A 71,830-nucleotide genomic window follows, 5' to 3' on the forward strand; every position below is an offset into this window, starting at 1 on the left:
CGCTACCTAGAGGCCTATTGCATGATAACGGATTAACCTTGTGTGTGTGATAGGGTGAAACCCATTGACAATGACTTTGTAAAGCAATAGAGGTCACTACAAGTGCACAACTCGTCATAGTTCGGTATTCATTCTAAGTCCGGATAGTCAAGTCTAAGTCATAATATGTTTAAGATATTTGAAGTTGGTTATTTCATATGCATGAATTGAGTATGGTTGTGTGTTATACTAATGTATGAATCTTTTATATCTAACTTACCATTCTTTTTGTAGTTGTCTTTGTATGTGGCTATGTTATTTGATTTTGCAATGATCATCCTATAAGTGTGAGCAGAGGGAGATGAGTTGTCAGTGGAGCAGGTTCTTGGTGATGAAGACACTGCGGTTTAGTTAGCCTTATATTAATATTTGTACATAGTTTTGGTTTATTCGATTTGTATATAAAATTCAAATTTATAGTTGTTTTGAATAACTATAAATTAAACTTTTTGTCATTGTGAACTGATCTATCATATATCATATATGTAACTCTTTGATATGGTTTTATAATGTTACATAGAATCTTGATTTATTTGAGTTTTTAATATTCTACTATTATACTTTAATTATTATCTTAATTTAATCACTAATTATTGTTGTACTAATATAATGTTGAAATATATGCAAGTCGAAACGGGTCGGGTGACGGAGAATATCTTTCCATCTACAATCTAAACTTTCTAGCATTTCTTTGCGATTTAAATGAAAAGTTAAAACTTGTTTTCTTTTCAATTTTTGTGTTTCGGTTTTTGTTTTCGCCCTTTCTCTTTCACTTTTCTTGGACAGGATATCAGTGCCGTTGGGTTTCTTGAAACAAAGAAGCAGTAAAAGTTTCATTTTGAAGAAATATTTGGAAAAATCATAAACTTAAAAATAGTTTGAAAGCCTGGGAATTTTTGTTTTGAGAAAAAGATTACATCAGCAACAAAACAAAACGCCCTAATCTTAACAGTGTAATGTCTGAGACACAACAAGAAACCATGAACAAGAATTCAGAATCTTCAACCAAACCAAATAGCAACAACAATTCACCCAAACCCAAACCCCCTTTCAAACCAGCAAAGGACGACACCAAGCCCGTGCTTCAAGACCCTGTAATCTTTCTTTGATTTCTTTGTGTCTACACTTTCATTATTTCTTCATTCTTCTTAACCTTTCTTCTTCTGTTTCAGATACTCAGATCCGACCCAATTGAAACGGAAGAAGCTGTGTTGCGATTGCCTCCATTCTCAGTCCCCACTTCAGCTTCTCCACCTGCAGAGGCCTAAAGGTATTAACTTTACTATTTTTTGGCTTAATCCTTACCTATTGTCGATTCCTCTTTCTGTTTTCAACCATGGGTTTTCAGGTCTGGCTTCTGATAAAATTTTAGAACTTTTAAAATGACGGTAGTGGTTATTTATCAGAGAATTTTTTTTTTTTTGTTTTATTTTAGCATATGTTCAACTAACGGATGATTTATTCTATTATGATTTGTTATAATTTATTCCACTTTTGTTCATTTCCTTCCGTCTTGTCTCTTTGCATTGGTTCTTGTTTTGACCAATTTCTGCATAAATGACTATAAAAAAAAATGAAAGTGAATGGAACTTGTGAATTATGTTTAAATTAGATTATATACCAAACTTTTATTGAGGCTCTTTTCATTTAACTTCTTCAAAGGTGCATAAGATGATTTTAGATTATAGAGAAGCTTAGTAAATCGTGCTTATTTTTCTCTTCTAGAAAAATTTAGCCAAATAGGTCTTAGTTTTCAGCAAATACCAGGTTAGCATGGTAGGTATGCTTTGTTAGTCATGTTCAATTCATTTCTAAATTAAAAAAATCTTACGATATAGCCTTTAAATTTTCTTGTATGTTCTTTTCCGCATGGAAAGTTTCATCTCAGAAAATTTATGTCTGAGTTGAAAGTAGTACTGCCAGACACTAGTGATGCAAGAACAATAGATTAAGATTTTTAGCCCTTCTGGTGCTTTTCTGTTTATGTCTGTCAGATTGGGAATTAGAAATGCACAATGATTTTGGTTTATTTGCTGGTACTTGTTCTGTTATCAGCCATTGATACTAGTTCACATGATAATCTTTTGAAGTTGAATTTCTTTTACAGCTTGAAGATGCTATTGTACTGAATGTTTGGGAGTTTTGTGAGTGATGAATGTTGGATGGTTGTTTCTAAGTAGAATGTTTGGTATTTGTTTCAAGGAGTGCCTTTGGTATCCTATGAATTTTTACAGTTTAATTTCTTCTACTTTAGAATTCATAATAACTCCATGTGATTCATGTAGTGTCCAGGGAGATTAATAAATTTATTGTTGTTACCATTCATTTGACCATTTTGTACTTTTCCCACGTTTTGAAAGAAAATTTGCAATGATCATACAAAACATGTCAAAGGTAAATTGAGTTTTTATGTAAGAAAAGTTTAGGTAGATTAAATGAGTTAGACAATGAATAACCACATTGGCATTTGAATTTATTTTTGTACTTGGTTTTGCGGACTCTTGAAAGAGACAACTAATTTTTTACTTCCAGATTTCCACCTTTTTAAGGTGGTTGTGTCTACACTGTCAACCCAACATGCCAAGAGATTCATCATTATTATAACATTTTTATTTGTAAATATATTGATTAACAAATTAAACATGGAAAATATTGTAAATATTTATTAACAAATTAAACATGGAAAATTACATCAAACTGTTGTGACCGATTCTGATAATTATAATAAAATTAGAACATCTTTAACTAAAGGAAGAAAATGCCATTAGTTATATAACCTTAAAGGGATTAAGATTAGTAATAAAGTAAAGAGTCTTTATTTGTTATTTATATAAAGAACTGTTAATTGTCCAGCCAATTACGTTTTTTTCTATTTTTAAAATTGAGTAAGTTGATCTTTTTATGGATTTTCTTTTTTGTTTAAAACTCAATTATTTTTATTCTTAATATTTTGAGGGTGGTGACGTATTTACTAAACTTAAAATGGTTAGAAAATTTCTTTTAGGAACTTGGAATAATTTGAAGAGAATGTTAAATATTGTATGTGGAGCTTAATGTTTTTGTCACTAAATGTAATTTAATAGATTCAAATTATAAAAAAGAATGTACAAAATGGGAATTTAAAAGTTTCTGGTAAAAATAGACAGAAAGCCAAATTTGTTTCAAAACTTTGAAAAACTTAGATGACTCTAAAAGATAGTAAAATTGAAATCAGTCTTAATTAAGGGCAAAAAAATTCCAATTTATGCGTAAATGTGTAAAGAAAATTTAAACTCTAAATGTAATATGATGAATTGTTCACCTAAATAAGATTAAAACTCTAAATAATGCAGACACAGCAGTAATTGTTCACTAATCATTGATGTCAAAGTCCAAATGTTTACTCTCGACTTATATAAAATGGCTATCATTAGTTTAAATATTGACAGATTAATCGAGCATTGGACGATTTATGTTCAAATAGTTTACAAATAACTGAAATCATTCACAAAAAATGTAAGCAGTGTGGATTTCTTAAAATGATGATCCAACTTCATGTTTCATACATCGGCATGGATAATTGATCGAAAACAAGCTTGAATGCGCTAAAAATGATCACATCTAACTTTAACAAATGGAATTTACAGAATGATATCATCTAATCCCTGCAGTTTTGCAGGATTGCATCTTGGACATTAATGAGGAAATCATCTTCTGTTTTCAAAGATTCACTAAAGAAACTCTGCAAAATCTGTGACTAACTGTCACCATGTCTGTCATGCCTCTTGGTAAAAAATCTATACGTATTTGGTTCTCTTCTGATGGTTCTTTAGCATATAAAAAAATGAAAGAATTGTTTTGAAGATATTATGGTACGTGTTTAACAATGACTTCTTCACCTTATGCCTGCCTGGTGGTGTTAACCAAAATCAATATGTGAATCTTATTGGCATAGTCCTAACCTTGTTTGCCAGAGCCACGCAGCCTCAGCACTTCTGCTACAGTCAAAATTGAACTGCATTATTAACTATGAAGAACAGGGAAAGCTGCTGATAAAAAAAATGAAGAATAAGGAAAGTACATATAAATTGTTCACTATCATATACATGACAAGGTTCCTGAGTCAGAAAGGACCTACACTGAGTTGTTTTATTATTAAGTGGAATTATTAGCTTCTTAATGTTGTTTGTCTCAAATAGCAATGAAGTTCCATGATCCATACTATACCATCACAGAAAATGTCTGGATTTGTAACACGGTTACGCTAGATCACCAGAACAAAGTGCACAGGTGCTATACTAGTGTACTAATAATAATTGTAGCCTATATATGAAATCATTATCCCACACATCCAAGCCTGGTTCACCCCAAACTAACAAACAAGTATGCAGTGTCCTACAAACCAGCTCCAATTTTCTCTCATCCAATGCCCATGCATTCTTTTTCAAACTCTTGAAACGCAAGACTTCACTTTTTCGGAAACCAATATTTGCCCAAGGCAACAAAAGCAGCAACTATTAGCTGCTTTTTTAACATAACCTTGCTAGATGGATTGCTTGACTTAGTCCTTGTCCCATTGTACTAAGATTCTACCTCAGTTTAGGGAATTAAGTACATAAAATTCAGTAATGAATTACTTCCCAACAGCTAAATGCATTTTTTTAACTCAATATTTGAGTTCAAGAATAAAACAACCATGAAAACATTCAATGTATACAAGTATTCAATATGGAAAATGGTCTATTAATACAAGCTAGACTCACATCTGCTCTAGCTGCACTTTAGAGACAAATCCACGTGCTCTGGCTGCACATTGTCCCTGTTAATATCTTGTTGCTCCTGAAATTATGATGTGAGCATCAAGTAATGGGTACATGATATGTGTAATTTCAACTTTCTGGCTCACTTGTGTCTCGAATTATGCAGTGTAGTTCATCCATACCTTCTTGCTGATAATCGGCATTACCCTTTTTATCTTTGGAGGAAAATTATAATGGCTCATTGATCAACTAAATACCCTCTGGTCCCAGTTTATATATATGTTCATGGCTTTCCATCATCCACATGTTGGGTTAGTGTACACAGACATACTATGAAGTCTTGTTTTATTGAACTGCTTGTGGGATTATAACTACTATCCTTTATCAAACAGGAAAAGCTAGAAGTAAAATATGGGTTTTGGCATACTTCTTGGCCACTGCAGCTGTTCTTGTACCAGCTCCACTGATAGAGTTCAGATACTACACCATACCATTCTATTTCCTGGTGCTTCACTGTGACAATAGTGATGATCAAAGTTGGATTCTCACAGGCATACTGTATATTGCGGTCAATATCTTTTCAATGGCCATGTTTCTGTTTCGGCCTTTCCATTGGGATCATGAGCCTGGAATTCAAAGGTTTATATGGTGATTCAATTCATTGAAAAAAATATTTGTGACAGCGAAACTACCTTTTTTTGTGAGGCTTTTACCTCCAGTTTTATAAGAGTGGAATTTTAAATCTACTTAGTTATCTTTTTGAGGGATTTAAATCTCCTTAGTTGATATGATAACCCTTTTAACTACTTGAAGGAAAGTGTTATTTTTTCTTGTTGAATTTTCTGATTATGATAGTTCCTTTCATTTTATATATATTTTTTTGTGTAATTTTAAATAGGTGAATTTGAAACTGTTATAAATGATTAATTTGGTCCTGGAATGTCAAGACACTGTTAATTTAGTTATTGAAAGAAATGAAAAAATTGATTTAGTATCAAATTGATCTTTAATATTACATTTTAGTAACCAAGTGGTTTCAAGAAACGTAACATCAGAACAGAGTTCTGGGGATTTTTATTCAAATAAGAATTACATCATTTTTTTTAAGGTTGAAGTTATTAAAAAAATTATTGATTTGGTGGATTACTGTCCAAAAACAAAACAGTAATCGTGTTATTTACTTGTAGGCTAGTTTCTGTTTTTATCCCAGTTAATGTTTTTATCTCTTTTCCTTTTTATCTCTTTCCCTTTGGAACTCTATAAATAGAGTTTTTCCATTCACAAACGGTTGTAATTTTTACACACATTCAAGCAATAATATCAGATATACATTTTCTCTAAAGCAAATCAGGAACTCTTTCACTAACCTCTTAACCGTTCTTTTCTTCTCCTTCTCTTCGGTTTTCTTTCCTCTTTCGTCTCCGGTGAAGACAACCTTTTGCCCCGACGCAGGATCTCCATGGAAGCCCTCGAACTTTTCTTTTCTCTCACTCAAGCCTTTCTGTCTTATCACCCACCTACCATCTGATCTAAAGGAGGCTTCTAGCGAAAGTTAAGTTTCGTGTTTTGGGTTCAAAGGCTGCGTTTTGGATTAAAGGCCATTGGGCCTATTCTTTTCAGTGCAGCCCGTTTTCTTTATGGTATCAAGAGCAGAAACCATACCCACTTTACTTCCGCTGCCCAGGTTCCGTTCTTTGATGATTCTTGCTTAGTTTCTTGCACTGTTTCTTGCTTCCTTCTACCATGGATATCACAGACTAGTCTACCAACCCTGTCAGCCCTTTCTACTTACACCCTGGGGAGAATCCAAGATTAACCCTCATCTCTCAAGTCCTGGGTGAGACTAATTACTCTTCTTGGAGCAGAAGCATGAGAAGAACACTCCTATCCAAAAACAAGACCAAATTTATTGATGGGTCTATCAAGAAACCCAAGAAAAATGAAGCTTTGTTTGATGCATGGAAAAGATGCAACATGATGGTACTCTCATGGATTATAAAAACACTTTCTCCAGAAATTGCAGAAAGTGTAATATATGTTGAAGAAGCCAAAGAATTATGGGATGAGCTAAAGGAGAGATTTTCTAAAGGTGACTATTTTAAAATCTCTGACCTTCTCCAAGACATTCATTCAATCAAACAAGGGGAAAAAATTGTTAATCAATTCTTTACTGACTTAAAAATCCTCTGGGAAGAATTGGAATCTCTTAGGCCCATACCCAACTGTACCTGCGAAATCCCTTGCAGTTGTGAACTCTCAATAACCTCTCTGAAATACAAAGAAGTAGAGCATGTTATATGCTTTTTAAAAGGGTTAAATGACACCTATAATACTGTCCGGACCCAGATTCTGTTGATGGAACCCCTGCCAAACATCAATCGTGTTTTCTCTCTCGTTATGCAACAAGAGAGACAAGAAAGGTCTGAATCTAGCACTGCAAGCCATAATCACTCTACTGAAACTAGTAGAGTCCTAGCCAATGTTGCTAACAGGAACAACAATTGGAAAGCAGACCAAACCTGGAAAAATCAAGGTCGTGGTGCTGGGTCACATGGTCTGGGAAGAGGTAGAGGAAAGAATCCTAATTATGGAAAACAGTGTTCTTACTACAACAAGATGAATCACACTATGGATGAGTTCTACTCCAAGCACGGTTTTCCATCTTGGTACAAAAAGAATGATAGCAATCAAGAGAAAAGAAGTGGCTGGAACTCTACTAATGTCTGCCAAGGCAGTTCTGGACCAGAAAATACCCATAAGGGAAACACCAGCACTACTTTCAACAAACTCACCTCAGAGCAAATTGAAAAACTTCTCAAAATGATTGAGAAAGCTGATGAGCCTACACATAAGATCAATCAGATGCAGAGGAATGACAAGGAGGACAAACCAGGTACTCTTTCTTGGATTATTGACATTGGGGCCACTGATCATGTGACCCATGAGAAAGGGAATTTTGTCACCTTCTATAAGATTAAACCCATTACTATTAAATTGCCTAATAACTCTGTTATTACTGCCAAACATGCAGGAATTGTTCAATTTTCTAGAGACTTTGTGATTTTTAATGTGCTTTATATCCTTGATTTCTCTTTCAATTTAATCTTTGTTCAAAGTCTTATAAGAGACTTGAATTGTAGCCTAATTTTTTCTTCTGAGGTTTGCCAGATAAGGGAGAACTCTACATTGAAGATGATTGGGTGTGCTAACTCTTACAAGGGTCTCTACTACTTACAAACTTTTCCAAATCCTAATCAGGGCCTTGTTTCAAGATCTGTTTTTTTTTTAAACATATTGATGTAAATCTATGGAACTATAGATTAGGCCATCCTGGACACAAGGTTGTCAAACAGATTTGTGAACATTTTCCCTATGTACAAATGAATGCTAATACTGTTTGTGATGTTTGCCACTATGCTAAGCAACATAAATTGCCTTTCCCTATAAGTAATTCCTTGTCTGCTGAATGTTTTGAAATGATTCACTGTGATATATGGGGCCCTCTTTCTGTTTCTTCTATTCATGGGCATAAATATTTTCTTACTATTGTTAATGATTATAGCCGACATACATGGATATTTTTGATGAACAATAAGGGCCAAACTAGAGGCTTATTACAGAATTTTATTGTTAAGATTAAGAATCAGTTTGGTAAAATAATTAAGACTGTTAGAACTAATAATGGACCCGAGTTCAATTGTGTCAACTTATATGACTTGCATGGTATTAGCCATCAAACCAGTTGTGTAGAGACCCCTGAGCAGAACTCTGTTGTTGAACGTAAGCACCAACACATTCTAAATGTAACCCATAGCCTTATGTTTCAGTCAAGTATACCTAATGCTTATTGGTCCTATGCTGTAAGCCATGTTGTTTATCTCATTAACAAATTGCCTACTCCCATTCTTAACAACAAAACACCTCATGATCGTATCTACAATGTTCCCCCCACTTATTTAGATTTAAAAACTTTTGGATGTCTCTGTTTTGCTTCCACCCTTGAAGCTGGCAGGAGCAAACTTGACCCAAGAGCAAGGAAGGGGATTTTCCTTGGATACAAAAGTGGAGTCAAGGGTTATATTGTCCTTGACATCAACACTAGAGAACTTTTTATAAGTAGGAATGTTGTCTTTTATGAAGACATTTTTCCTTGGAAGAATCAGCAGAACAACACAGGAGTGGATGATGAAGAAGCTGACAGAATTACTTTTCTCAATGATCCCTTAGGCTATTCTGCCTCTAATAATGATGAAAGGTTTGCAGAAGAGGAGATACAACATGACATTGTCGAAGAAAATAACATTTATAATGAGGCCGATAACGATGAAAGGGATCACGGATACAGGAGATCTGACAGGATCATAAAGCCTCCAAGATATCTAGATGACTACATCCACCAGGTTAATCAATCCTTGTCTGTGAAAAATAAGTTCAAAACCCCTTACCCCATTTCTGATCTATTGTGTTGTGATTCTCTGACAAAGAAGCATTTAAGATATACCATGGCTATCACTGCTAATAGTGAGCCTCACTCTTATAATGAGGCCAAAGGTGTGAGTGAATGAGCAGAGGCAATGCAAAAGGAAATCAAAGCCTTGCAGGACAACAACACATGGTTTCTAACACAGCTTCCTCAAGGGAAGACTGCAATTGAGTGCAGATGGGTATATAAGATTAAATACAGGGTTGATGGCACCATAGAAAAGTACAAGGCCCGCGTAGTAGTTAAGGGTTACACCCAACAAGAAGGGATAGATTATTTGGACACATTTTCTCCTGTTGCCAAGCTAACTACCGTTAGATTACTCATTGCGTTGGCAGCCTCTAAAAACTGGTTTTTACATCAACTAGATGTGAATAATGCCTTCCTACATGGAGACTTAAATGAGGAAGTCTACATGGAGCCACCTCCTGGTCTTAATGTTCATAAAGAAGGCCAAGTTTGCAGACTCACTAAGTCATTATATGGCCTAACGCAAGCTAGTAGGCAATGGTTTGAAAAGTTGTCCACTTTCCTCACTTATGTTAGCTATATAAATTTAAAAAGTGATCATTCTCTCTTTATCAAAGGGACACCTACTGGTTTCACAGCCTTACTTGTTTATGTTGATGATATCATATTAGCAGGGAATTCCATGACAGAAATCAATCACATAAAGAGTCTTTTGCATAACAGATTCCAAGTAAAGGATCTAGGAGAACTTAAATATTTCCTAGGGTTGAAGGTGGCAAGGTCCAAGAAAGGAATTCATTTGTCTCAAAGAAAATACGCTTTAGACATACTTGAGGAGACAAGAATGCTAAGTTGCAAGCCCTGTTCAACCCCTTTTTTGAGTGACACGAGTACTCTATACAAAACTGACAGCTATTTGAAAGATTCAACCTCCTATCGAAGATTGATAGGGAAGTTGCTCTATCTCACTAACACTAGACCTGATTTGTGTTTCTCTATTAATTTGTTGAGTCAATTTATGCAATCTCCAACTGACTACCATTATCGGGCTATTCAACATGTTCTTAGGTACATAAAGTCTAAACCCTCAGAAGGACTATTCTTTCCAGCTGACTCTCCCATACATCTAAAGGCCATCAGTGATTCAGATTGGGCAACTTGTCCCAATAGTAGGAGGTCCACTACAGGTTTTTGCGTCTTCCTTGGGTCATCACTCATCTCTTGGAAATCAAATAAATAGAGCACTGTCTCCAGATCCTCCACTGAGGCTGAATATTGTGCTCTGGCAGCCACTACTTGCGAGATACAGTGGATCCATTATCTCTTAGAGGACTTACAGATTAAGGAAGCTGGAATTCCAGCTCTATATTGTGACAACAAATCATCCAGACATATAGCTCACAATGAGAGCTTTCACGAAATAACCAAGCATATAGAGCTTGATTGTCACGTTGTTCGTGAAAAAGTGCAAGCTAATCTTCTACATCTTCTCCCCATTCGCTCAGATGAACAACTAGCAGACATATTTACGAAGTTCCCTCACCGTTTTCGGTTCATATCTATTGTTCCCAAGCTTGGACTGGTAACTATACACCATCCAGCTTGAGGGGAGGCTATTAAAAATTATTGATTCGGTGGATTACTGTCCAAAAACAGTAATTGTGTTATTTTCTTGTAGGCTAGTTTCTGTTTTTATCCCTGTTTCTGTTTTGGAACTCTATAAATAGAGTTTTTCCATTCACAAACGGTTGTAATTTTTACACACATTCAAGCAATAATATCATATATACATTTTCTCTAAAGCAAATCAGGAACTCTTTCACTAACCTCTTAACTGTTCTTTTCTTCTCCTTCTCTTCGGTTTTCTTTCCTCTTCCGTCTCCGGTGAAGACAACCTTTTGCTCCGACGCGGGATCTCCATGGAAGCCCTCGAACTTTTCTTTTCTCTCACTCGAGCCTTTCTGTCTTATGAGCCTAATGTACATATTGACTTCATAATTAATATTTGTCGGAGTATGATTGATCACCATTAATGAAGTATATTATTTCATCCACTTTTTATTCATAAGGTTTGAATCCGACATCTTGGTCTTATTTGAGAAATAGAATAATTGTGTTAACCTTAAAGATAGTGTGTGGGTTTTACTATCCTATTTTTGAAATAAAAATTAATTCCCATATTTATTGAGAAGGAGTTTTTTGCATTCATATTCTCTCAAGCATTAAATATTAAGAAAAAATTATGAATATGAAATAAAAGTATCAAAGAATAATTGAATAAAATTCAAATAAGTGTATAAAAATAATAAAGAAATTAAGAAAACATTAATATAATTGTTTAAGATTAGTAATTTAAAATAGGAATGACGATGATTGGTTTGCATACTCATTATTGTCATACACGTGTTTACATATGTTGTATGCATTCCCATGTTTTCATATGTTAAAATCACTTGCACTAAGCAAATTTATATGAAGTAATCGATTACAGTAGTTATGTAATCAATTAAGTTCATCAGATAACTTATGCTTAAAACTGTGGCAAACTATTGTGACAAACTACACAAGTTTCAATCAATTACATTAATTGTAAAATCGATTAAAACTCGTGTCTTTGCAAACATCTATTTGAATTGTGCAGTGATGTGTTTTTGGGAAGAAAAAGTTTTCAAAATTGACTAAGTGTATAACTTAACCGATTACACTGTTTACGTAATCAGTCTGGTATACTTTGAGAATTGTTTTCAAGCTAAGTCCTAACTGTAATAACGGTCATATTTTCAAATGTTTTGACTTACTATTAACATGCAATCGATTACATTATTTACTTAATCAATTAAATTTTTTTTTAATGTAATTCTGATATAACTCTGTTATAAGTGTAACCGATTACATTATTTTTGTAATCAATTAATAGCGTTAGACATAAGGAAATCTATATATTGACGCGTATTTGTTTACACTAACAACTTATGATGATCTGAAATTCCATATCTGATATCAGTGAGTTCAGAAAGAGTTATTACAGGTGCACAAGTTCTCCAAGAATCAAGTCGCAAGAGATTTGAAGATTTTTAAGGATTCTTGAAGGATAACATTGAACGTTTGTTAGCTGATCAACCTTTGCACAATTAAGGTGTATTTTTTTCTTTATTTTGTTCATTTTTGTTGGCAGATGTGCATTTTCTTTGCATTGATAGTCACGTTTCCATATTAGACTCATGATTTCATTTAGTATTTAGGGTTCATTTTATTTTTGAATTTCTAAATTTGGTTGTTTAGTTACCCATTATAGTTTTCTTTTAATTGCATTAATTAGGTTTTGTTAGTCCATATTACATTAGTTACAATAATATAGGATAGATATCATGCATTGTTTTTTTTTCCTTTATTCATTAGTTTTACTTAGGTATTAGTTTCCTTTAATCATGCATCATTAATTAGTTTTTATCATATTATATTTCATTTTACATTTTATTTTCCTCACCTAGTTTTAGTTTTTAGTAAATAAATAATTAGGCTACAATTCTATTCTTAATAAGTACCAAGTCCTTGGATTGATTCCCTAGTCAGCCCTATACTACATTAGTGGGGAGTAGGTTTTGTTGGCTTTGAGGTGACTAAAAAGCTTATCAATAGTGCCACAAGAACCATGCCTAACATTGTAAAGTCACAAAAAAGAACTCGGTTGCAAGGCACCTCTTGTTGTGAGACACAAAAGCTCGTTGGGCAAGAAGCTACTAAAAGTAAGGACGTTAGGCAATGGTTCATCGGCGTCAGGCGATGACTACCAACATTCAGTGGTGCTCAAGCGTTGGGCAAAGGCTGTCCGTTTCGAATTCTAATTGATGGTGCCCAATGGTACTGAGATGTTGTCGGGCGGTGGCATTGCTAACATTTCAAATAAGTATTTATTCATGTCTTTCGCTAAGGTTTGGCTTATTCTTTCAATCCCACACTTTTTCTTCACCTTATGTGACTGAGAGACGCTCTTGGAGGTTGTTAAAGGGAGAGATTTCCATACTATAGATGTGGATGCGAATGGGGCGTGCAATTGGAGCTTGGAGCAACTATTAGGTTCCATGGGATAGGGCATTGTTCTTCTCTTTTGTTACAATTTCTTCTTTATATCTTCAATTTGTACGACCTAGGTTCTCCACCGTGGAAAACTAATAAATGAATACTTGTGTAATTTGTGATGTTAATATATACATTTTTCCATTTCAATGTTAATATTTGATTTTTATGCTTAATGTTTTCCGTGACTTGATCACCCATAACTTGATTGTTGATTCTGGAAGTGTTGGAAAATGTTTTTTGAACCTAGAGTTGAAACTAAGTACCTAATGAAGCTTATATCTAAGGATAGAACATGATTAATTCATAATCTTAAGATTATTGAGTTTAATGCATGATTTCACTTGTTGAGGATTGGAGGAATTCGAACTTCATGAGTTATCATAAACTCAAAGTCAATAAGGATTAAATTTTAGTATATTTGTGAATTGATTTTAACTTGAATTTTGAATTGAGATAATTGAGGATACATGATGTAGAAAAAGTGATGCCTTGTATCTCAACCAAGATGGGGAAGGGGTGAATTGGTTAACCCTTTAAAAAATTGTTCTTTTCAAAAGTTTTCAAAATCTTTAAGGTTTCTTGGAATGCAATATAACAAGTATATGAAAAATAATAAAAGAGAAGGGATAGAAAGATCAACACAAATATTTATATTGGTTCGGCCAAGCCTATATCTAGTCTTCCTTCAACAACCTTAGTTGAAGGGAACCACTATAATGATAGAGTTATACAAGCAAGAACACAGAGAACTTCGCTCTCAATGCACTCTCCTTCCCTAATTCAATATCACCTATAGTACAACCTAGAAAGCAATTCCAACTTTCTATAACCTTTAGAGTAATCACATCTCTAAATGAAGAACACACCGGTTCTCATTCTGGCTCACAACAACAGGGAACATAATCTTCTTGATTGTAGTGCAGACAATGATCCTCAAAGTATACACCTCAAGTACAGAATATGGTCAGCAATGTGTAAGAACAGTTATCTTGCAAGAATCTTGATGAATTTCTTTCCAAATGAGTAAGCTTGATTCTTCAAGAAGCCTAGGACGCTCTTGCAATCAATACTTAACAAACAAGTCAGTTATGAAAGTGTAAGTGCATGAATTCGTATTGAAGCAGCACACAACGCGTCTATTTATAGAATTTTCTCACAATGATGTAGTTTAATCGATCAAGTACATAATGTAATTTGTTAAGTTTTTTCTTCTGCTTTAACAGTTTTACATCTGTTTCAGATTCAACAGATTAAACGGCACATGCAATTGATTAGATAAATCATACAAGCCAACAAAAAACAAATATGATCGTTATAGGAAGTTATAGCTTTTAATGAAAATGATTTTCACAAGATAAACACTTTAACCGATTATGAAACTTATGTAATCGGTTAAGTTCCATACTTAAGCAAATTTCAAAATAATTTTCCTTTCTAAACACATCAATGCAATCAGCAAACACATGTTGGCATAACAACTTGTTTTAATCGATTATACAACTAATGTAATTAGTTAAAACATAGTTGTTTTGCCCCTATTAAGCATGTACTGAAATATGAAGAAATTTAACAGATTATATAAATTGTTTAATCGATTATTTCTTCCAGATATACAATGTGCAATATGTTTCAACTTATGATTCATTTCCATACAATGAATTCATATACCAATCATTTCAAGAACAAACACAATAATGATCAATCAATTGTTTTGTCATTTGTTGTACAAGAAACTATAAAATATTTCTTTTGTTCATCATCAAAAACACATATATGAGATGGGTTTTGCTAGATATAACTCCCCCTATCAACACATGAAAAGGAAGTTGTTGAAACTTAACCTTGAAAATTGTACATACTTTATGTGAATTTTTGTTGCACAACAACTGTTTGATAAAAATACAAAAAAAGTTTTTTGGTGTTATTGTGAACTTGTAATCTAAATAGGTTATGGATTGCAAGAGTTGTCATTTGTTGCACAAGTCCTTCTAAGAGAAGGATAAAATGCTTGTTATGTGCAACTTGTGCACTAGTCGTGTCGTGCTAAAATCCATATCATCATCCTACCTAAGCCGGCCCGTTTTAACCTTTGGTGTTGATCGACTTGTTTCAACCATCAATTAGGGTCGACCTGTCTCAATCTTCGGTGTGGGGCAACCTGTCTCAACATTTTACTTGATCGACTTGTTTACCTATGGTATGGGCTTGCTTGTGTCAACGTTCTACCCAGTTGGCTCATCTTAACTTTTGGCATGAGTCGCTCGTTTCGACCATTAGCCCCTACCCGCTTATGTCAATGTTCGACCCAGACCAACTCATTTAGACCTTCGTTCCGAGTTAACTTGTCTTAACCTTTAATCTTTCCTACGCAAGGATTTGCGATTTCCTATAAATTATGATTTCATTGTATGAAAAAAAAATTCTCTCGTACCAATAAGCCTTCTAAAGTCATTATTTCCTCTTCATTGATGATGACGAATTTTAAAAATTGAAATTTTTGAACTACTAAAACCATGCTTAGATATAAGTTAAACTGTACACATATTGTAGTTTTCTATGATTTTTTTCATATTGAATAAATTAATATCTTCAGTTTTTCATAATGTCTTTTATCCTTTATACAATGTTATTTTTAAAAAGATAGATTTTGTATTAACATACATACACTGTAGGTTACTTTTAGAAAGAGTTACTTGGTATCGTTAATGTACCATAAAAAAATTAGATTATATAAAAAGTCTTTACTCGTGTTGAATTTTGGGAGTTTATTGCTATAACCAAATTGTTTCGTTCGGTCAAATTTTTCCTGAACCAATTCCTATTATATAAAATTCGACATTTCCATTACATTTTATGCGAAAATATTTAAAAACATAAGCCATGTGGATCCAAAATACAAAAATCAAATTTAAAAATTATACAAAATACCAAGCATAATACAACAGTGAATAACAAAATATTTATGTTAACTTCAAGTTATTTGGCAATTTCAAATATTTTATATGAAATGCATGAGGAATTTTTCTATCTCACTTTTGCAATCCTGAAAACAAACCTTCATGACTATGATCATAATAATAGCAATAACTAAGATACGTAGCACTTCTTCATTTGTCAATTTTTAAAATGATTCAAAACCACTTGGCTGTAATATAAGCCCAATTATAATCAACTTCAAAAGCTTTTCTATCCTTGGACAAGAAAAAATATATAGGACAAGGTTGAAATCAATCTTCGCGCCATTGTTTTTGACATGTATCATTCAAGCAACGATAAAATAGAGTTGCTGGCTCATCAGCAGATCTAGTCTGAAATTCTTTGAAAGCAGCTTCGCCATGACCGCAATATGGGCATGTCGCTACAACAAAAGGAAATGAGTGAGAAAAAGGGAAAAAAAGAACAAGGAATTGATAAGGACAAAAAAAGAAACAAATATGACATAATTAGTCAGGATTCCATTTTTAATATCAGTCATTATCCCTGAAAAATATCTTCATACGACACTGGAAAGAATAATCTCTTTTTTTTGGATGAATGAGTTTGGTCATTATGACTATTGTATTCCAATTTATGATTTTACCAATCAGTCAATTATATGTTTTTCCACCAAGGGGATAACTTATTAATCATAACCAAAAAATTACAAAAATTCTTAAACTTTGTACCAACTAAAAATATAAGAGAAATCAAAATGGAAGTGTATGATGAACGACAAGCCAAACTACAATATTGACACAACCAAACACAATAAGTGTTGCAGGTATCATTCAACAATGTCGTGAATCACTTGAGATTAAGATTTAGTTCAATTCATGTTCGAGTTTCAAATTGAACCAGAACAAAATTTCAACTTCCCATACTTCCTAAAACCAAATTTTAACATTATTGCATTGTTTTGTGAGAGTGTCATGCTAAATCACATTTATTTGTGATTCTTATCCCTTTTATATTTGTACGAGATTCACCACGAGAAAGGGCCTATATCAGAGACCCAATGCACAAGTCTCTAGCCAACTGGGATTTGGAGTGGAAAGGGTAAATATGCGTAGTTTTTTCCCTTAAACAAAGAGGTTGCTTCCAGGATTTTAATCCACAACTTGCAGCATCACCCTTAACGATTGAACCATGGCTTGGCCTCCCAAAATACAAGCAGTATCAGGAATGCAACACTCTTTCTAATATTGGATAAAATTTATAAGAAATCATAACTTTGGTTATTCCACTTCTAAGTTAGAAGTGAGACTTATTAAATGGGAAGAAAACTAGCAAACAATTTACAATAAATTACAGCTTATAATAGAGAGGGTTAGAAAGAGTGTTGCTAGCATTTCTCACATACTATTCCCAAATTTGTATTCAAAGCTAAACTATATTGGAATTACTAACAAATCACTTCATCTCTGGTGATCAATGACTTGTTCACACAATTGGTAGGCTAACTTAACCATGAACACAGTGGAGCAGAATCGTCTTCAGCTTCCAAAGAAGCAAATTTACTAAATCTAGAATTATACCAGGATATTAGAGCCTTCTACCCCATTTTGTAACCATTTTCTTTGCTTTTATTCAACATGGCAACAAACAGTCATTGCCAAAGGCACAACACAAAGGGGGAAAGAAAGTTGCAAGAGAGAGAAGATTCAAAAAATATGCAACAGAATCAAGAGCTATTGAACATAAAATGTGTGAGCAAGACCCAGGAGTGACGAGAAGTGAGGTTCTAGGCCTAGTAACATGAACCGTGGGAACCAGGATATGGGAGACCAGGGTCCAACAGAAGCACCAGAGCAGCTATAGTAAGCAATAAAATATGTGCTACAACCTAATCCTTCTGCAATAATATGTGCGAAAGACTAGAACTTATAAAAAGTTCTGACTTCATCCTGAAACACTTATCTTCTTGCTCTAAGTACCATATGCCCTTCGATATCATATAAGTGCAGGACATTGATAAAAGTGCCAGACATCGATAATTTATTAAAACTTGAGTATTTGTGCTCCAAAGATAGAAACATTCAAAAAGATTGTTAGTTATTCATCACAGTGCTTAATATATGGTGAATTCTGAATAAATTTATGGAACATCCTAAACTATAATTCTTCAAAGATAATGTCTATTTAAATAAGAAAGAAAGGGAATGTACCCTCAGTTTTTGGAGCATTCTTCATGTCATCTGGGGAGATTATAGGCTCTATTTCTTTTTTCACCAACCTTTGCTTTCTTTTGATCTTGACCTGTGAGGTGAAACCATAAAAACCACGCACAAGCAACTAAAAATATATTAAGGAAGCACGAAATGGGGAAAGTTAATTCCTACCCTATTGTTGACGTGGCAAACATATGGACAAGCAGAACAAAAAAATCTTGAAGGCCGATCCAAATAGGGCAATTCAAACTGCAGCATGTTACCACATGTAGGGCAGAACTCCATCGTCTATATCTGCACAATCAGATAATCGCCATTAACATTAAGAAATATCTATTATATTTCTCTCATTAGGGTTTCAATGTTAGCCAAATTCCTGGAACTAGAGAATGCTACCTGGTATGGGTTTTGTTTTTCTGTGGTAAGAAGAAATTAAATTAAAAAATAATTTTATTATTGAGTAATGTTATAGCCTATTAACCAGTGATACTTATTAAAGAAACTACATGCTAATACCTTACAACATGAGAAAAATATATCCAGCACTTTTGTTTGCTAAGTAGGAGGATTAGTGGAAAAATGTTGTACAAGGATTTAGAATTACTCTTTTTCTATCCCAAATGCATTGATTAATAGATAAAAAATTAAAAAAATCTACGGATTGGTTTGGCATTTTTGATTGCTCACCCCTATCTTTACTAAATAATAGTTTGCGCATTGGTCTGATTTATCTCAGACATTTACTGCACATGTTTTGTTAGCATTTTGATCAGATAAATGCAAGCATGTGAAAACACAATAAGATCCCAACTACTTTTGAAGGCTTCAAATTGCATCAACCAAACAAATAAAAAAGCAAACTTTATTATTCACGCCACTTGAAGGAGGAAAATTTTGGTGTAGACACACCCCAATTTTTTTGAGTCACTAAAACGTCTTAAAACTTAAAAACTTTTTGCAACATTATAAAAATCCTCAAAAAACATAAATAGAATACATCTAATAAATCCCAATGTTAATTAATATTTACAAAACCAACTATAAAAATTCAATTGTAAACCAATACATAAATCCTTAAAATTCTTTGCCTACAAAAAATATAATTCATATTAAAACAAATATGGGTGACAAAAAGTATAGCTCTTTGCCTCAAAAATATAATTCTTTGCTCACAACCAGATCACAATTTAACACATAATAAAAACTAAAACATATAGCACATTAGACAAGATGTTTAATCTTAATTTACAAAACAGTAACCACAAAAGTCACGCCAACCTGCACCCCAATTCCTTAATCCAGTGCATGTAATTACTCAGAGAGTAAGGGATCGTCATACATTGAATGTCATCACCAAATCAGAAGCACAAACAGAGAAAATAAACCAAGAAACACTGTTACACCTAATAGTTTGTAGGTTCTGTCCTATAACCGTAATAGTCATCCATTCCCAGCACCCATTTCCAATGCTAACAGCCACAGACACTACTTAAAACTGGTACCCTCTAGTTCAGAACCCGTAAAGATTTTAGACAACCCAACCAACGTTAAATATCATCAAACAAGACCCTATAATTGCAACCAATGCATCTGAGAACATCATATTACATGTACCGCTTAAAACAGTGCCCATAAACACCCTAAGCATATCAATGCATGCTTTCACAGCCCAACAGCAATCAGAAGTGTTAATAGTGATCATACAACAGTAGAATTATCCCAATAGCAACTTTTAGGGTGAACAACAGCAAGTCATAACCCCCAACAACCATTATCAGGTCAAATAGAGTTTAATTTACCTTTAAACACATTCCCAAGTCAACTAAACTCAACTAACAGCAATCCATAATTCCAGAAGACTTAATTAGCTTAAACCGAAACTAAAACAGTATTGCACATAGCAGTACGTGAATTCACAGCATTTTACAGGATCCGACAGCCAAATACAGTTAAATCAAGCTTATAGTAAGACATTGTAAACCAACACAGAAGTCCTTTTTATCAATCCACCCTTACGATAACAGGGCACCACTCACGTATCAGTTTATACATTTATTTCTTTAGCTTCAGTAAGGTTCGAGCCCCTGGCCTCTTGGTCACTTACACCATATACACACCTTACTACTACGCCAACTTACCAACTTATTTTTACTGACATTATTGCCAATTAATACCTTTTTAAGTTATTCTTATTTCACATTTTACACATATTTTCATTTTTAATACAACAAATACTATTTCACGCTATGTAAAACTCATACATTCCACCATAAACTCTAACAAATTAACCAACTTCTGAAAATAACTTATTAATAAATAATATTTCAATAGTTGATTTATACCTAGAATGGTACAAATTATCTGGTCTTACATAGACAATTCATCAAACAGATTGTGGTAGTAAAATATTCAAATTAAACTAAATAAACAACAAGTACTTAACTTAATCTACCCCCTCCCCCTTCAACCTCAAAATTTTGTCGCACATAAGAAGCCACCAAGAATCGATTCAGCGTATAACAAAGAAATTGACGTCATTCTTAGTATAAACGTCCGTTGGATGATTTTCCAAACACACTAATTTCATTTATTGTTGTATCACACTGGTGATCTACAGTTTGGCAATTTTCATCAAATACATAGGATCTCAGAAGAAGAAAAACACAACTCACAGAGTCAACCCTATTCATATATCCAAGCGCATTGTTCAAAATTTTCATCAAAAAACAGAATTTTTTCATCAAAAAACAGAAAGGCTCGTATGGCATTTTAATCATGAAATAGGCACGAATAAAGAATATAACTATAACTGGTAATTAAGACAAAAACCAGAAGGAAAGGGATATAAGAAGAATTTGTGCATTGTTACCGCTATACTTGACGATGTTTTCTAAACACTTTTTCCTTCTCAGTTGCTTTGACTCAACACTCTCTCCCTCAGTTAGCGATGCGAAGGAGCGCACATATAAGAGAGAAGATAGTTATTGAATAAGAAAATTGGATTAAGATTTGGAATGAGAAGAGTGAATAAGGGTTTTCGTTTGGAGGTTTTGAGCGGGGAACTGGTGCGTGAGCCAGGCTCAGTTGTTTTGAGTATGACCAATGGATTTGGAAAATCCCAATTACGGTCCAAATTAACATAAATTAGGGTTATTACTTTTATTTGGCTCTTGAATTATTTTTTAAGAAAATAAAATCTGTAAATTAAAAGTAATAATTATATCTCTAAATTAAAGTTTTTGGAATTAGATATAGTTTATAGGGTTTGAAATTGTGATAAAAAATATAATTTAAAACTATTTTAAATTTTTTAGGGACTTAATTTAGAAAATTATACTATTAAGGAATTAGCTAAAAATATAGTTTAGAGTTTTATTTAAAAAAAATTCATGTAGTTTAAAACTACTTTATTAAAATGATAGTTGCGTATCATTTGATTTTATGAGCACATTGGCCAAATTATTTGTGTAATTTCTTTCGCTATTAAAATTATATAGGCAATTAGTTAAAACACAATGTAATCTGTATTATTCTTTTATTATAACAAATATTTTATTGAATTATAAAATTATTTTTAATTTTTAAAGTGAAAAATATCAATAAATTATAAAATAATTTAAATGAAATAATTATAAAAATAAATATTTTTATTGTGTGAATGGTTTGTTTATTATGAATAATTATTTTTAGTTTTAAAAATAATAGTTATTAAAGGGGTAAAATTGAAAAATAATTGTTGATTATAAATAATTATTTAAATTTAAAAAATTATTTATTAAAATAGTAAAATTGAAAAAGATTATGTACATCAAAATAATATATTCTTTAAGAGTAATGATATCATGACACACTTTTACATTCATTTCATTTGACACATGCTACAAGGATAAAATGGTCAAAAAAGTGTGAAATGAATGTAAAATATTTAAGTGTGTCAAAGAATCTTTACCCATTCTTTTGTTAACAGAATGATAATTTCTGTTTAACATATTTTTTTAAAATGTTTATTTTTTTTTTTTTCAATTTTAGGTAAAAGCATTTATTTACTTATTTGGTTTAGAATCATATATTTAATTGCTAATGTTTCATAATTTTTTAGATTTTGTCACCAAATTTTAATTTGACAAATTTCACCAATAATATTTTTAAAAACGTTATTATAGAGTTATGTATTAGAATTGTCAAATGACCTTTAGCATTGAAAGAATCTCCTTAAAATTAAAAAAGAAATTATAATTCAACATTTTACTAAACATTTTATTATTTTTAAATTTTACATTATTTAAAATGTAAACACATCTTATCTCTTTATTTAAGATTAATGAAACAAATTTAATTTGTCCTTTATAATACATTTTGTGAAAAATGAATAAATCACATGTAAATAAAAGAACATGTTTTTTAGGTAAATAGACAATTTGTAATAGGATTTTATCCAATTAGGCAAAAAAAATTAATTTTACGGTTTTAGGCAACTTGTGGGTATCCCAAACAACTTTAATGAAGAAATCGTGCAACTTCACCCTAACACAATGTTCAGGGGTGAAATCGTGCACTCAAAAACGATTTTAGGGTCTCGTAATCGATTATCAGGCCTTGTAATTGATTACAAGGGGCATGACTTCACCTTATATAGGCAAAAACTCATTGGTTATCGATTACCAACCGTGTAAATGGACAAAAACTCTCTGGTCATCAATTACATAAGGATTGTAATCGATTACCAACAGTGTAAATGGGTAAAAACTCTCTGGTAATCGATTACAGCAGGGTTGTAATCGATTACTAGAGGGTTTTGGTGTTAAAGCAAAGAGTTTTTTTTGTTCTTTACTATCAATGTAGGTTATATTTGTTGATTACATTGTAATACTTTTTTTAACATGTGTATGATACTATTGTGTTCTTATTCTAATTATTGTAAATACATGTTTGTTGATTACATTTATATGTGTTATTATTTGTACCATGAGTCATTGTTTGAAGGTAAATAGAAATGAAAAGCATAAAACAAAGTCATAAAGAAAATATAAACTATTTTATTAAATTAGAAATGCATTACAAAAAGCTAAAAATAAAATTACAAGACAATAAAATTGAATGGAAATCTATCTATGAAGATCTGCCCTGTGGACTAAAATGAAGTATCTCATGTCTTGCTCAAGATGTTCAACTCGAGCATCAATTGTATCAAATATGTCACTCATGTTTAGTTCCAATTGTTCAAATCTAACATTCATATTGTTGAAGTTGTCGCCAACCAATGTTCGTAGATCATATGGAAGACGAAACAAATGTCACTTCTTTTGTGTTTGACCTAATTCAAATTCAATATAATTAAAATTTTGTCTTATTTGTATTATGAGTTTCCACATCACCCAATATTTGTCTAAATAAATTTCAATTAAAATAAAATTCAATTAAAGATGGTAAATGAAATTTTAACTAAAATGAAATCTAAATCCAATTAAAAATAAAGTACTTTTTACTATACGATTCAATCAATGAAAATAAAAAAACTTTTTTGTCACACCTAAATCGACCAATGACCTTTTCTCAATTATCAATTTTTGGCTAGCTTGGGTTCGACCGCACACTAAATCCAAAAACGGCTTGAAAGAGGATTAACATAACCATTACAAGAGGTTTAGTGATAAATTCAATTACACCATACTTAGACTTAGATTAGTTCGTGATTACCAATAGACCCACCAAGCAATCCTATAAATACTAGTGGTTGTAAAGACCAAAGGTACACTTTATAAATACCTAATCACAAAGTCCAAGACTAATAATAACTAAATATTAACTTAAGCATCAAAACATCTTTTGAACGTACATCTCCCCTCTTTACCACTCAAATCGATTAGAAGAAAAGACGAGAGAAAGATCAACTGCCCAAAGCATCAAGTATTAGTGGTTTTATAATACTATAAGAAAAATTGTTGTTATCTATGGCCAAAATACATATGTAAGGTCAAAAATTCATACCTAAAGTAGTGTTACCTACATATTACATAGAGACAATAATTTGAAGGTGAAATGATTGTAAGTAATGTTACATACAAATTTATCCATAGGTAATTGAACTATGTGGACCTTTGTATGCAAAAGTTTATATGTAGGTCCCCACATAATTGAACTGTGCTCGCCATCTAATTGTGCAAGTTTTCTTTCCTAGTTTTGGATGTGGTGTTGACAAATTTAGTTTATTATGAGATCATAAAATCTCATCATTCTCCATCTTAGGGTGCATTAACATGGTAATAAATAATTTATGTATAAAATATTTGTAAACAAGTGTGTGGACCTTTGTGTGCAAAAGTTTACATGCAGGTCCCCATATAATTGAATTGTGATCCCTACCCAATTTAGTAGTTTTTCTTTTCTCATTTTGGATATTTTGTTGATAGATTTAGTTTATTATGTGGCAATAAAATCCCGTCATTCTTCACTTTACGGGTGCATTAACATGGTAATGAATATTTTAAATATAAAACATTTATGAACAAGTGTGCAAAAGTTGACACGTAGGTTCAGAGTTAATTGAACTGTGGTCCCCATCCAATTGTGTAATTTTTTTCCCCTCATTTTGGATGTTCTATTGATAGATTTGGTTTATTATGTGGTAATAAAATCTCACCATTCTTCACCTTAGGGGTGTATTAATATGGTAATGAATATTTTAACTACAAAACATTTTTTGTGAACAAGTGTGTAGACCTTTATGTGCTAAAGTTTACACGTAAGTCCACACTTAATTAAACTATGGTCCACACCTAATTGTGCATGTTTTTTTTTCTCATTTTGGATGTTCTATTGAAAATTTGGTTTATTACGTCATAATAAAATCCCACAATTCTTCACTTAGGAGTGCATTATCACGGTAATGAATCTTTTAGGTATAAAACTTTTGTGAACAAGTCTATGGACCTTCCTGTGCAAAAGTTTAGACATATGTCCCCATTTAATTGAACTCTGCTCTCCATCCAACTCTGTAGGTTTTCTTTCCTAGTTTTGAATGTAATGTTGTGAGATTTGGTGTATCATGTGACCATGAAATCCCACCATTCTTCACCTTAGGAGTGCATTAACATCGTAATAAATATTTTAGCCACACACACCTTGTTGCTGCCATGATTATCCTGACCAACTTTACTATGTTTGTCCATTTCAGAAAAACAAACAAAAAGGGAAAAGACAAAATCACTGAACAACAAAAGCCAACTAACAGAAAGACACAACTAAACAAACAGATTGAAACCAAACAAGAAAACCACCAAACAACAAAACAAGCCCACACAACAATGTAGAATCAAGGAAGAAGAAAAACCTAATGTTGACGAAAAAGGGATTCGAAAAATAAAAACCCAAAAACTTTGTCGTTGTCAAAAAGAAACCTAAAACCTATACCAAAAGACAAAGACCAAAACCCATAGCCAAAGAAGGACAAAACTTCAACACGAACAACGGTAGAATTATGAATGAAAATGCATATTAAAACCTATACACAAATGATTTTTGACATGTGTTAGAGTCAAAAAGTTGTAAAAAAATGTCAATATATCATTACCCTAAATATATTTAAGTGAAATTATTAAAAATGACTAAATTGATAAATTTTGACATCAATTTGTTTGAAAAAAAGGAGATTAAATTAAATAAATTCAATAAAAATAGATACTTAATTATTATTTAAACCTAAATTATATAAATAAAAAATTCAAGATTAATTATTAAGGTTAGTTTTTTATGATAAAGACAGGTAATTGTTATTAAAAGTTAAATATACGTCTAATTATTCGTTAATGAAATTAAAATTAAAGCAATAAAATTAAATTTTTTGTAAATGTTGTTATTTTTTATATAAACGCAAAATATATACTTAACTAAATATTTTTCCTAACTCAGAAGTTCTATTTGATTATTATTCTCTTAACATTGGGTTGTTTTCAGTGAAAAAAAATTACAGGGAGACCTCCAAACTTTTTTTAATTATAAAAAAGCATGTAAATTCAAATTTGTGCTGCTCCCGCCCGCTTCTACTCTCAGTTATCAGGTTCTGAGTGAGTTCGAGGTTCAACTCCATGATCACCACCGCGCTCAGCCATTCACCTGGTTTCACAATTGCGGTTAATTCACCTGAGGATCCTCTCGTACCCTTTCTTTGGTTCATCCCTTTCTCTCTGGAACTCTTTGCTGACCCAAAGTTCCACAATCTCATTAATTTAATGTGTATTTTTTTTTTGTGAATTCAGGTCTATCAAGAAAGCCCTAGAAGCTTCGGGTGATTCCACTCCAAACCTCAGTAACTTACTCGGAGATTGCATCAGAAACTTCAAGAACAATGACCGGTATCGGAACGACGTCAGATTCCTCAAAATCTGGCTCATCTATGTAATTCCCTCTCTCTCTGAGAAAAATAGTTCTTCGATCTAGGTTATAGTGCACACAGATTTAACAATTCAACAAGCAACAGTAATTAACCTAGTTAATTGCAGTGTCCTAGGCTTTATTTAGATCAATTTATGAACAAAAACTTGCATAAAAGCAGAATATAAGAAGCAAAGTAAGTTACATTTTTTTCTCTCAACTTGTGTACTTTAGATTTGGTAGATTTTGGGTTGTTTGTGCTTAAAATAATGATATTGTAAATAAAAGCAGAAAAAAAAACCTGTTCTCTGAATATTGTAGATTCTGTTTCTGCTTTCTTAAATAGTTTACCTAAAGGTGTAAAAATTTCTAGCAAGTTATTATTTCATTAAAATATTAGTCTTCTATGAACAATAGTTTAAACAAACATATTTGAGATGAAAGAACTTCTTCTCTGAAGATTGAAACTCAACAATATTCACTTTGGATAAATTCTGGAATAAGTACTTTAGTAACACAGCAGAAAATAAAATGAATTAAGTTTCTTATCTAAGATAAAGTTAAGCATCAAAAAATTAAAATAAATTTTGGACGAGTAGTTAAGTAAAAAGATTCTAGAAACTAGCTTTTTCATAAACCAATTTCAATTTTTAGGAGACATTTCTTTCATTTTATTTTCTTATGTTATAACTGTTTGGGGACAACTTTATTTAAATAGAGCCTAAGTTGATTTACACACATTTTCTATTTTCTTATTTTATAAGTTTATTTTAACATGTTCGCATATAAGTTTTGTCTGAATGGATCTTAATGCATTAATCTAACTAGTATTGCAATTTGCAACTAAGATAGTAACTTGTGGTTGCGCCCATGTAGTAATTGGGGAGTTCATTTATATTGTTGGAAGTTTATAATGGTTTAAGAGCTAGGATTTGACGTGGAATGTTGTTACTTTTGAGGAACTTTTGGAAGGATTCATCTTGGTTATGTTGGTTTCTTTGTGCAGATGGGAGTTAGTGATGATTTTGCCAGTGTTTTCAAAGAAATGGTGGACAGTAATGTATGTGCCAATAATTCTTCACTTTATGTTTGGTCTGCAAGTTTATTTGAGTTGAAGGGAAGATTGCGTGATGCTCTCTCCATCTATCAGCTTGGGATTGGCAGGTTGGTTTTGTTGATATTGCAAGTTGAATAATAATGTAATTTCGATTTACTGTTTGGGTCTATCTTTGATAGGAATGCGAAGCCAGTTGAGTGGTTGAGGAAGGCGCATTCCTTGTTTCTCAATAGAATGTCTGAAATACAGAATGCTGCTTCAAACCTGAAGGTACCATATAGGAACAATCTCTCACAATTAAAAAACAAAATTTTCAGTTCAATTTTGGGATTTCTAATTACTAATTCAAGGGTTGTTATATTATGTATGAGTTCAGGTTGATGATATAGAATCCATGAAATTGGAAAATTGTAGCATTAATCCTTGGGACACTTCCACCATGGATAGCCTGTTAAAGAAGATACATCCTTTACTTATGAAATTTGATGTGAGATGTTTAACCCTTTAATATCTATTCGCCTTGATTTAACACATGTGACAAAGATTCAGTTCCCTTATGCTTCCTTCAAGACGCTTTCAGGGGTACCGTTCAAGCGCTAAACCATACTCAGGAAAAGTGGCCTTATCTGCGTTGAAGAATTCATCAAGGAATAAAGTTATTGAGATAGGTTGTTTACTGTTAGTCCTATCGTATTTATTATCTGAAATCTGAGAATAAAACAAAACTTTGGTTCTTGGAAAACTTGGAGTCAGGTGACATTTGTTCCTAAAAAGTAAAAGTTACTGTTATTGTCCTGGAAAGATGAATAAAAAATCAATTTAGTTCCTATTAATGTCGAGCAAAACAATCACCAAATAATTGGCGCGAGCGTGTCTCTGTGTATACATAAGTGTGTGCGTGGATAAATGTGTCAAAATGGTTTATACTAGAGTCTTACTTATTTTTCTATAAGCTGGTTCTTCATATGCGAGCTTCAATTTATTTTACTAACAGCACAATTACTCCTTTGTCCTTATCATGACATTACAGGTGGAATGAAGTACCTTATAAAGGGATGTGCTGGACAGGGTGGTTTTGCCCAAGTATATAAGGCTAATGTCAACAGTGATCCTGACAATGTTGTTGCTCTAAAGGTGATGATGACCTTTCAAATAATTTTTCTCCCAATTGGAGACCCATTGTCTCATTAGAATTTAGACGTATTTTGAACCATTAACCCTTAAATAGCAGATACAAAAACCAGCTTTCCCGTGGGAATTTTACATTTATCGTCAGCTTGATCGGCGCATCGTAGACAGAGAGGTGTGTTGTTGTCAACTATACTATCGACCCACTATTTCTATGAGCATCTGATAATTCTGACTTTTGCTTTATCAGAGGTCAAGTTATGGTTTCGCTCACGGAATTCATCTCTATTCTGACTCTAGTATACTCATATGTGACTATTTAGCTAATGGGACACTACAGGTCCGTCATTTATTTCCTGTGATTTTCCTTATTTACTTCAATGTCATTTAGTATTAATCTTCAACTGAAAATACTATGCAGGATGTGGTGAACTCATATCTGGTCTTAGGAAAATCCATGGAAGAAGTGTTATGCATTTACTACACTATTGAAATGTTACACATGGTTGAAACTTTGCATGGTGTTGGCTTGATTCATGGTGATTTCAAGCCTGATAATCTGCTAATTCGATATGCTAGGTAAATTTAAGCAGCTTATGCACAGTTCATGCTGACGTTACTTCTTTTCACAAACCTCATGTTTGTACAATCAGTATTCTAATACTTCAAAACTTTTTCATTCTTTCCAAATTATCCATTTCTACATTTCCTTCATTCATTTGTTTGTTTGTACCTTGCAAGAATGTAATCTTAAAGTTGTTTCTCAATTCTTAATTTATGATGGTACGATTAATGTATCTAAAGGAGGGGGGGTTTTCGAATCATTATTTGCGTCCTTGTTATTTTATACCCTTGGATCTAAGGATTTTAGGTATTACCCAAGCATCATCTACCGGAGGAAAATTGAAAGCATCATCAATATAATCTGATAAACATGTTTGCCACATTTCATGACAAGACTTGGTTGCAATTTTTTGGAAGTCTTTTATTTGATTAGCATTGTACGATGTGCAATGCAGGCTCTAGTAACCGCGCGTTGTCTCAAGTTGGTTACATGATTTGCTTTTATGGATGGGTCTAATTACATTTCTAACAATTTTTCAGGAGTGACCTTACTGAAGATGGGTTCTTGAACCGAAGTGGTCCTTGGTGTGATGAGGTTAGTTTTTATCTGGATGAATACAATTGAAGTAACATGTTAGCTCTAGAAAGGGGAATTGAATAGAACTTTTAAAAATGCTTTGAAACATTTTTGCAATAGGATGATGATTACAGACTTTGGGGTTGATCATAAAATAGATGGAAAACGTTTCAAGAGGGTTTTTGCAAAGCTTGAAAACGATAGCCGACAATTGGTACAAGAGTAATAATAGACGAAACAATGAAATACAAGTTTTATACTGGTTCAACTTGAAACTGGGTTGTATCTTGTTTTCCTTTACAACATGTAAAAAGGTTTCATTAATTAAAGCTTGATTACAAGTTTATCATTGTCACTTCTGGTTTACACCAAATATACAAAACCACTCCTAACTATTTATCTATCTCCTAAGATAAAGAACAAGTATTTTTTAACATTAAACCGCTTTTGTGTTTCCTGTATATTTTATTACTACCACTCTTGGCTACAATAACAAAGGTTACAAGGAAAACTCTTCAGAGAGGATATAAACTATGAACACTCCTTGTTAGAGGTTACAAAGTGAAATTTTTACAAATAAAGGTCACTCTGGTGTATTTATCTTGCGCTTACGGAGGCTTTACTATACTATTGCTTTCAAAACACTTAATTTCACATAGAATCACTTAGTATCACTAGTCGTTTCTGCATGAGAGAGCTTCTATTTAGATGCTTGAGAGAGCTTCTATTTAAATGTCTTGAAAAAGACTGGTGGAGCTTGTGTGTGGAACCTTATCCTTAAGTCAATGCTTTGCCAAAGGTGGATAGCCTTTTTATTGACATTTTTTCTGTTTAACTCAATTCGCTATGCAATGGACAACTTCTTTTCGTTGGTTTCATAAATCGACAGGTCGTATTGTTCTATATTGTAGGGTGTTTGCCTTGTGGACTGGGGAAGAGGGATTGATCTGCAACTCTTTCCAGATCACACGGTATTTACGGGTGATTGCAGAACTTCTGGTTTTCGCTGCATTGAGATGCTAGAGAAGAAGCCGTGGAAATTTCAGGTAAGTCACGTCTTAAATTGCACTACAAATGCAACGGAACTCATTATTTACTGCTCTTGAGTTTCCCTTTTTTATCACCTGCAAACAGGTAGATGCATATGGCCTTTGCGGTATTGTTCATGTGATGTTGCATGGTTCCTATATGGAAGTCGTCAAAAAAGAACAGTCTGATGGGGGCTACGTGTATCTTCCCAGACTACCCTTTAAACGGTATATTCCTTGTGTCATGTATGCAATTATCACTTTTATCACAGCTATTTTTTTATAAGGGGGTCGTTATATGAAACTTGCATCTTTCTAGTTTCCTGGATACTAAAGTTAATTTGGAAAATTTAATGCCACACAACAAAAGTGCTTTTCCCTCTTACTTTTATCTTTAACTTCCTTTCTCATTCTGATATTTTTCTTGTTGGAAAAAACAGTTACTGGAACATTGAGCTCTGGAAGAGTTTCTTCACTAAAATGCTAAACCAATACCCCCATGATGATGATAGTAGTTTTCTTCATGACTTGAAAAAGTCCTTCCAAGACTATATGGGCTCCAATCCCCAGCTTATAAAGAAACTAAAGGGGTTACTCTCAAGGCAAAGGGCTTCCATGTGTTCTGCTTAATGTTTCAAGATCATTACATCCACACTTCTGTTGTAACCGTCTACTAATCACCTCTTATATTATTGTTGTGAAGGAAGTAAATAAATGCACAATGCAAGCAATCAAAGAGAGATTTAGAAGGTAAACGTCCTTTCGTTTTTTAAGTTTTGTAGCACATGCTCATTAACTAAGGAACAAACCATGTTTTAGTTAGTTAAGACTGGATGCACTCTTATCCACTATAGTGACAAGCTCACCTTTTGTGTATAAGCATGCATTAGCCCCTGTAATTCTTTTTCTTTTATTCTCTGTAGTTTGATTAAGGTCATAAATTTGACCCTTTTTAAGTAATGGGTTCGCGCATGTGTGCAAATGTATTGTATTGTATGCAGGTAGTGTGACAGTTGTATATTGTATATTGCGTTACGTTTATTGTTTACAACATTCAACATGTTCAGATAAACTATAAAGTTCTTTGTTCTTTTAAATCTCTATATATGTGATACTTGTTCTTTTATTTGTACGCTATGCTGGATCCACTTGGTGCACCAAGTTAATGCAAAAGTGTCTAAATCAAAGCATTCAGTTAATCAATTGATATGAACTGAAAAACGCTCCCAGTGTCAAGAATTTTGACAAGTTTCTCCGTTCCCTAATCTCTCCATAGACAATGAACGCTCTTACCAACAAGGAAATATGGTTCTTTGACGATTTGGGTTGAGTGCATGTTGACTATAAGTTCTAAAATGAAGTGACTAATATTTATTTCATCTGCATTAAATTTTATTGTTTTCTTATAAGAGTTTTTAACTATCTCGTATGAATTATTTTTTGAACCAAACATTTTAAATTATTTTAGATGTTATGAAAATGTCTCTTTTTTTCTCCTTCGAAGCTATGGAGAGTTCAGGACTTCGACTTTAAAAATTTACTTGTTATTTTTTACCAGTATTAATTATTTATAAGTAGTTTTGAAAAAAAAATATTATAATTACAGATAAATTTGATATTACTGACTAGATTAGTTACCTTTTAGTGAAATAATTATAATTAAGCGCTGTAGTTGACATGTCGACTATTTAGCACCACATAAGGAAGATAACTTTGGTTCTATAAAATAGTAAACTTTGGATAAGATGAGTGATAAAAACTGATAAAGAAATACATAATAGGGATAGATTAAAGAGATTTTTTTTTTCTTTACCTCTATTATTTATATGCAACTAAACAAGTTTTATTACTTTTTCTTCTAACCTACTTATTGCTTTTTTTTAGCAAGAAACTCTAAGCGAATTTCAACACTTTTTTTATATGTATCATGGTTCCTCTTGTACCTTTATGTGTCTAAAACACAAAACTGTCCTCTTTGCCATTCCTCTTGTTTTAAATTATAAAATTCAAAAGGCATTTTTATATGGTATAATTTGAAAGTTAATTTTTTAAAAATTATATATATTTTCAAATGTGTAATCTAAAGTTTTTTTTATGCAAAAGATGACCTATAAGAACCAATAAAACAGTAATGAACAACATAAGAAAATTCCTTGTATTATTTCAGTGTCTAAAACAAAGAGGAAAAATGTTCCTCTTTCCAAAAAACCCAATCCATAAATTTGATTTTCACTCTCCAAAACCAGTCCCCCTCTATCTAGAAATATAAACTTTCTCATATATTCTCATTGTCTATTTCTCTCTCTCCAAATAGACACATAGATCATTCTATTAGAAACAAAAACATAGTGTTTTTGCCTGTTGACCTTATGCAATGAGTTTCCACTTCTTCCTCTCATACACCTTTTCGGCCTTCTTAATTTGCCCCTCTAATTCTTTGTTAATATGGGCACCTCCTTCTTTAAAATTCACCTTGTCCTCAAGGTCGAGTCCAGGAAAGGCTTCCATCATTCTACTCAAGGATTCCCAAAAATTCTCACAATCTAGTATGTTCTTCCACTTGACCAACACTTTTAAGGAATGATCACTCTCTCTTCTCACGGCTAACACATTTTCTGGTTGGACTTGTAACTCTAACTCCTCAGTCATATACTATATTATTTTTAGTTTAGTAATATTTAGTTTAATTTTTTGACATAAATAAGTTAGATATTGGTAGTTTTAATTTTCTATTATTTAGGTGTGGTATTAATATATTTTGTTGAAATAAGCTAGAGATAAATTAAGTATTTATTTATTTTAAATAAGTTGATATTTTGTTTTTAGTTTTTATTTTTGTATTTGGTCTAAAACTTTATTTGCCCTTATTTAAAAACTGTTTAAAGTTCACCGAAAATCACCGCATTGAATAACAATGCAGATTATTTGTCATTTTTTTAATAGAGTGATACTAGAGTTTTATGTTTGGAGTGCCGAGTGAGAGAAAAATAAGAAAGAGAGTAAAAAAGTGAGTGCTTGATAATGGAATGAGTCTGTTATAATTGACGAAGAAGACTAATTATGATAATTAGTGATTACCGATGAAGATAAAGGTGTTGTTGAGATCCTAAGACATTTGGAATATGGTGAAAGACAAATATAATAAACCCGATGAAGAAAAACATCAGACGGTGGCAAAGATAGATCGACATTATACTTTCTCTACAATGTAGTAGATGATTTAGGGTTCAAAAAACTTGTGAATGCCACATCAACAAAGGAAGTCTTGAGGTTGCCCATAAAGGTGACAACTGTGTCAGACAAGTATGAATATAAGCTCTCAAAGGAGAGTTGAACAACTAAAGATAGACCCCAAAGAGCGAGTAATCGAGTACATAACTCGGGTGAAAAAGGTGGTCAACCAACTTGACATGAATGGAAAACAAATGCCAACTAGCCGAGTTATGGGAAACATCTTGTGATCATTCACAAAAGATTTCAAAAATATCGAATGCACCATCGAAGAATCGAAAGACTTGAAAATTCTCAGTATGATTGAACTTGCTGAGTCATTAGAACCCCAAAAACAAAGGAGAAGGAGCTAGGATGAACAGGATAAACTTCTCAGCCAAGTAGTATAGGCACAACTTGATGTGAACAAAACTCAAAACACTTAGAGTCGAGGTCTTGGAGGTAGAGGACGAGGAGGCCGATAACGAGGTTGACCTAGTCGAGATAATTTTGAGGATAATAATGAAGAGCAAACCAGTCAGCAGAGTTAACATGACCGAGAATAAGAAAAAGATTGAAGAGTTGTCTAGTTGAAAAAATAAATTAAAAAAATCTATTAAATATCAAAAGCCTGTAAATCTAAATGAATTTTATGTTGGAAGTTTCACATCGACTAGAGATAAGGCCAAATTATTATTATTATTATATATATATATATATATATATATATATATATAAGTGTGCTACAAACCTCACCTTACAAGCCGATTTTATGGGGTTGAGTTAGGCTAAAAAACCACTTTCTAATATGGTATCAAAGTCATGGTTGAAGCCAATCCTAGCGAGATCTATGTGAACATTCTGTTACACCCATTGTCGGACCACTATTGAATCACCCATTAATTCTACTCTCACGCTCGAGTTGTCTATACCTCGACGTGAAGGGAGTGTGTTGGAAGTCCCACATCGACTAGAGATAAGACCATTATAATATATAAGTAGGATGCAAACCTGAACTTATAAACCAGTTTTATGGGATTAAATTAGGCTTTACTGATAAGTATTTTCACTGCTAATCTTTTCAAATATTATTCTTATTTATATATGTAAAACAAGTTTTAATAACATTTTAAACATCATCAATAACTAAAATTAATCTCACACCACATGTAGAATGATTTATCATAAACTAATAACATAATTAATAAAATCAACTACATTTTTTTATAAAAAAATTATTTATATATAAAGTACATATCTATCATTTACATAAACTACAAGATATATAGAGGTTATATTGGTTTTAACTATAAGAAAAACCTACATTCCCACGTGAAATGATTAGTAGTTTCCATAACAGTAGATATTGAAAAGGGAGTTTGTCCAAGTCAAATTATAATTTGATGGATTAGGTTCATGCTTTTCCAAACTTGTAATTTTTGAAATAAAAAATAGTTTAGAAATTAAACTTGTTATAAGAAGATGTAAGGACAATTTAAAAGAAAATTCATTTATAAATTAACTTTTAATTATTAATTATAATAAAATGTTTTCATACATAGTATAATAATTATTTTAACTTATTTAATTAAAAATATTAATTAATCAATTACAAAATTAAAATATAATTATATATATATATATATAAAAGGATATTAAAATAATATTAAAAAAATATTTTTTTAAACATACTAATAAGACATGATAAAACTTTCAACTTCATCAATAAGTGCGGTTAGCAACCCTGATTAATAAGAATATATTTATTGAAAATATTTGGAATGGTTTGATTTGTTTATTCTTTTCTTGTTTTAATTATTGTCATTAGTTTAATAATAAAAAATAATAAAATTATTATTATTATAAATAGAAATAATATTTATAATTTTACTATAAATAATATTTATAATTTTATCATAAATAATTTTTATTTATTTTATAGATTTATTGTAAATATTTATTTTAGTTTAAAAATTAATAAATTTTGAAAAGGAGTTAAATTGAAAAAACATCAAGTTTAAGAAAATGATTGAATTTAAAAAATAATCACTAGGAAAATAAAATTAGCAAAAACCTTTTAGTAAAATTAATATCGTTTTAGAAGTATTAGGAAGCTGTTTGGGAGAGTATTTTCAGCGCAGACATTCTCAGTTTTTTCCGCCAAAAAGCAAAAGCAAAAATAGTGAAGGGCAAATCCGTCATTATGTAAAACCCTAAGCCGCTGGTTATGTGCTCCATTTATAGTCTCAACTCAATCTTCGTCTCTTCCCTTCTCTCACGTACCCTCTCTTCAGGTATTCCCAACCTTCCTCTTCTGTTACCTGCTATTTTTTCATTCTTCTCATCGATTCTACTTTCTTTTTCATATGTGTTTTCTGTTAATTTTTGTTGTGTAGTTAGTTCCTCTGTGATATTGAATAATCCTACACGATTTGCTGTGCGATCTTCTCCTTTAGATCAAAACACTCCACACACTCACAGAGTGTAAGTTGAATCTGAGAGAAGAAAAACTGTATTATTTACTTAGAAGTTTACATTTGCACACATATGCCTTCTACATTGTAGTAGAGAAAACACTGGCTCACGGGTGTGTTCATGTTTTTTGTAAATTTCGAAAATAATCTAATTCTTTATTAAATGATTGTAATGAAAAAGTTATAAAAACAAATTCTTTAAAATATTTTTAAATTGTCTTTTTTGTTTATTCGATCTGTAAGAGATATTGAAAAATAAGAGTGAAATATTTATATTTTAGATTAATTTTGATAAAAATTGTGTACATTTAGAAACCCAATTTATAATTGTTATAGATAGTGCTTACAAAGATATGGCTAGTTAAAGCATCTTCAACAAAAATTGCATAAAACTAAAACTGTTATTTTGGTATAGATCTTACATGTATATACAATTTTCCAACACACATTCTAATTTAAAAACTACCTCCCTTAGAACTTAGGGTGTAAAATACATCAAATACGTTTGGTTTTCTTTCTAAGTGGCATTTTAGTGAGAATTTGTTTTAACACTGATGTTGTTGAATCTATGGCTTATTGTTATGGGTGAATGTTCGCAGGTTGCTATCTAGACTGCAATCATGGCTGATGGACTGGAACATCCATCAGTTGTTCAGAAGCTAGCTGGACAGTCTTACCTTGTCTCCAGGCTCAGCCCCAACATTCACTCCAGGAATTATTCTGCAACTGGTTCTTACCTCAATGGAGGACTGCACACTTCTGGGTTGGCTGCCTTGTCATCTGTATCTCCAATTACTGCACATGCTCCAGCAGAGAAAGGACCAGGTGCTTTTATGGTGGATTTTCTGATGGGCGGAGTATCTGCTGCTGTATCAAAGACAGCTGCTGCTCCAATTGAGAGAGTTAAATTGCTCATTCAAAATCAGGATGAAATGATCAAAAGTGGTCGGTTATCTGAACCATACAAGGGAATTGGTGATTGTTTTGCTCGAACCATGAAGGATGAGGGTGTAATTGCTCTTTGGAGAGGCAATACTGCCAATGTTATCAGATACTTCCCCACTCAGGTGAAGATCTAACTTATGAAGATTTTAAGTAGCTCTTGAGATGGCTGCCTTCATTATGTTTTTTCCTATACATATGGTAGTAGTACTTTTTTCTCCTAAATATAGAGACACTTTTAGAACTGTAGGTTGTACCTGTATTAACACATGTGACATCTGAATTTATTGTCTTGACAGTCCATTTTTGACAATGGTTGATTGGTCTTTTACATTGCCTGTATCTATTTGCATTTCACACGCACACACCACACCCACACTTAAAACATTCAGTCTTGCTTCTGTTTCTGTATCAAGAGAGTCCCCTCTAGATGTGTGCAGTGTCACAGTCAGAACGGACGTCTATGTGCAATCTAATGACTGTTCATTGGTCATCTCTGTTTTTGCATTCAGTTGCACTACCGTATTTCTAGATTAGCTTATATTTTGCAACGGCAAATATCTAAATAATATCTAGTCATGTGTTTCTAGCTGTTTACATCTCTTGATCAAATATGTTTTAACCTTTTCTCTATATTGCATCTGAAATATCTAATATTCTCCTTTTTCTTCCAGGCTCTGAACTTTGCTTTTAAGGATTACTTCAAGAGGCTATTTAACTTTAAAAAGGACAAAGATGGCTACTGGAAATGGTTTGCTGGAAATTTGGCATCTGGTGGGGCTGCTGGGGCTTCTTCTCTCTTATTTGTCTATTCTTTGGATTATGCCCGAACTCGTTTGGCTAACGATTCAAAGGCTGCAAAGAAGGGTGGTGAGAGGCAGTTTAATGGTCTGATTGATGTATACAGGAAAACCATTAAGTCTGATGGTATTGCTGGCCTTTACCGTGGTTTCAACATTTCATGTGTTGGAATTATAGTGTACCGTGGTCTTTACTTTGGAATGTATGATTCTCTGAAACCAGTTGTTTTGGTTGGTGGGTTGCAGGTATGTATACAAATCGAATCTCATGTTATTTTTAATTTGTATTTTATTAAGTTACTAGAAGTCATCTTTTACTCATTTCACTTTGGATTCTTTGGCATTATTTTTTTTATTATAAAATAATGTTTGAAACTTTGAATGTATCAGCTACATTATAGTTTAAAGTTTTTTAATAGAGTGTTTTTATAGCTAACAATCCAGAAAGTATTAGTATGAGAGTATAACATTCCAACTACCTCATGTCTCAACAATCATGTTTTGGAGATGATGCTTATATAAAAAACGAAAGCAAACCAATGAAAACATACATGGGAACCAAACCAAAACTCATGTTTAAGAAAACCAGACCTGTATTCCGATAGCCCTACCCAGTTTCTAAAGAAGACTTCTCTAAAAATAAGACTTTGGGTGCTTTATGAACATGATTTTGACATTAAAGTATTTCAGCGGTCAGATTTTCAATATTGTTATCCATCACTTCTTTAGAGAGAGGTTTCTAGCCAAGGTTATACCAGCAGTAATCCTTCCTATGTACCAAATGACATGTGTGAAAGCAGCAAAGCAAATATCCTTAATCTGAGTGCTACAATTCATGTCAAGAACCTGCAAGGAGAGAATATTTGAGTGCTAACTCCCATGTTTATAATAGTTATGATTTGTTGACAATTTGACACTTTGGACAAATTGGCATCTAGTCAACTGCAGTTATATGATCTGAATAGGATGGGCGTAGGAAGGCCCAAACCTTCTCCTAAATTTAAATGTTTAGAAAATTATATTAGATTGGCTGGAATTTTTATTTTATAAATTATAGTTTTTCTTTTTTGTTGTAGTAATGCCAGGTTTGGGGTTTCAAACCCATCCAATCATAATGCTTATGTACAATTTATCTTAAATACCTGTTTCCTGTCTTTATTAGGACCGCCTAACTATAGATCTTGGAATTTGTACTCCTGAAGTTGTGCTCCTTTTTCGTCGTATTTATTTTATGTTTACTTACCTCGGTACTCTTGTTGTTAACAGGATAGTTTCTTTGCTAGTTTCCTTTTGGGATGGGGAATCACAATTGGTGCTGGTTTGGCTTCCTATCCCATTGACACTGTGCGTAGAAGGATGATGATGACTTCTGGAGAAGCTGTGAAGTATAATAGCTCTTTGCATGCATTTCAAACAATCGTAGCAAAAGAAGGTACCAAGTCACTCTTCAAAGGCGCTGGTGCAAACATATTGCGTGCTGTTGCAGGTGCTGGTGTGCTTGCTGGTTATGATAAGTTGCAGCTTATTATGTTCGGAAAGAAATACGGGTCTGGTGGGGGCTAAAATGATGACGACAATTTCCTAGGATAATCATGTTTCCCATTTGGAATAATTTTGAATGAAAATATTGGTATTTTGATATTTTCCAAATTTAGGACCGTGAAACAAAGAAATCACAATTTTGTGAACAAAATTCTTCATTTTGGTTGAGAAAATGAGACTATTGTCTTGATTGCTAGTGTGATGGCATGTGATTGTGTCCCATGAAAGTTGTTATATCTGAGTTTGCTTGATGTTTATGGACATGAATACTCTTTTATAAGAAGATATTCCTTCATAAGAAACAATTGATATACAAATTGCTTCTATATTGACATGGTACATAATAATATATCTACGAATTGCCTCTTTAGGTTTGTATGTTTGGTTTACAGTGATCCTTAATTAGAATCACGTCAATATGACAAGCAAACTACTCTAATGAGGTAACTATGTCTTTCACCTAGACAACCAAAGCTTCAAAGACCGTTGAGTGACTTAAAAGTAGTTTTACATTAGGATCTATGGAAGTATTCTTGCGTAACAATCAAACATATCATATTTATAAGAAGTTCAAAGCTTACTATGGAGAAAACCATAATATCTTGAGTGGATGATTGCACAATTTCAATGTAGAGAAAATATATAAATAGACCTAGGTATTTAGTTTAAAATTAACTATGGGATGAGACTTGAGACAAAACATCTGATCAAGATCATCACTAATGATGGCAATATCAACAACGTCTACAAAGGAGTCATATCAAACTCAAGAAAAATCTAGAGTTTGGATAGAGAAAAGAGGTGAAAGGTTAAGTGATCAACTTAGGAGTCATACCAAACTCAAGTCCAGGTGAAATGAACAAACCATTTCCAAGGACATTACTTCAAACTATAGAGGGAACATCAAAGTCTATTCGGAGAAAATCTACTTGTAAAAATATTATCTGTATTTATAAAATTTCTGCCTCCTATCAAATTTATTACAAAATTTAAAGTATCAAAAAATATTAACAGATAATATAAACTTATCACATGATGATAATAATAATAATATATTATTTAACAAGATCTATACTATATTATGTTGATATATTATATAAAAGATATTTATGATATCAACATGTTATATAATTAAACAATCTGAATTTAAAAATATATTTTGACTATTTTTTCTTCCACTCACATTTTTTTTCTTCTTGCGTTCCATAAGATTTTAAATCCTGCATTTTCTTTATGAAAAAAAAAATAGAGTTCAATTAAACGTTCTTCTTCTTCGATAGTGTTTTGGTAGGGGTGGCTGCTTAATTTTGTTATTTTTTTTTTTCAATTCCGGATTAGGTAAACTGGAGTGCATTACTAGATCTGGAATAAATACCTGATTAATCGGGAAGGTTGTAGTGGAAACTATTACGGTGGAATGCATTCCTTGATTACACAGTATTTGTTGATTTAAGTGAGTAGTAATTTTTTAAAATTATGTGATTATAATAATTTATTTTATATAATATTTAATTATATAGTATTTATTTTTTATTTTCGTGACGACTATTTATTAAATGTAGGAACAACACAAGTTCAAGAGCGACACGAGTCAGATGTGGATCAATATGGTTCTCATAGAGCACCCTTAAGAGCATGGATGAGGACTTGGCAAAACTATCAGATTCTGAGGATCCTAAGAGGCATTGGTTGTAGCCTTCAACGAGTGAAGTATTATGGCAAGGTGTATACGAGAGAGAGAGAGAAAAGTTTAAGACACAAAGAGAAGGAAAAGAGAAAGCAAGAGAGCATAGAAACACAGAACATAATGAGGAAACATCATCGCCAACAAGTGATCTCGGTTGAGATTAAAAAAATTTAAAAACACTCTGCTACCTCGGTTGTCTATGAACCGAGACAGAATCCGAACCCTTTTGCCTCAGTTCAGAACCGATGCAAAAAGCCTATACCTTTTTGCCTTGTCTGTATATGCTTTGGTTGCGGAACCGCTGCCTATAAGCGAAAATAACCGTTATCATTTCCCTTGACTGCACTAGTGATAACAGCTCCTACAGCCTACCTGTAGCCATTCCTATAGGATATTTGTAGCCTCCCTTACATATCATCTGTAATCTCCCTTACAAATAATTTATAGTCTCCCCTACAGATCTGTTCGAGTAGTTTCACAATCTAGCTAAGAAACATGTAGTCCTGCCATACAAGGACAAGGAACACGCCATTATCCCACACAAGGAAGGCTCAATACCCGAACATTCTGATTTCAAATTCACTATTTTTCACTAAAATGCACTGCGATAATCTATTATCACTTAAGATAATCGATTATCTCAGTGAAATTTACCCAGAAACATTATGCAAGAAAAGATAATCGATTATCATCCCATATAATTGATTATTCCCGAAACTACACTCAAAACCAACGTATATATAATCAATTATAACTAATAATAATCGATTATTATCGAATAGAAATGCATGTTGATCATGATTCAAGCATTCAAACATACATACATACTTAACACATCATACATGCATTCAAACATCACATCCCCATGTAAACATACTCAAACCCATATAATACATCACTTGAATAATTCGAATCCAATCATTGACATGTTATACCCAAATAAACCCAATTACACTACATATGATTGTTACCACATCCTTATTGATGGGAAAAATGGCCAAAAATAATAGCAACTTAACAAATAGTAATAACGCAGCGGAAATTCAATTCACCTTCTTGTAAGAATCTGGGAGAAGCACCAAACAAATAGAGCAAAAACATAATCCAAAGCACAAAGAGACACCAACATTTTTTAACGTAGAAAATCCCTCAATGCAAGGGTAAAAACCACAAGTCGTCCAAACCAAAGAAAAATCCATTGTGATCAATAATATGATGCAAAAGAGTCTCCAATAAAAACACCAAATGGGGTTTTCAATCAACCAAACTAACTAAGCATAAAGGCTTACAAATGAGAACAAAGAAGATGAAAATTCTCCAAAATAGAGCTGCTTATGCGAGGCTGTTTTCTCCCAAACTAGAAATCCGATTGACGATCCGAACGGTCAGAACGAAGAACCATACGTTTGGAACCCAGTGTCCAAAAATCACTCTGCTACCTCGGTTGTCTATGAACCGAGACAGAATCCGAACCCTTTTGCCTCAGTTCAGAACCGATGCAAAAAACCTATCCCTTTTTGCCTTGCCTGTATATGCTTTGGTTGCGGAACCGCTGCCTATAAGCGAAAATAACCGTTATCATTTCCCTTGACTGCACTAGTGATAACAGCTCCTACAGCCTACCTGTAGCCGTTCCTATAGGATATTTGTAGCCTCCCTTACATATCATCTGTAATCTCCCTTACAAATAATTTATAGTCTCCCCTACAGATCTGTTCGAGTAGTTTCACAATCTAGCTAAGAAACATGTAGTCCTGCCATACAAGGACAAGGAACACGCCATTATCCCACACAAGGAAGGCTCAATACCCGAACATTCTGATTTCAAATTCACTATTTTTCACTAAAATGCACTGCGATAATCTATTATCACTTAAGATAATCGATTATCTCAGTGAAATTTACCCAGAAACATTATGCAAGAAAAGATAATCGATTATCATCCCATATAATTGATTATTCCCGAAACTACACTCAAAACCAACGTATATATAATCAATTATAACTAATAATAATCGATTATTATCGAATAGAAATGCATGTTGATCATGATTCAAGCATTCAAACATACATACATACTTAACACATCATACATGCATTCAAACATCACATCCCCATGTAAACATACTCAAACCCATATAATACATCACTTGAATAATTCGAATCCAATCATTGACATGTTATACCCAAATAAACCCAATTACACTACATATGATTGTTACCACATCCTTATTGATGGGAAAAATGGCCAAAAATAATAGCAACTTAACAAATAGTAATAACGCAGCGGAAATTCAATTCACCTTCTTGTAAGAATCTGGGAGAAGCACCAAACAAATAGAGCAAAAACATAATCCAAAGCACAAAGAGACACCAACATTTTTTAACGTAGAAAATCCCTCAATGCAAGGGTAAAAACCACAAGTCGTCCAAACCAAAGAAAAATCCATTGTGATCAATAATATGATGCAAAAGAGTCTCCAATAAAAACACCAAATGGGGTTTTCAATCAACCAAACTAACTAAGCATAAAGGCTTACAAATGAGAACAAAGAAGATGAAAATTCTCCAAAATAGAGCTGCTTATGCGAGGCTGTTTTCTCCCAAACTAGAAATCCGATTGACGATCCGAACGGTCAGAACGAAGAACCATACGTTTGGAACCCAGTGTCCAAAAATCACTCTGCTACCTCGGTTGTCTATGAACCGAGACAGAATCCGAACCCTTTTGCCTCAGTTCAGAACCGATGCAAAAAACCTATCCCTTTTTGCCTTGCCTGTATATGCTTTGGTTGCGGAACCGCTGCCTATAAGCGAAAATAACCGTTATCATTTCCCTTGACTGCACCAGTGATAACAGCTCCTACAGCCTACCTGTAGCCGTTCCTATAGGATATTTGTAGCCTCCCTTACATATCATCTGTAATCTCCCTTACAAATAATTTATAGTCTCCCCTACAGATCTGTTCGAGTAGTTTCGCAATCTAGCTAAGAAACATGTAGTCTTGCCACACAAGGACAAGGAACACGCCATTACCCCACACAAGGAAGGCTCAATACCCAAACATTCTGATTTCAAATTCACTATTTTTCACTAAAATGCACTGCGATAATCTATTATCACTTAAGATAATCGATTATCTCAGTGAAATTTACCCAGAAACATTATGCAAGAAAAGATAATCGATTATCATCCCATATAATTGATTATTCCCGAAACTACACTCAAAACCAACGTATATATAATCAATTATAACTAATAATAATCGATTATTGTCGAATAGAAATGCATGTTGATCATGATTCAAGCATTCAAACATACATACATACTTAACACATCATACATGCATTCAAACATCACATCCCCATGTAAACATACTCAAACCCATATAATACATCACTTGAATAATTCGAATCCAATCATTGACATGTTATACCCAAATAAACCCAATTATACTACATATGATTGTTACCACATCCTTATTGATGGGAAAAATGGCCAAAAATAATAGCAACTTAACAAATAGTAATAACGCAGCGAAAATTCAATTCACCTTCTTGTAAGAATCTGGGAGAAGCACCAAACAAATAGAGCAAAAACATAATCCAAAGTACAAAGAGACACCAACATTTTTTAACGTAGAAAACCCCTCAATGCAAGGGTAAAAACCACAAGTCGTCCAAACCAAAGAAAAATCCATTGTGATCAATAATATGATGCAAAAGAGTCTCCAATAAAAACACCAAATGGGGTTTTCAATCAACCAAACTAACTAAGCATAAAGGCTTACAAATGAGAACAAAGAAGATGAAAATTCTCCAAAATAGAGCTGCTTATGCGAGGCTGTTTTCTCCCAAACTAGAAATCCGATTGACGATCCGAACGGTCAGAATGAAGAACCATACGTTTGGAACCCAGTGTCCAAAAATCAGTCTGATCCAACGGTGAACGACTTCACAAAGACTAAAACACCAGTGAAGGTTTTGTGTTATGTGGGAATGACTTCTTCTTTTCCTTTCTCTCTCACTTAGTTTTTCCCTCTCTTCAAATGACTCTAATGTTCCTACGAATTTGACCCATTTCCACTAAAACAAAGTGAGAAATAATGGTCCACGTTATTTGGCCTATTCTCCGCATAGGAAGGGAACCCAATAACCCAACACTTACAACATATATTTGCATAGAAACCCCCAAGCATCATAACTTTGTTCTTTCTTAGCATCAAATATGTTGGGATAATCCAACAAAAAATACATAATACATTCATAGGAAAAACTCATCACACATATTACCCAAAACCTATTCTCATGCTCACACAAACCCTTGTCCAACAATAGCAACAAATAATTATAATCATAATCATATAACACATATTAAACAAGTATTTTCATGCAAATAAATCGAGAATGCATAGCACACAACAAACAGTGGTAAGCTTCCCCATACCTTGGCCAATACTAGAGTTTTGTTTAATTTCAAAAACACCACAAATCCTCCCTTACATTAAGGTTTTCTGTAACTCTTCATCTTTTCTCCTAGAAAACGTATTTTCTCTCCCTTATCTTTCTAATTTTCGTTTTTTTGATATTAGGGTAACAAAATGCAGACCCCTTTTTGGTGTTCTCCTTTTTTATCTTCTATTATATTTCAAGTTTTAATAAAATCTTTCAATTTATCTTTAAAACCACTCATATTTCCTTTCTTATTATCTTTTATCTACTTTTTAAAATATCATCAACCACCAAAATCTTTTAAAATCTATGTAATCTTTTAAAATATCTAACAATATCTAATAATGATTATCTCTAATAATAATATCTCTTTTAATCTTTAAACCCACCAAAATTATATCTCTTATTTTTATTTAACTAATTTTTATGATAGCAATAAATAAATCTTCTAAAAGATTTACATAATATCATTTTATTAAATATCCAAATTATTTAATTTGTATATTTTTCCTTTCTACACATTCTTAGTTAATTTTTACACCAATTAAATAAAGGTGAACAACTCTTTTACTCCTAGACAAAAATATAAAAATAAAAAAATAACATAACAATTATATTCTAACAAAACACTAATTTTCAAATAAAAACCTAAAGTGTCAAAATTACTTTAGACAAAAATATAAAAATAAAAAAATAACATAACAATTATATTTTAAAAAAACACTAATTTCCAAATAAAATTCTAAAGTGTCAAAAACTACTTTATTTTTATAATCCCTGTTTGTCCGGATCTTACAATTTACATTAAAATACAACTAAAATCATTTTTTTTTAATTTCAAAACACTGATTTTTATACGAAAAAAATATAACCTAATTCTAGAATTTTACTAACTAAATCAAACTAAAATAAAATATTTATAAAAGAAAAAAAATTGGAGTATTAACCACCCACTTACAAATATTAAACTTATTTATACAAATATATTATATTTTAAATTTATCACTATTAAAAAGTAAATTAAAAAAACTCGTCCGTACACACGCGTCAAGATATAAAGGTTTTATAAAGATAGAGGATAAAAGTATTTTTGTTAAACCAATTACGCTTAATAATTAAAATATTTGAAAATTGTTTCTTATGTTGTCCCTCTTCTCCATCCATATTATATATACTGGACTCGCATGTCCTTCACGCCTTACTTCTCAGTTCCCTACTCAATATATATTCAAATCCGTGGTCACTCTCTTCTATTCCTTCTCTTCAGGTTACTCCACGTGAATTGACCATGGTGAGTTTCAGCAAACCCTAATCATATCTTCAATTTCATAACTGTTTAATCTCTCTATCTTCTTCTAGGGTTCCTTCGTTCCTTTAATTCTTTTAATGTGTTGGTTCCAATACTCGTTTTGCTCTGCCATTCATCACTCTTTCTTTACTTTCATGTTGTTTTAAAATTTGAACAGTCGGGCAGAAAAGAAACGGTTCTAGACCTTGCGAAGTTCGTAGACAAAGGCGTTCAAGTTAAGCTTACTGGTGGACGACAAGGTTAGCTTACTCAATTCCCTCTGTCAAATATTATTATTATTTTTTTAAATTTTGACTCGGGTGATTTTTTATTTTTTCCAAATGTTAGTGATTTATTCACTGGTTGTTTAAAATGAGCGAGATTTCTTTCGGTTGTTAATTTCGAGTATTCGATTGAGAGTTCTTTTATGACTAAGATGCAAGAAAACTCTTTCACATGTGTATTTTTTGTTTACATTTTATTTTGTTGGATTGCAGTTACAGGGACTCTAAAAGGGTATGATCAGTTACTTAACCTCGTCCTAGATGAAGCAGTGGAGTTTTTAAGAGGTAACTGAATACTGACAGGTTATTGTTTTTCTTTTCTATTGCATGTTTAGCAACATATTTTCCGCACTAGCTATGTGCATCCGTTATTCTGTTATTATGTTATTGACTTCATACATGCACTGAATTTCCAGCTATTTCAGCAAATATTGGTGCAGCCTGTTTGTTATTGTTGATTTATTGTGGAGTTGCTTGATTATTATTTCTTTACAAAATCACTAGTTTGGTCTTTAGAAAATCAGTGAGAACTAGTGAGACTTTTGCTGAGAGATTGAATTAGCAATGACCAAGGTTTTTAATTGGGTGGGATGTTGAGTAGTAGCGATTTTTATTGTTGTGGGAAATCGAGAATAAATGCTGTTGATACGGTTGCAGTTGTGGTCATTATGTGGTTGCGGTGCCAGTCACTGCAAAAAACTTGACTTTGCAGCTAAAATCTCAGTCACAGACTGTTTTAAAAAAAACCTTGGAATATCCTTGAGTAAGGAACTATATAGCTGCAGATTAAGGGCGTAGTGCCAAATCTTTAGTGTGTTTGGTCGTATCAATAATAAAAAATTATGATTTAGGACGAAGTTTTAGTATCGAATAACATAAGCATCAGAATGTAATATCTGAAGATATTTGAAATTATTCTGACTTTAATTAAGCCCCGGATTTTCTCATATTTCTTTATTTTCTGATTGAACTCAGCATCGTTTTATTTATTATTGTTTCCGTTTTAATGAATCCAAAATTCAAAAGGGAACTTCCATACAGAATTTGTTCATTACAGTGCAAAGCGGAATGCTTATAGTCCTAGATGGACATCACATGTCAATAAAACTATACTTATAATTATATGATTATGTGTCAAAGAAGCTGATTTAGTTTTCTCAGTTTATATGCTTGTGTGACTCTACTATGAGCATTATGATTTAGTTTTCTTAAAAATTATTTGTCTCTTCTCTTCTGGGTTCTAATAGAAGATTGTATTTGTTCCTTGTGCTTCAGATCCTGATGATCCTCTCAAAACTACCGATCAGACCAGACAACTTGGCCTAATTGTAAGTTTTCTTCTGCAACATCAAATGAGTGTCTAAATTGGATCCTCTGGCTCACCAAAGATTGCTAATAAATCATGCTGAAAATTTACACAACATGCATGAGTGTTAACGTGATATTTAATTTTTATTTGTAAGAAATACATTTAATTAATTGATTAGAATTACACTTCAAGCGCATGGGAGAGATCAATTATATCCTTGCAAAACATAAGCAACCGTCTTCATTTTCTAACATCTATATATTTGTCTGTCTCCTCCCTTGATCCCTTAGTAGGTTCTGATTGGAACCTAAACAATATGGTGAAGTTTTAGAGCATCTCATCTAACTACATTAACAGAGGATTAGGAAAGAAGTTAAAATCCTTTCTAACTGTAATTTTCTTTTAAGATAGTAGGTCTTATATAGTAAAGCAATTGTCATATTTCTTGCCATGTTAATTGTTTATTGAGAGTGAAAAGCTGTATTTTACTCTAATCAGTTTTAAGATGTATATGCTCATTATTTAAATTCTATAAACTTTGGAATGTGTAATGTCTCTAGTAGAAGTCTTAACTGAATGGTGGGATGGGAACTTAGGGTGGGGAGGACAAAAATATTGAAGGCGTGGGATGGTTGCACCAGTGACAGTCATATTTTCTTTTCATTTCTTGAGTATTGTCTTATCAGAGAGAGGAGTCTCGTTCACTGATTTCTCAGTTGATAGTATACATTACATTTTAATTTCTATCAACTTATCACAACCTGAAGCATTTTCTGCAAGGAAAAAGAAAATTGAAAATTCACATGACTATTAGAACTTGTACTCTCCACTAACTTTTTGAAAATTTCTAGCCATTTCTGTAAACAGAGTTTCAATTATTCTGGCTTAGCAATAAGTTGTTATGATTCATTAAATGCAGGTTTGTAGAGGAACTGCTGTCATGCTTGTGTCCCCAACTGATGGTACAGATGAAATCGCCAACCCCTTTATACAGCCAGATGGGGCTTAAATTTCAAATATTTATTCTCTAAGTTTCTGTGCTAGCTGATCGATACGCCATTACGTTGCTATTGAGCCATTAATGTGGAGATTCTGGCTAACATTTGTCTAATTTGTAAGCTTGGATAGTTTTTGTATGTTTTGAATTAATAGAATACCATACATTGCTTGAGAAGTTTATATTTATCATTGCTCACAAGTTGCGATTGCACTTAATTTATAAGCTTATGCAATCTTGTTAATCAATCTTACCACTTTCATGCTATCCAGCACTCTCTTACCCATTGTGAACCTGGCTACCGTAGTTTTATGTGCACAAGAGCACTATTTGTGGGCAAGCTTGTTTAACTCCTTAGAAGTTGTAAATAGCGGAAATTAAATTATTCATTGTTACTCGCCATTCAAAAATTTATTCATATTAAAATAAATTAAATTAAATTAAATTATGGCACGTTCAAGTATATCCCCTCCGGCCCTAAGACTTCTGTAATTAATTTAAAATAGTTGAGAAAAACTTTTGGTATGAGTCACTTCAATTCCGAAATTAGAATAATTTTTTTTATGATTTATTTCAAATAATTAATTAAAAGCACTATAGAAAAAAATAATTAATGCATTATTATTCAACTATAAAGGGGCTTTTAGAAAGAGGACACACAATTATTTTGAAAAGATCTTATTAACAAGGATGGATAGAGTGTTTCTACGAAATAAAAAGGGAAAATAATTAAAGGATATTTGAATATTTATGATGAGGATTTAATTCCTACTTCAAGGCGTGATTCATGGCATACGATTTAAACTGAAACACTTCGTTCTTAGTACTATCTTGTAAAATTAGTTAAGCGAGCACTAATTTGTAACTTAACATGATTATTAAATTAACTATTGCTAATAGAATAGTTAAAGGAATTTTGGTTGCAATACAACATATATTGTAATTAAACTGTTTGGAACTTTTATTCTGACACTGAACCTGTTTGGATGAGTATAAGAAATGGAATGGGCGGAAAGAACAAAAGTGATATAGGGAAAATATATAAAAAAAAGAAGAAAGAAACCTTTCTATTTGTTTAGATAAATAGAAAAGGAGTGAAAAACTAAATTATAACAGTAACATAAGTTTGATTTAACCAAAATAGGATTAAATTCTTTACTGTATATTTTTTCTAATATTTTTTATTTCAATATTTTTAAATTATAATTTAACATTTATCTCTTCTAATTCTTCCAATATTGAAAAAAAAATTATATTTATATTTTGAAAAATAATTCATAGACAAAAAAAATGTTCATCACATTTAATATACACTTAAAATAGAGTAAAAGTGATAGGTTTATGGATTATATGATGCAATTAAAACATATGATAGAAAAAAAAAGTGTATAATAAATATAGTTAAAATGAAAGTAATTAATAAGAAATCATTTGTCAAGAATGTAAAATGTTATGGTTTAAGTTGTTTTAAAAGTTGATGAAAGATTCTCATTAGACATTAAGATAATCAAGATGTTATTTAGATGTGAAGGTAAAGTTGTAGAAAAACAATAGAAAGGGGAAGGTTGAATAATGTTTTTATAAATTTTTTCGTGGCTAATAAGCTGATCGTGAAATAAATTATCCTCATGAATTAGTTGTCTTTAACGTTATAAACGATATCCTATTGCATGCATTTATAGAACTAGCTTTAATTCATTCTTCTAGAGTTTGGTGAAGAATAAAACTTTTGTAGGATTGACGTGTGATGAGACCTCACTTTTCATATGATCTGATTGGTTCCAACACACAAGTATTTTATACTGGTTCACTCAAACAGAGCTATGTCCAGTTCTCCTCTAAGATAACTTTGAGGGTTTCGTTAGATATTCAATGAAGTAAATTTGAGTATTCTAACCACTCCTGGTATCCTTAGTCAAACCAAGTAACAATTGTTATTTTGACTAGTTGAGTTTCACCCACTCCTGGTTATGTAGTATTCTTCACCACTCTTGGTATCCCTAGATGCTCTTGGTATTAACCTGATATACTGTCTATTTGAGTTTAACTCACTCCTGATTGTCGTTGTACACCAGTAACCACTTGCTACTATGATCTTGACTAAGTTTCACCCACTCCTGGTTATGCAGTATTTTTCACCACTCCTAATATCCCTAGGCAATCATGGTTGTCCTTGTCAACCCAGTAACCACCTGTTATTGTGTGACCTTGACTGAGTTTCACCCACTCCTAGTTGCGTAGTATTATTCACCCCTCATGGTATTCCTAGACAATCCTAGTATCTCCCGATACATTGCCTAGTTGAGTTTAACCCACTCCTAGTTGTCCCTATCAACCCAGTAATCACCTATTACTATGACATCGACTGGATTTCACCCACTTCTGATTGCGTAGTATTATTCATCACTCTTGGTATCCTTAGTCAACGAATAACACATGTTACCCTAACTAGTTGAGTTTCACCCACTCTTGGTTTCTACTAGACACTCTTGGTATCAACCTAATACACTGCCTAGTAATCCTTAACTCTCATGAGTTAATTAACAAGTGTTTGAATTCTCTTCAGAATGTGCAATCAATCTGATTGCTTACAAGTCAACTGATGATTACTCTCATAGAGAGGCTATATGTTCAATACAATACAATTTATAGACTCTTTAACTATTTTTCTCTTTTTTCTTTTCTTAAAAAAGTAAGCTTATACATCAATGAAGCTTGAATTCTCTTTTTCTCTTTTATTATGTGTTTTGAAACATGTTTTGTTCTTTTGATGTGTTTGCCAAACTCATTATTTTATGGTGAGAGTCGTCTAGTTTGGTTAAACCATATATATTTTCCTAACTGACATGTTTAGCACGATGTTTTCAATTACATCGTTTGAGACATACTGATATAATATTATCGTTTAATCTATTATAAATTCTTTAAGCTCGACAATCTATTATGTCGATACCCAATATGTTGGCCTCCAACAGGTCGACACCGAGCAGGTCAGTACCTATCAGGTCGACACTTATCATATAAGAACCCAACAACTCATCACCCATTAGATAGGCAACCAGTAGGTCGGCATCCAACAGGTCTAGAACAGTCCAGTTATAAATCCTAAAACTTCCTAAGATTCACATATGTAAACTAAAACTGAAAAATAAAGGAAATAAAGATGTTAAAAGAGTTTAATAAGCTTCAACATGAGAGTATAGAAATTAGGTTATCAACCACCAATCTACTTAAGACCTCAGCCAAATGACCAATCTACTTAAGACATCGGCCAAAAGGCCAATCTACTTAAAGTTTGGCTAATGTCACATCTATTTAAGAGCTCAGTCGAATGACCAATCTACTTTAAGAGTTCGGTCGAACAACCAATTTAGTTAAAGAGCTTGACTGAATGACGAATCTACTAAAAAGCTTGACGAATGCCCAATCTTCTTCAAAGCTAGGCCGAATGAGCAATCTACTTTAGAGCTCAACCAAATAGCAAATCTACTTAGGAGTTCGGTTGAATGACCAATCTACTTAGGAGCTGACCGAATGGACAATCTACCAAAGAGCTCAGGTTGGATGACCAATCTACTAAAGAGCTCAGTCGAATGTCCAATCTACTTAAGACTTGGGCTGAATCGCCAATCTATCTAAGACCTCTGTCAAATGGCCAATCTACTAAAGAGCTTTGCTGAATGGACAATCTACTTAAGAACTTGGCCAATGGCCAATCTATCTAAGAGCTTACCTTAATGGAAAATATACTAAAGAGCTCAACCAAATGTTCAATTTACTTCGAAGCTCGATCGAATGGTCAATCCATCAAAGAGCTCGGTTGAATGGACAATCTACTTTACTGCTCAACTGAATGGATAATCTACTTCAAAGCTCGACCGAATGGTCAATCTCTTTAAAGAGGTCATCTGAATGGCCAACCTACTTCAGATCATGGTCGAATGGTCCATATACTTCAAAGCTCGATCAAATGACCAATCTAATTCAGAGCACGATCAAATGAACCATCTACTTCAGAGTCCGACCGAATGGATAATCTATTTATGAGCTAGGCCTAAAGGCCAGTCTACTAGAAAGCTCACTCAAATGGTCAATCCACTTCAGTGCTTAGTTGAATGGCTAATCTACTTCAAAGCTCAACTGAATAGCCAATCTCATTGAAGAGTTCAACCAAATGACCAATCTACTTAAAGAGCTCAGTCGGATGGTCCATTTACTTTAAAGGTCAATCGAATGGCCAATCTACTTCAAAACATGGTTGAATGACTTACCTACTTTAAAGCCCGACCAAATTACCAATATACATACAAGCTAGGCTGAATGGCCAATTATTAAATTGCTCAACCGAATGACCAATCTACTTAAAAGCTCGACCGAATGGCAAATCCGTCTAAGGGAAAATGTCCAATCTATCTAAGACCCAGCCGAATGGTCAATCTACTAAAGAGCTCGGCCGAATGACCAATCTACTTAAGAGGACGGTTGAATGGCCATTCTACTAAAGAGCTCAATCGAATTTCCAACCTACTTAAGAGCTCAACCGAATGGCCAATCTAATTTAGAGCTCATCTAAACAACCCATCTACTAAAGAGCTCTGTTAAATTACTCGTCTACTTTAGAGCTCTGCCAAATGACCAATATACTTAAAGAGCTTAGTTGAATGGTCAATCTACTTAAGAGCTTGAATGGCCAATATTTCTAAGAGCTTGGTCAAATGGCTTATCTACTAAAGAGTTCAGTCAAATAACCAATGTACTTAAGAGCTCGACCGAATGGTCAATCTGCTAAAGAGCTCGACCGAGTGGCGAATCTACTTAAGAGTTCAGTTGAATGGTCCATCTTCTCTAGAGCTCGACCAAATGGCCAATCTACTAAAGAGCTAGGTTGAATGACCAATCTACTTCAAAGGTCAGTCGAATTGACAATCTACTTCAAAGCTTGGCCAATGGCCAATCCACTTGGAAACTCGTGGCAAAAGCATCATGAGCTGAGTTAAATGGCAAATCCATTTGCAAACACACCCAAATAGCCAAACCAATCATAAGCTCAGTCGAATTGCCTACCCATATGTAAATTTTACAAGTCGGCCCAAGCTCGACCAAAGATCAAGCACGATCACATACACCTAATCAAACTCGTGAGAACGGGGTTATGTTCCTACCCAACCCAAGAGATGTTACAATGAGGAGCATTGGTTTCTTAAAGATAATGATTTTGATGATATTACAAAGTGAGGAATATGAAGACCCCTATTGTATGAAGTTTAAAAGCATTTCTGTATAACAGAAGATACCGAGACCGAGCAGTTAAGACCAAACGATAGAAGGCATGACCAAGACCAAGCAGGGCATGAACGAGACCGAGCGGTTGGACGGTAAAGTGGTGGTAGAAAGAATTGATCCTGGCAACCGAGCAGAGGCATGACTGAGACTGAACGGTCACAAACAGTTGAAGGCCGAACATAGATGCAAACCGAACGACGTATAACAAATGAAGGCCGAACACAGGATAAACATTGGCCGAACACAGTTCAAGACCGAACGATCACTAACAAACGATGACCAAGACCGAGTAGTCAGGACTAAGCAGTCGGGACTGAGCAATCAGGACACGAGCAATCAGGATCGAGTAGTTTGGACCGTGCGGTAGAGGGCATGACCGAGACCATGTGAGGTATGACCAAGATCGAGCAGTTAGCATCGAACGATGGAAGGCAGTTAGGAATCAAACCAAACGCTAGAAAGCTGTAAGAAACCAAGTCGAACAACAAAAAGTGATAAGGACTTGAGTCGAACAACAAAAGGCGATCGGGGCTCAAGCCGAACGGTAGGAGGAGTTGAAGAATTGAAGCTGACTGGTTTGAAGAGTAAATATTCAAACTGTTCCAAGTCGCACAGATAATCCATTGATAATCGATTATCACTGGCAGTTGAAATATGTCGTTTCAGTTTCAGACCAGTAGGCTATATATACACTCTCTTTCAAATCCTTCAAAAGTAACTTTGCGATTATGATAATACAATGCAGTCTGAGGAAGTTATCAAGTGCTAGTTCGTGCTCATTGTCAAGTCTTGTGAATAGGAAAAGCTCGCGCTTTGTGTGTCAAAGGTCGGAGTGGTTCTCTTCCAGTTGGCTAAGCAGTTCACTTCCGATTCATTTGTCGAAGGAAAGTTCTTTTTGTTCTTATTTGTATTTTAACTTATTATAATTTGTGAACAATATTTTAGTGAAAAGGTTAATAACTATTTATAGTGATTAACGACTGGACGTAAAATCTTTTGATTCGAATCAGCATAAAAATCATGTGTGTGATTTTTCTACTCCTTACACTCTTTATATTTTCTACACATCAACTATTCGATAATATTTTTGTAAGAAAATTAAAGGAACCATTTTAATTGACCGAACACGTTTTCCGCAATTTTATTCCGCTACTCGACTCGACGATACTGATTGTTGGTACCAACAAGAGACATACTAAATGGTGCGACCCAATAAGGCCATTAAGCCTCTTCATATGGAGTTGCCCAAACTTATGTCTATTTGGATAATATCTACATAATCTTGGCAATTTGGTATTATTGTTATTATTTATTATTTTGTTATTATTAACTTTATTATTATTAACTCTCTTATTATTATATGCTTGAGGTAAGTATCATTTCAATGGAAATATAGACCCATGACTCATGTGGATCTTATAAATATAACTAGTATTTCCTAAGCAATACTCACTTCATAATTACTCATACTCACTATATTCATAAAAATCCTAAATTTTTTTTAGTAACTTAAACATTAGATAATCTTTTGCAAGTGGATCTCTTCTTTTGAATAACAATGAATTTCATTTTGACCAACTAAAACTCTTATACCATTGATATAATCTTGTCACATATTCACAAATTCACCTAAGTGATAAAAACCATTAAGATTAAGAATATTAAATTATTTTTCTTTATTTCAATTTTTAAGTATGATATAATAATATCATTATAGTCCATTATCAATATTTAAATTGTATGTTTTAAAATTCGAAATTTTTGTCATGATTTTATTGCGTTTAAAAATTGAAAATGAAAGATATATTCATTTCTTAAAAAAAAAAGTAGTTCATGTATCTAAACTCATTCTTTCTAGACACTTATATAAACATGATAAATAAAACACATACTCAACTTGTTATCTAAACTTTACAATGATTGTAGGTTTTACCCTTAAAAATCTTTTACATAAACAAACAAAAATATATATAAAATAATAAACAAGGATCTTTTATTAGAAATAAATGTAACTCAAGTAAAAATTATTCATATATAGATCAAACTTTAGTTCTAAGACATAGTAATACCAGAAAATTCAAAGTCCAACATAAGTAACTAATTACTACACACATATGTTTTAAATTTTAACTCTTAGAAAAATAATAAACAACAAGAAAGAACCAATTGATGAACATGACTCCTTCACATAGTTGAATGCTTTTTAAACCAGTAGGTAAAATGTGAGGATCATTCATGCTTAGATTAGTCTATGTTAAAATCATCAAATTAACAAGTCAATGGATAGAACTTAATCAGGGTTAAGGAATGACCCAAAAGGAGAGAAAAATTAACTTGGGTCCAAAAATTAATATTAATGTTTTTCAGTTTTTTTTTTATTATTAAGGGCGTGCTCAGAAGGAATCTCTTTAGAAGAAAAAAAAATTATAAGCTAAAATTATATTATGTGTTGTGAGCTAATAGACGCTGAGAAAATTTTCTTTCTTATTTTATGTGCAATTACATTTGATTATAATAAAAGGTTAAATATAATTTTCATCCTCAAACTACTATAAAAAAAATTATTTTGTCTTTAAACTAAATTATAAAACATTTAGTCTTTGTATTTTATGAAAATAGTCAAAAACATTCTTTTCAACAAAAATGAATAGGAAATATTTTTCATGTGACAAATAAAATTCTAATGTGAATTATAATATAATTTTCATATGTTATTTGTTGGAGAGAATATCTTATATCACTTTCACAAAGTACATGAAATACTTTATAATTTAGTTTAAGAATGAAACACATTTCTTTATAATAATTTGAGAATCAATAACAGATAAATACATGTTGATTTCCTAAGTATGTAGAGCGCGTGGAGTTATTTGTATTTATAAATGAAAATACAAAAAAGATAGACCTAAATTCATTATATCAAACACTCTTTCCAAGTTTATGCATATAAATAGTATGTTCTAAATTTGTTACATTGGTTAGAATAAAGAAGAAGAAAATAATTATTTGAATAGCTGCTATACATATCGAAAAGATTTAAGAATCTTAAGTTAATGTTTTACTCCATGATAAACTAGTGAAAGTAATGATGATTTGTTTGTGCAAGAGTTGAAGACAGTCTTGAAGCAGGGGTAGTTGCCACAGAGGACTTTGCACACTAATCTGAGACTAATCTTCAATTAACACAAAATTCTTTGTCATCCCTTTGGTTTAAAGAAACCCCTGTTCTCATTTGATCCTCTAATCAGAGTTTCATCTCTTGCTGTCCCTTTCCAACTCCACTCAAACTACTATGAAAATTACCTGGAAGGAGATAAGTCCTTGTAATGCGCATGGTCAAGTGCAAACAGAATCAAGAGCACTATTGACTTTGTATCAAAGTACAAACCGTATCTGTCACCAATGCCATTATGTCTGCCATCTAGAAACTCATTGCTACAGAAACAACCTAATACCCCTACTACATTCTTTCGTAGGTTTTAGTAACGGTTAACCGTCACTTTTAACAAGTTCTTGTCATAGTTTCCCATCTTTGAATTATTCCATTCTCTAACCATCTTGCTTTGTACTAATCTCAAACGTGAACAGGACAACATGATTAAGCAGAAGACTATGCTTTCTCCTCTCAAAGCCACATAAAAGAGTTCTGAGTTTCATTTCTATACACTCTGAACCAATCAGAAAATATTCTAAGTATGACTTTCAGTATAGCTATTTTAATTTACAAACTTATTTTATATGTATGTATAAGGTAGTTTATAATTGGAGTGTGAGGGCATAGACCAGAGAATTCTCTTATTTATTAGCATATATAGTGATTCACTCATTAGCCATTCATTGCCATAGTCTCTAAAAGCAATGGTTTCAACTTCAGCATCTTGTTCCTTTACCATTAGTGTGTTATTCCTCATTTTTGTGCACCTGTCTTGTTTCGCAAACAACCTTAATGCAAAGCACAGTCACAACCATCGCAAGCCTCAACACACTGAGAATCCTCCCTTGAATCCAAGACTTCACATGGCCTTTCTTGGCCTCCAAGCATGGAAGCAAGTGATCTACTCAGACCCAAATAACTTCACTGCCAATTGGGTAGGTCCTTCAGTCTGCAACTACACAGGTGTGTACTGTGCTCCCTCAGTTGATGATCCTGAAGTGAGAGTTGTGGCTGGCATTGACCTTAACTTTGGAGACATAGCAGGGTTCCTACCCGATGAAATAGGCCTTCTGTCAGACCTTGCACTCCTTCACCTTAGTAACAACCGCTTCTGTGGCATTCTGCCAATGTCCTTAACCAACCTCACTCTACTCTATGAGCTTGATATTAGCAGCAACAGGTTTGTTGGTCCCTTTCCTTTGGTTTTGCTTTCCCTTCCTATGCTCACCTACCTTGACCTCCGCTACAATGAATTTGAAGGGCCATTGCCTCCTCAACTATTCAACAAAACCTTTGATGCCATTTTCCTCAACAACAACCGCTTCAGCAGTTCTATACCTCCAAACTTGGGCAAAAACTCAGTTTCTGTCTTGGTCTTTGCCAACAACAAATTTGGCGGGTGTCTTCCAGAGAGCATAGTGAACTTTGCTGACACTTTGGAGGAGCTTGTGCTAATCAACACTAGCTTGTCAGGTTGTTTGCCACAGCAAGTGGGGTTTCTCTACAAACTTAGAGTGCTGGATGTGAGTTTCAACAGCATTGTTGGCCCCATTCCTTATAGCCTTGCAGGGTTGTCTCACTTGGAGCAACTAAACCTGGGACACAACATGATGAGTGGCACTGTCCCTATGGGGGTTTGTGAGTTGCCAAACTTGGCAAACTTCACTTTCTCTTACAACTTCTTCTGTGAGGAAGAGGGCATCTGTCAGAACTTGACATCAAAGAGAATAGTGTTTGATGACAGAAGGAACTGTTTGCCAGAGAAGCCACTGCAGAGGAGCCAAAAGGAATGCAGTGCCAAACTTGAACACCCAGTTGATTGCTCTGAGCTTTGCTGTGTTGTTGGGAGCAATGTCTCTGCTGGTTCAGTGGCTGTTCCACCTGCTGCTATTCCCTCAGCAATGCCTGTATCTGCTCCTCTTCTTGCACCAAGCCACCCTTAAGCAAAGTGTTTGTATTGATATGAATAGGAAAAATAAAAGTCCAAATTTGAGTTAGGAAGTGATCTTGTAGATACAAAGTTGTGTGCTAAATGTGTCTGTATTCTATGGTGTCATGCGTCTTATTCCTTGTAAAGTGTTTCATTTGACAGGAAGTGAGCGAGTTCTAGATATCTCTCGTTTTGTGGATATAATAGCTTCAAAGGAGACCAATCTTTCTTCTGGAACAACACTTTTTCTTCATCCCATTTTAGAAAATCGTGGTTCTCTCATGAAAAAACAGATTAACAGATTATTACATTCGATTAGATTCAATCTTAGTGACCTACAAATTTTGTGATGTCACTATTTTTAGCATGTTTGTTTTGTTTTTGCAATAAAATTGACAGTTTCATGTTGTATTTTTTTTATTCTCAATGCATATGTAACAACATACTAGGAAGTCACATGATTCATCAATGTGCAATTACTCATTGATAACAGTTGAAAAACTGTTATTTTCATGCTTAAATTTGATACTAAAAGCAACCTTTAACACTTAGAAACTAGCTTGAAATCATGCTTTTGATCATATTATTAGAAATAAGAGAGCTGGACAGGTTTATGCTTGATTTCAGTGTTTTATGCAGGTTTTAAGGTGAATTTGGTGAAAGAAGTGAAGAAGGATAGAGATGGAATCAGAAAAGACATCAAAAAGTGCAAAAGGAGAAGCCTCAACTACCGCTCAGCGGAAGTTTACCGCTGAGCGGCACTCAGAAACTCACGTTGGCTCCGCTGAGGAGTGAAAAGGCCGCTGAGGGGAGGAAAACAACTCACGCACTTACCGCTGAGCGGCACTATTTTGGGCTTGGGCCTAATTTTCTGTAATTTTACGAATAGTATATAAGCTTTAGGTGTTCCTAGGGTTTGTATCTTTGGCTGGGACGAAGCAAACACTCTCTTTTCCACCCCTTTGAAGGAAGATCTTGGATGCTCAGGCTCCCTTTTCACCTTTCTAGGATTTTATCTTTCATGCTTTCATTATTGTTCATCTAGTTTCACCATGAATATGGTGAACTAAACCTTGTATTGTTGTTGAGGAATCAATGTAGTCTTGTGAAACTCTCATATATGGATTTTGCTTTAACATCTTACTTTAAGACTTATGCTTTCTTTCATCATTAGTTAGGGTTTTTCCTCTGTACTTAATGCTTGCTTTGTTTAACTCATTCATTGTCATGATTATTGATTTTGTCGATATGGGAACGTACGAGGAAATCTAGATCCGGGGAATTTCTCCCAATAGCATATTGGTTGCCTTTAAGTTTCTGCACTTAAGAATTAATTACTAGGAATGCTAGGAATTGTATGAACTCGTAATTAAGGATAGGCCTTCTTGCAAGGTGATTTAGAGAGTGACATTAGCAATTGATGAAAATATTGATGAATTCCTAAAGTATATGAGAGTGGATAAGATGAAATTGATAACCCCAACAACATACTCATCCATATAATTCATTACGTGTTTGTTTTACTCTTTTTGTCATTGATCACATTCATGCATACATGTTTAATTACTGTCTTTTGTATTAAAAACCTACAATCAGTCGTTCACAAGTCTTAAATAATCAACAAATCAGATAACTAACTAGGCCGTGAGTCTTTTGAGAAAACGATACTTGGTCTTACCTAGTTTTATTACTTGATACGATTCGGTCACACTTGCCGATTGTTAAATAAGTTTGTGACACCGTTTTTCGGTGTTCATAAATTTGTCATCACTCATCCACACGATCACTCGAATCATAAGCCAAATTTTGGTAGTTCATTTATGCAGAGATGAAAATGTCATTCTACTTATTACATCATTTTCTACTTGAAAATACTTGTTATTAACACCATGTTCATCCATAATGAAAGCCTTAGTTCTATTCGTGACTTTGGCTTAGTTGCATACACTTGGGGAAACACAGGTCCTTTTTATTTACAAGTGAGGCAAATCAGAAACAAAGAAATAACAAAGGCAAAATTGTTTAATATCATTTAATCATTCTCGCCAACCATGTTCTATCAGTTTAAGGTTGCCAAAAAAAACCTTTTAATCATTTGTCAAATATCTTTTGGTAGCTTTGAACCATCAAAAAGCACGATTAATCGATTAAAAAAATATTATTTAAATATTGCATTAAAATTTCAAAAACTAAGACTAATCAAATTCTGATCAAAGATTTAAAGCAAAAAAAAAAATCATAGGATTAGAGATTAAAAGTAGTAAATCTTGATTTTGAAAATTTACCTATTTTCGTGCTATCATATTATCTTTACATTTTGTCCCTTTTTTACTACATCAATACCTTTGGCTTAAAATTTTTTATAGTACTTTTTACAAAGAAATCATAGTTTTTATATAAATATACACAACCATGGGTGAGAAAACAAACTTGTGGCACTAACGGAGAATAAAGAGATGAACCAAAAGCACAGAATAGAAGTCAAAAGAACATCATATTGAATTTCTAATGTACAACATTATTGATACATAAACACTGAAAGAAAAAAAAAACTAAAATTATATCAATGATGCATGATACAATTGTGAGAAGTGCATTTCGGTCTTGTACCGAAGTAGAAATTTTACGTACGCAATAAGGATTCTATCCCAACCTGCGAAAAAAAAGGAGAAAAGTCTGTAAAATGCAAGCTTCAAAGTTAAGATGAAATGAAGCTAGTGACTACCATTGGACTAAAATAGATAAGGCAACGAGTAGAAAACTAAGAAGTAATAGCTAGTTTAAAAACAAAATTACTCATTTTAACAAAAGAAAGAGAAAAAAACATATATTTTCATGCTTTAAAAAGGAAAGAAATAGTAATGTTCATTTCATTTCAAAATTATGTAAGGAGCCATATTCATAGCATATGGAATGAGGAGGAAACATCAAACAACAGAATTGCTAAGATGTACAATTCTCTTGCATCAGAATTTTATCAGACAAAAATAAATGAAAGCACTAAGCATATTACCAAAATTATGTAGTTGGGCAGTGTGAGTTGATCCTATTGATATGAACAATGGAAACCTCTTCAGGCAGGTGGAAGAGGGCGTCGGCATGTTGGGCACTCCATCTTTATATCCATCCATCTTTGCAAACAACCAGAGTGGAAGAAATGATCACAAGGGGTCACCTGTGGAAGAGTTAGTGCATTAGACTTGTGGTATGTTCTGATTGTAAAGATTGATTTCAATAGATAAAGGTAACACATTCACATGCCATGCAATCATTTGATCGTGGAGAAAGATCAATGGCTGTCATGCATATAACACAGTCTGTGGAGTGATTTGTATCATGAGTAAACCTCCTATAATAGCAGTATTTTTCAGGTAGAAACTGCAAATGACAAAGATAAAGCTAGATGTGAGAGAAGCATTGTAAAAAGGAAACATCCAGCTGCATTGTGATACGTGTTATTATCAATACCATGCTCATGATCAAAGAAAATGAAACAAGGTAACCAATATTATAGGACAAAATTATCGAAAATAGATAATAGAGCCACCCATTTTTGAAGGATATCTAGCAAATCCTTCAAACAATCAAAGGCACATCAATTATAAGTAAAATAACTTCAGTCTAGAAAAAGAGTTAGATGATGAAATCAAATGAGTAAAAGTGGATAAAAAGAATCAAGACAGTTGGGTCCAACCTGACGAGGAATGAACCACAAAGACCCAAAATAGTGCTGAAGCAAGAGAATTGCAGCTTGAAGTCCAACAAATATAGCCAAACAAACACACCAGCTCTGATCTGGTTCTATACGCAAGAAGTTGTCAGGACAACCAAAAATATATAATGGGATTGCTAGCCGAGTAATAGTTATGCCTAATATATAATGAGGATGCAATGGCTTGCGTGAGTCACGAACAACATTGGTGATTATCTGAGGTATCCAAAAGGAGTATACAAGAAGAAGAATAAGTCTCAAATGATTGTGGAATTCATACATGAGCAGTATGCCTCCCAGTAGGATTCCATCTGCAAAAGAAGTTAAACAGTTAGGCTAGATTAGATCTGAGTCTCACTTCTTCAAACAAGGAAATCCTTGCACCAGTTGAAGTAACCGGAAATATAAACGAAGTTATTCTGCGTGCTTGAACAATAGAGTGGAATAGAACATACTCGGATATGCACATTCTAAGAATACATGACATGGGGACCTAAATAAAAATATAACCAATAAAGTACAAAAAACATAGATGACAAAAACAGAATAACTTGCATTTATTTATCCTACTGAAAAAATGACTCCGGGGCATATCATAGTGATGAGATAACAAGATCATACAACCAAAAAAACTTTAATTAAATGTGTACTTACAGAATCGGCTGTATAAAACTGATAGTTCACGCCTCATTGCTTCCCAACCTTCACCGTTGCTCAAAGGCCTACTTGCTTTCCAGATGGCAAGGAGATATCTCATCTCAAATATTGAGAACACCACAAACTTGAAAAATGCAGCAGTCGCAAAAGCATTAAACAAGGATTCTGCATGGCAGGTAGGTAGTAACAACAATTATTCATAAGACAAGCTCAAATAAAGAAAATAATCATCCACTCAAGTCACATCTATCATCGCAATGTACAATCAAATTGAATACAAATACTATTAAAATCTTCCCTTTTGGTAACAACAAGCGTGCAACCTTCAAAGCTACTACGTATTCCGAACTAACTGTAATCTTCATGCACTACCATGAACCAAAGATGATAGTTGATCTCTTCCCATGGCACAGATTTAAAAACTTCTACATATAATTATGAGGTGCTCTGAGAATAAGATGTTGTAATTGAACTAATACGGTTTGATTACAAGTCCATTCGGTTTGAAGGTACAAGGAGGTAATGAAAGCATATACAGGTTTTGTGCATCCAATCACCATTGGGTTCACTGCCAAGATTGATATACATTTTTTGTGGGACGTGCACCAGTGTTTGTGTAGTGGGTGGGGGATACTCACACCAATGCATATTCACATTGCCCATAAAATGCAGCTCTAAAGCCAGCTAGGCAGAAAACAAAATTAAGCATAGAGAAAAGTATTTAACGAGCTCTTCAAATTAAAAACGATCCTTTGATATTTTATGAATCCCCAAAATTGGTACCTCAAAACTCTACAACGATACTAGAGATTTTTAAGATGACAGATAGAGAGCTGTTTGTACAACAATCTAAATTGGTTATATGAAAATCCTTGGCACTTATTTGAAAAACTTACCAACTAGTATTCCGGCAGTCAAATGTATAAGGCAAAGATAAGCATCTACTATAGCTTGCTGACCAATCGTTAATATTGAAACCTTAGCAGCCCCCTACAAGGTATACATGAATAATATTCATTGTAATTTATAATGAAACACTGTCCAGTAGATTCTTCACTAAATCTATACCACGAAATTTCAAACAAAATTTTGAAGCAATTCCTTACAGATTGGGTGTTGCTATGCTCCATTTGCCGAATTAAAAGAAGAACTTGCAAAAATGAGATCTGGTACAAGTACATTAAGGAAATAACACAGCAATGCACAATAAAAGAGTTTAAAGATGAAAGAAAGGAAAACATACAATAACAGACAATAACGAAGTGGTAAAGTAGAAAGAAAGTTGACGACTGAAGGATACAAAAGTAACCATCAAGGTATAGTTCACTGCTTTATTATAGTAGACTTCAATGTTAATAGAAGTTGCATTTAACTGTAAAGGCGAGAAGCAGTCCCCATCATCGTCCACAGACGGACTCTCCACTAACCCTACTAGCTGAAAAGAATCACGCTCCCCTTCTATAATAAAGCATAAAAAGCCTTGGTAAATCATATGATAAAAAACAATATTTTGAACCGCAGTAAGATTGCACTCAATGAACTTTGAAAAAAGTGAGTCATAATTCATCTTTAAATTCTTCTGCATTAACAATCAATATTCATTAATAATCAGCAATTGTGATATTAAATGTGCTCAGAAGTTTCCCATTGACATTACACCATGGTTATTCAAGCCAATGTTTTAAATCCCGGATAGTAGTGCATAGCAGACTGCTCCAAAATGCTATAACGAGATAAAACATAGCAGGATAACAGTTATTTTGAATTTCTTCTATAGTTTACACATTTATTATATATATATATATATAAATTTCAAAAATGATAGAAATTACTCAAAATTTATAATAAATAACTACCAAAAGTCAAAGGTGTCAAAAACAAAACATACAACCAAAAACCAACAAAAGTCAAATACCAGTGTCCTAGATTGGAATTATAAGTCATCATCTTCTAAATTCAAGTCTTTTATCATTTTCGCAGTTGTTACATCTGCAGATTTCAATTTTAGAAATTAAAATCCCAAAAAATAGCTGTCCAGAAAAGCCATAATGTCTCTGTTCTAAGGTATTTTGTGGAATCAACAAATAGCATCACTGCAGTGCCTGCTAAAGCTGCTATACAACATGCTATATGGTCTGTTACAACCACTACACAAAATTGTTACACTACAGCAGCCTCTTTAGAGGGCAAGGGCCCTTCCACATAGCTACACCGCAGTAGCTGCTCTATAGCATACTTTTTAAAACCGAAGTTTCAAATTTTTATCTAAATTTGTCACTTAAGATTGAAAAGAAATAATTCTTGAGGACTTAATTGATCATTCTCATAATCTTCTATTTATAAAAATAAATTGATACAAAAGTACATGATAATTAGGATAACTTTATTAGACACAATATAATCATGATAAATAAGGTAACCCTAGACACAATATAATCATGATAAATAGGGTAACCCTAGACACAATATAATCATGATAAATAGGGTAATCCTAAACACAATATAATCATGATAAATAGGGTAAATATTCTAACACTCCCCCCTCAAGCTGGAGCATACAAATTGTATGTGACAAGCTTGGAATAAATAAACTCTGTTAGAATTATTGGTTATTGTGTTTAAGTTGTGTTTAAGTGTATGTGAGTTGTGAGTGTGTATATGCTGTATATGAGTGTGTGTGAGGTGTGTTCCATTCACTTAATCCTATAAATATAGGATTAAGGAGAAGGGTGGATTAACCAAGTGATTCAATAGAATTCCATTTTCACATGGTATCAGAGCAGGTTCTCTGATCTCTTCTTGTGGCCTCTGCTGTCTACCGGCCGCCGGCAGCCCCAGTGGGCACCCCTTTCTCTTCTTCTTAAATATGTGCCACAATCTGTACCATTGCCAGCCATGGTCCGCCGTCAATCTCTTTCCGCGGCCGGCCACTGTCGCCACTGTCGTCGTTGTCGCCGACCACCGCCGGCCACAACCGCAGTTTTAGCCGGTAACCTGCGGATCTGGACTGTCTCTTCGAGCGACGGCCAACCACGCCGGTTTCAAGAGCCGCCACGAGCATCAGATCTCTCCGATCTACGCCGTCCACCGTCACGGTTTCGACCGGTGACCAGCATATCTGGACCGTCTCCTCGAGCGACGGCCAACCTCGTCGGAGTCAAGACCGGACTCCTCTCTATGCGCCTCCACGCGCCGCCTTCCTTCAGCCAGTCTCGAGTGCGTGTTGTCACCCGCCGCCTGCTCGTCGGCCACCGTCACAGTTCCGACTGGTGTCCAGTGGATCTGAACCGTCTCTTCAAACGCGACCTAACCCTGGTGGTCGCCGTCTCTGTCTCGTCCGCATGCACCGTCACGCGCCTCCTCTCTCCGGTAGATCTCGGACGCGTGTTCATCACGCGCCGCCTTCTCGGCGTCGGCATCAAACCGCGCCGCTGCCGGTCGTCTCGCCGGACCTCCCTCTCTCTGTTCAGACCCTCCAGAGCAGCCATTGCTGTCATCTTCGTCTGTCTTCAACTCCACCATTTTCCGCTGTCTAGGCGCCGTTTCCCGCTGTCCAGGCACCGTTTCCCGCTGTCCAGGCGCCGTTTGTCGCTGTTTGTCTACTTGTGACACACTACTAAGTATCACCACTTGGAGTTGTCCAACAAAGAATTTTGGACCTCCAACATGTCTTTGGATCTTTGATGCCTTTGTTTCAGCATTGTAACTTAATATTTTGTTTTGTTTTAGTGGTCCAGCAGCAACTGTGATATCTCACATTTCCGCCCTTCACACTAAGGGGGAGTACGTTTCCAAGACATTACAAGTCACATAAATATGGGTGTAGTCCCTGCAGTTTTGTAGATTTCAGCTACTATTGTTGATTCCGTCACCCATCCATCATTGATGAGGATTTAGTGTAGTCCCTGCAGTTTTGTAGCTCTTAGCTTTCAGCTACTACTGTTGATCCCGTCACTCATCCATCATTGATTGGGAATCAGTCCTTGTAGTTTGTCATTGTCCACCACTGCCCTCCTTCATTCACTTTTGAAGTTGAAGTTTCACAAGCTACTGTTAGTCTATCTATGTTTGCCTCACACTCTTGAACCTCACACTCTTGAAGACAAATCATCTAGTTCAACACTGAGTTTATCTATTCCAAGCTTAGTTCATACAATTTGTATGCTCCAGCTTGAGGGGGAGTGTTAGAATTATTGGTTATTGTGTTTAAGTTGTGTTTAAGTGTATGTGAGCTGTGAGTGTGTATATGTTGTATATGAGTGTGTGTGAGGTGTGTTCTATTCACTTAATCCTATAAATATAGGATTAAGGAGAAGGGTGGATTAACCAAGTGATTCAATAGAATTCCATTTTCACAAACTCAATCCAACAAAATCAACTTGTCTAAAATGTCGAGACAATAGACATGGTTCTCCGAACAAGATGCACATATGCTTCAGACCATCGAGGGTATAAACCAAATTGGACTCACAAACTAGCGTAACCAATAAGCTTATAGAGAATATTATTGGACAACCACGAAACTTCATCTAGCACCATGAACCTTCAAGTAGGATGACTTTGACAAAGTTGATTTCCATCAAAAGTGAATGACGAGTGGTAGACAGCGACAAACTGCAAAAACTGGATTGCCATCAAGTAAGGATGGGGCCTGCATGACTAAAAGCGACAAACTGCAGAGACTGGATTCCATCGAGAAAGGATGGGACTTGCAGTGGCTAAAAGAGATCAAACTACAGGGACTAAACTGCCATCAAGTAAGGATGGGGCCTGTAGTGGCTAAGAGTGACAAACTACAGGATTAAATTGCCATAAGTGACTGATGGGGCCTGTAGTGGTTGAAAGCGACCAAACTGCAGGGACTAAACTGCCATCAAGTAAGGATGGGGCATGTAGTGGCTAAAAGCGACAAACTACAGGGATTAAATTGCCATCATTGACTGATGGGGCCTGCAGTGATTGAAAGCGACAAAATTGCAGGGACTGTCATCACTGACTGATGGGGCATGTAGGGACTGCCATCACTGACTGATGGGGCATGCAGTGGCTGGAAACATATTGCAGTGGATGGAAACATACTCCTCCTCACGGCAAACGACGGAAATGACGACGCGTCGAGACAAATCGTGAAGGTAGAAGATCATTATGGTCTCCTTTATTCATTAAAGCATCCAAAAATAGATCTCACAAGGGACTGGTGAAATTGTTTGACTAAGATTCTGAATCTTGCTAGAAATAGACTCCCCTCATGAGGAACCTTCAACCTATGACTTTGGTTTTGAAATTCCTTGTGTCAACAAGTTAATAGCACTGACTCTCCTTGGAGACTTGTAAATAAATGACACAAGCCATTAGAAACATCACAACTGCTACAATATGTAAAGCTAAACACACATTATGAAAGATGCTAAGGAACAATGCTGAAACAAAGAATTCTTTTTTCTTTTGGTCCAGCGAGACGAACGGTAGTGTCGCGATATGATTCTGACATCGCACCGGAAGCTGATCAAAGAGAAGTCGTCCGTGACGGTGCGTGTGAAGGAGAATGAGGTAGCGACAACAGGGATGGGTCGCGCTCCTTAATGCTCACAAAACTCCTAACTTCGCCAGAGAAAACGAGACGGCAGCGGTGGCGGAGGTAGAACAGATGTGGCGTGCGTGGTGGTGATTGGATGAGAACTAGCCATCGACACAGGCAGGGTTGACCATCGCTCAAGGAGGCGATCCAGATCCATTGGTCACCGGACTAAACTGTGGCAGTGACCGGTGGCGGGCATTAGCGGACAGCGTCAGGAAATAGAGGTTGATGGTGACAAACTTATGTAGACAGCTCCTCACAGTGGACAACGGCAAACGACGCAGGCAACGGCAAACGGCGTTAGACAGCGACAAACAGCACCAAACAGCGGCAAACAGTGTCAGAAAGGTGTGGACAGCAACTAGGGTTTGGAGACTAGATACTCATTTAGGTATTTAAGAAAAGATGAAATTTGTAAGGCCGCCAATGGCGGCACTGGCCACCGGCGGCAACAAAGACAGAGTAGGAAGAGACTCAGACAACCTGCTTTGATACCAACTTGAGATTGAAAAGAAATAATTCTTGAGGGCTTAATTGATCCCTCTCATAATTTTCTATTTATAAAAATAAATTGATACAAGAGTACATGATAATTAGGGTAACTTTATTACACACAATATAATGATGATAAATAAGGTAACTCTAGACACATATAATCATGATAAATAGGATAACCTTAGACACAATATAATCATGATAAATAGGGTAACCAAAGACACAATATAATCATGATAAATAGGGTAAATATTCTAACAATGTCATTTTATTAGAAACAGGAGAGAATATGAGAAGAGGATAGCTCATCTGTCAGCACAAGATAATAAAGAACTAAAGGAAACCCACAGTGAGAAGAAATCTTTAACGTTTATGCATATCTGACTGAAAAGAATCCTTCACAAAATGGGAAGAACAAAAGAAAGGCTAAAATCAACCTTGTCATGCAGCCAGTTTAAAGATATGTATGTATCCTGAAAGTTACCACAATCTGTGACAACTAGATACATACGTGAAATGCAAATAATAATGCTTCATTTGATATTTTTAAGACCTTTTGTCTCTTGATTTCGTTTATTCTTATTACCCAAGCCTTCCAAGACATTGAATTACATTAATTCCTACAAAATTAATCCCCACAAAAATTAAAACCATAAAGCTTCTCACAGAAGGTTCAAATCGTAATGTGAAAACTGGAGAAAAAGATTCTGTATGCATATGCTAAATAATAGAGAACCCTAGAGCAATGACACAGAGAAAGAGTAAATTTGAAATTAAAAAATAAAACTGGAAAATTCAAGTGATATAGCACTGTATATCAGGATCTTGAACCGATTTTGTATCTGCATTTTTCT

General features: G+C 33.7%; 7 protein-coding genes across 13 annotated transcripts in view; 5 read left to right on the forward strand and 2 right to left on the reverse strand.

Moving 5' to 3' along the window:
* Positions 1–717: 717 nt before the first annotated feature.
* Positions 718–5,524, forward strand: LOC108339005 (dol-P-Glc:Glc(2)Man(9)GlcNAc(2)-PP-Dol alpha-1,2-glucosyltransferase). Of its 5 annotated transcripts, XR_008249170.1 has the most exons (5): positions 718–1,133; positions 1,212–1,309; positions 3,690–3,806; positions 4,945–5,089; positions 5,171–5,524. XR_008249170.1 is itself a non-coding variant. In XM_017576131.2 (3 exons), exons 1-2 carry the CDS (start codon positions 996–998, stop codon positions 1,305–1,307), a joined length of 234 nt encoding a protein of 77 aa, XP_017431620.1. In that variant the 5' UTR covers positions 722–995; the 3' UTR covers positions 1,308–1,309; positions 5,171–5,524. The 5 variants fall into 5 exon arrangements, 3 of the variants coding, with proteins under 3 accessions (XP_017431620.1, XP_017431619.1, XP_017431618.1); XR_008249169.1 differs by lacking the exon at positions 4,945–5,089 and having other exon boundaries at positions 719–1,133; positions 3,698–3,806; XM_017576131.2 differs by lacking the exons at positions 3,690–3,806; positions 4,945–5,089 and having other exon boundaries at positions 722–1,133.
* A 10,862-nt stretch (positions 5,525–16,386) lies between these two features.
* LOC108339988 (uncharacterized) lies at positions 16,387–21,565 on the reverse strand. The gene is made up of 4 exons (XM_017577219.2): positions 21,328–21,565; positions 18,630–18,752; positions 18,456–18,546; positions 16,387–16,669 (listed from the first exon to the last, which is right to left on the reverse strand). Exons 2-4 carry the CDS (start codon positions 18,741–18,743, stop codon positions 16,539–16,541), a joined length of 336 nt encoding a protein of 111 aa, XP_017432708.1. The 5' UTR covers positions 18,744–18,752; positions 21,328–21,565; the 3' UTR covers positions 16,387–16,538.
* Positions 21,566–26,475: 4,910 nt separating this feature from the next.
* On the forward strand, positions 26,476–32,244 carry LOC108339774 (mitotic checkpoint serine/threonine-protein kinase BUB1). Its single transcript, XM_017576979.2, has 14 exons — positions 26,476–26,625; positions 26,714–26,852; positions 27,835–27,992; positions 28,065–28,155; positions 28,262–28,372; positions 28,466–28,553; positions 28,916–29,019; positions 29,117–29,188; positions 29,264–29,353; positions 29,435–29,592; positions 30,118–30,172; positions 31,066–31,200; positions 31,289–31,410; positions 31,623–32,244. The coding sequence occupies exons 1-14, from the start codon at positions 26,543–26,545 to the stop codon at positions 31,810–31,812; spliced, it is 1,596 nt and encodes a 531-aa protein (XP_017432468.1). The 5' UTR covers positions 26,476–26,542; the 3' UTR covers positions 31,813–32,244.
* A 4,294-nt stretch (positions 32,245–36,538) lies between these two features.
* Positions 36,539–40,346, forward strand: LOC108340721 (ADP,ATP carrier protein 3, mitochondrial). 2 transcript variants are annotated; one of them, XM_017578261.2, is made up of 4 exons: positions 36,539–36,686; positions 37,466–37,933; positions 38,483–38,854; positions 39,875–40,346. In XM_017578261.2, the coding sequence occupies exons 2-4, from the start codon at positions 37,487–37,489 to the stop codon at positions 40,169–40,171; spliced, it is 1,116 nt and encodes a 371-aa protein (XP_017433750.1). In that variant the 5' UTR covers positions 36,539–36,686; positions 37,466–37,486; the 3' UTR covers positions 40,172–40,346. The 2 variants fall into 2 exon arrangements, with proteins under 2 accessions (XP_017433750.1, XP_052733764.1); XM_052877804.1 differs by lacking the exon at positions 36,539–36,686 and adding an exon at positions 36,789–36,876.
* Positions 40,347–47,419: 7,073 nt separating this feature from the next.
* On the forward strand, positions 47,420–50,349 carry LOC108339764 (sm-like protein LSM7). The gene is made up of 5 exons (XM_017576965.2): positions 47,420–47,580; positions 47,756–47,837; positions 48,075–48,146; positions 49,137–49,189; positions 50,090–50,349. Exons 1-5 carry the CDS (start codon positions 47,578–47,580, stop codon positions 50,177–50,179), a joined length of 300 nt encoding a protein of 99 aa, XP_017432454.1. The 5' UTR covers positions 47,420–47,577; the 3' UTR covers positions 50,180–50,349.
* An 8,120-nt stretch (positions 50,350–58,469) lies between these two features.
* LOC108339859 (leucine-rich repeat extensin-like protein 4) lies at positions 58,470–60,894 on the forward strand. Its single transcript, XM_017577077.2, has one exon. The coding sequence runs from the start codon at positions 59,309–59,311 to the stop codon at positions 60,545–60,547; it is 1,239 nt and encodes a 412-aa protein (XP_017432566.1). The 5' UTR covers positions 58,470–59,308; the 3' UTR covers positions 60,548–60,894.
* Positions 60,895–63,009: 2,115 nt separating this feature from the next.
* The window catches only part of LOC108340458 (transmembrane E3 ubiquitin-protein ligase FLY2), a 16,810-nt gene continuing 7,989 nt past the window's right edge, over positions 63,010–71,830 (reverse strand). Inside the window, exons 8-15 of one of the 2 annotated variants that reach the window (XM_017577859.2) lie at positions 66,204–66,361; positions 66,010–66,069; positions 65,800–65,893; positions 64,901–65,068; positions 64,229–64,557; positions 63,796–63,912; positions 63,548–63,709; positions 63,010–63,187 (exon numbers count right to left, since the gene is read on the reverse strand). In XM_017577859.2, the coding sequence (XP_017433348.1) occupies positions 63,608–63,709; positions 63,796–63,912; positions 64,229–64,557; positions 64,901–65,068; positions 65,800–65,893; positions 66,010–66,069; positions 66,204–66,361 (1,028 nt within the window). In that variant the 3' untranslated portion in view covers positions 63,010–63,187; positions 63,548–63,607. The remainder of the gene's footprint in view (positions 63,188–63,547; positions 63,710–63,795; positions 63,913–64,228; positions 64,558–64,900; positions 65,069–65,799; positions 65,894–66,009; positions 66,070–66,203; positions 66,362–71,830) is intronic. The other variant, XM_017577860.2, reaches the window with a different exon arrangement.

This window comes from Vigna angularis, chromosome 5, assembly GCF_016808095.1.
Source record: "Vigna angularis cultivar LongXiaoDou No.4 chromosome 5, ASM1680809v1, whole genome shotgun sequence".
Lineage (NCBI taxonomy): Eukaryota > Viridiplantae > Streptophyta > Magnoliopsida > Fabales > Fabaceae > Vigna > Vigna angularis.

Bases quoted from the DNA above. Each gene is read 5' to 3' on its own strand.
- LOC108339988 (XM_017577219.2), bottom strand. From the start codon at position 18,743: ATGGAGTTCTGCCCTACATGTGGTAACATGCTGCAGTTTGAATTGCCC. The intron at 18,547-18,629 runs GTAGGAATTAAC...TTCACCTCACAG, and splicing joins TTTGCCACGTCAACAATAGG to GTCAAGATCAAAAGAAAGCA. The intron at 16,670-18,455 runs GTACATTCCCTT...CTTTTGTTGTAG, and splicing joins GAATGCTCCAAAAACTGAGG to CGACATGCCCATATTGCGGT.
- LOC108339774 (XM_017576979.2), top strand. From the start codon at position 26,543: ATGATCACCACCGCGCTCAGCCATTCACCTGGTTTCACAATTGCGGTT. The intron at 26,853-27,834 runs GTAATTCCCTCT...TTCTTTGTGCAG, and splicing joins TCAAAATCTGGCTCATCTAT to ATGGGAGTTAGTGATGATTT. The intron at 29,189-29,263 runs GTGTGTTGTTGT...TTGCTTTATCAG, and splicing joins GGCGCATCGTAGACAGAGAG to AGGTCAAGTTATGGTTTCGC.
- LOC108340721 (XM_017578261.2), top strand. From the start codon at position 37,487: ATGGCTGATGGACTGGAACATCCATCAGTTGTTCAGAAGCTAGCTGGA. The intron at 37,934-38,482 runs GTGAAGATCTAA...TTTTTCTTCCAG, and splicing joins TCAGATACTTCCCCACTCAG to GCTCTGAACTTTGCTTTTAA. The intron at 38,855-39,874 runs GTATGTATACAA...TGTTGTTAACAG, and splicing joins TTTTGGTTGGTGGGTTGCAG to GATAGTTTCTTTGCTAGTTT.
- LOC108339764 (XM_017576965.2), top strand. The intron at 47,838-48,074 runs GTTAGCTTACTC...GTTGGATTGCAG, and splicing joins GCTTACTGGTGGACGACAAG to TTACAGGGACTCTAAAAGGG. The intron at 49,190-50,089 runs GTAAGTTTTCTT...CATTAAATGCAG, and splicing joins CCAGACAACTTGGCCTAATT to GTTTGTAGAGGAACTGCTGT.
- LOC108339859 (XM_017577077.2), top strand. From the start codon at position 59,309: ATGGTTTCAACTTCAGCATCTTGTTCCTTTACCATTAGTGTGTTATTC.